The sequence below is a fragment of the Triturus cristatus genome, chromosome 7 (assembly GCF_964204655.1).
Source record: "Triturus cristatus chromosome 7, aTriCri1.1, whole genome shotgun sequence".
NCBI lineage: Eukaryota > Metazoa > Chordata > Amphibia > Caudata > Salamandridae > Triturus > Triturus cristatus.
In genome coordinates this window covers 382893438-382965526 of record NC_140590.1, presented here as the reverse complement: position 1 = coordinate 382965526, position 72089 = coordinate 382893438, and the positions used below count along the sequence as shown (strand labels likewise).

General features: G+C 47.2%; 1 protein-coding gene across 2 annotated transcripts; it reads left to right on the top strand.

Annotated features, from left to right (window-relative positions):
* The first annotated feature begins 33108 nt into the window (after positions 1–33108).
* LOC146809738 (uncharacterized) lies at positions 33109–65317 on the top strand. Of its 2 annotated transcripts, none has more exons than XM_085616595.1 (2): positions 33109–33267; positions 61088–65317. In XM_085616595.1, exons 1-2 carry the CDS (start codon positions 33264–33266, stop codon positions 62722–62724), a joined length of 1641 nt encoding a protein of 546 aa, XP_085472721.1. In that variant the 5' UTR covers positions 33109–33263; the 3' UTR covers positions 62725–65317. The 2 variants fall into 2 exon arrangements, 1 of the variants encoding a protein (XP_085472721.1); XR_014966482.1 differs by lacking the exon at positions 61088–65317 and adding an exon at positions 38712–38841 and having other exon boundaries at positions 33138–33267.
* The last annotated feature ends 6772 nt before the right edge of the window (positions 65318–72089 follow it).

Below are 72089 nucleotides of genomic sequence, written 5' to 3'. Positions count from 1 at the left end.
TTATCACATCAGACGAAGTACCCCCAACCATCCCTCGAGCATAAGTATTGAAAATAGCCCTGCTCTTCTTGCTGGGCCAATTGAGGATTAAAGACAAGATATCTATGGATGGGAGATTGGGTTGTGTGATTTTACAACATAGTGACTGACGTACCCATATTATTAAACCACCCAGTGGTCGGCCTTTTGCTTTTTTGGTGGCAGATATATAAAAATTAAGAAATCCAGGACGAAAGACTGGGGCCAGAGACCAAGTTTCTTGGAGTAAGATAATGTCAAATTGGTCGACAAAACTACTCCATACACCAGAATGCAACTTATTATTTATACCTGCAAGATTCCAGGATAGAATAGTCAAACCTGTGTCAGTTGCAGGAGGGTAGAAAAGGTATTTAGTCAAGAATCCTTGGGTCTCACCAGTTTCCCTGCCCTGGCAGTCACTAGTAGAACTTGAGATATCTGGTACGACATTTACCAATGGATCAAGTGCTAATGGGTCAGGAAAGTTATTGGTCAATAGACCCTGTGTCTCACCAGTTGTCCTACCCCGACAGTCAATAGTAGAACTTGAAATGGCTGATACAACATTTACCAATGGATCGAGTGCTAAGCTCACCCCTCCAAAATTATTAGGGAATTTAGACCCCAATGGTTCAGTGACATCAGTCTTGATTTCTTGATAATTCCCTATTGCCTCAGTATCTCTGGGGCTAGCAAAAGTTGTAAGGACAGCCATAGTTTCGGGCAATGCTAAATTCGTATTCACCAGATTAGTTCCATCTTTAAGTCAATCGCATGTGTTTAAGTCAGATAACACCTCAAACCTATTCTCTAGGCTAATGTTCCAATTGCTGGTGGAAGCACTCCTACCCCCTTTGCTTAGAGACGGTGTCCACCCTGGTCTTGATAATCCTTTATGAGTATCTCGATTTCTCTTATGATAAAAGTATTTGAGAGTTAACGGGATGATAACACCTTGTCTTCGCTGCGGAGGGTTTATGTTGGCCAAAACATTTGGGAGGACTTCAGGACTAGAAAAATTTAAGACCACACAGTCACCTTTGAATTTTTTGGGATGGTGACCTAGCCATTGGACCCTTCTAGCCATAATAATTTCCCGGCTAGTTTCTGCTCACCCCAAGGAGACATCTTCATGTTATTCACCAGCCAGTACAAAGATTTGCTCATCAAAGAAGATGTAGTTTCCGTTTTATCAGCTGTCAAAGCAGGGACATTGGCAAGAACCAATGTAAGAGGTTCTGCCTCGGAAATACATTGAAATTGGTCACTTGCCAGTGTTAGAGCTTTAGGGGTATCTATGGTTGCCTTCGGGAGATTTTTATTAATTTCAGGTTGCTGGATTGGGATGTTCACTTTCTCATTTTCTACGATTCTTTGTCCTCCATTCGGGGGCACCCCATTTATGATACGTACATTTGGGGATATTGGTATAATTCTAGTGACTTCATCCACAGGTCTATTTATTATAGCGTTCAACCTAGCTACCTCTGCCATGAGATGATCAATTTTAGCTACCAATGGGGTTATAATACCTCCTATTTTAGCATCAATCATGTCAATTATCTTCTCAGAGAGCTCAATCTCGGGGGATTTGTTAGGAACTGACCCTGAAGCATCTTCTTTATTAGCGCTTTTGTTCACAATGGTAGCCCTTTTCCTCCCTAGACGGGACCCATTACTTTTAAACTGGGATTTTCTACATGCTCTAACTAACCTGCTTCTCAAGGGAAGGGCAGGAGACTGCGGGTCAGCCCCTACATCAGCCTCATCTATATCTAATGCAGTTTTTAATGGCGAGTTAGGAGCTAAAGATGCGCAAGTATCAGGTATGTCACTATCCACAATCATTAAGTCTGAGGACATGCTACTTGTAGCCTGTATGGGAGAATCCAACGGTAACCCAGACAAAGGAATCAGCGGTGGAGAACTAGGAGAACATGTTAGCCCCAATGATGTCCTCCTGTCGTTGTTGATTTTACTGACAATGTGGACCAAATAATTGTCCCTTGTGTTTGTCATAGCAGAATTCCTTGTTTTAGACATTATATCCATGTACGAAAAATCGCTGCAAGTGGATCTGAAGATGGTGACCCTAGGCAACAAATGTATTCAGCAGTAACAGTACCTGTGGTGTAGCAGTCCCAGAGGAGGTGGCTTGTAGGCACAGATGGCAGTGTTGTGGCCCGTCCCGGCCTCACTCGACCTCGGACGGCCTCAGACGGCCCGCCCTTTGCCCGGGCCGTCTGAGGCCCGGTTGATTTATGCACCTGCGAGCGCGATTCAGATGACGTAGGCGGGTTTCTCCCGCAAGGGTTGGTGGGTACTGTGGTCCCGCTGCACACTGCGGCCGCGTAGATGTGGACTGCGGCAGCGGCAGGGAGACACCGGAGCACGCTGGCATGGGCGTCCTTGGGTACTGCTGGAGTTCGACCAGGACACAGGGCACAGGTAGGATGAGATGTCCGCTACAGGCAAGAGCACCCCCGCTCTGCCGGGGCTCCCGGTTGATTTATGCGCCTGCGAGCGCGATTCAGATGACGTAGGCGGGTTTCTCCCGCAAGGGTTGGTGGGTACTGTGGTCCCGCTGCACACTGCGGCCGCGTAGATGTGGACTGCGGCAGCGGCAGGGAGACACCGGAGCACGCTGGCGTGGGCGTCCTTGGGTACTGCTGGAGTTCGACCAGGACACAGGGCACAGGTAGGATGAGATGTCCGCTACAGGCAAGAGCAACAGAGTTTTAGCTGTTCTTCCAATTCTCATTCTGTTATGGTTTGGGATAACATTTATTGAATATATTTTAGAATTATTACAGAGCTTCTTCCATATCATATTTTTAAGAGTTCATGTAGCAGCATTTTTTCAGTCATAGGTAATACTTGACAAACTGTAGGTCCACTATCTGTAAGTCCACTATCCGGGTAAAATTAACGAGGTCAAATTCAAGTCTCAGTTGATAAACTGAAGTACAGTTAGGAAGACAAACAAGCATTGGCATAGCCAATAGGTCTCGCTTTTGGGACCTTATAAGTGTTTAGCCATGCAACAGTTGCATAACTAAATACTTATAAGGTCCAAAAAAGCGAGACCTATTGGCTATGCCAATGCTTGTTTCTGTTTATTACTGCTCTGTAGTAATGGCGGCGCACGGGTGCCACAATTACTACATAGAAGTAATAAACAGAAAAAAAACAAGCATTGGCATAGCCAATAGGTCTCGCCTTTTGGACCTTATAAGTGTTTAGCCATGCAACAGTTGCATAACTAAATACTTATAAGGTCCCAAAAGCGAGACCTATTGGCTATGCAAAGCGGCCGCGAAAGTGAAAGTGATCGCGGTAAAGCGCAGCGCGCGCGCCTGCGCACATGCAGTGTAGCTCTAGGCTGGCCTGGTAGCACTTTTTGGAGCCCTCTCAATAAGTCTCTCCAGACCAGCGCATGCGCTGGGTCAGGCGAGACCTAAAAACTGGCTCACGGAGACCAGTGCGGGCGCGAAAGTGATCACATCAAAGCGGCCGCAAAAGTGAGGTGCGCACGCCCACGCACATGCACTGTAGCTCTAGGCTACAGTGGTAGCACTTTTTTGAGCCCTCACAAAAAGTCTCGCCAGACCAGCGCATGCGCTGGGTCAGGCGAGACCTAAAAATGAGTCTTACTGCCGCTGACAGTATCTTTTTCAGATCTTTATGGGGTTTCGTTCCTTACGATGAAGAGCCATATGTAATGGCACGGAGAAATCTAGCTCCAAATAGTTCCAATATGGTCCCTGGATGGTCTGTATAATTTAATATACAGTTGCCCTAATTGATGCTGCAAATAGCCTGCTCTGTGTTTCATGGCCTTAAGTTGATCCATCTTGTTGTTTTGCCAAACACCCATATATTGAGAAGAGTCATTTTGGTCTATTCGGTCACCTCCAATAGACCCTTCAAAGATTGTGCGGGACTTGCAGAAAGTCACAATTTTATTTTTGTTGACATTTAGTTTTTATTCATTACCAATATTATACTTGTGCAATTATTGTAAGGAACTTAACAGACCAATGGCAGTGTGATCAAAAAGAATCGCATCATCAGCATATTGGCTGGTATCTGCACAGTACTCGGTTTTGGACAAACATCCTGCACCTATTTATCTTTGGTATCAAATCTGCTGTGTATAAATTAAAGAGTAACAGAGCCAGCACAGAGCCCTGCTTAAGGCCTTGATTGACATATATTTTCCTGGCTATTGATGAACCATTACCTATCTTCCTCCCCACCCAATTGTTTGTATACAATAGGAGAATAGCTTATAAGAGTGCCTCTTGAATACCCAAAAGCACTTACTTTCCCCCAAAGCAAAGATCGGTTTACTTTGTCAAAGGCTGCACTAAAATGTATATAGAACAAATACAGGGGGACACTAGTAGCAATTGCCCTTGTGGCCATTAAATGAATGGTCATAATATAGTCAATCGTTTCGCAGCCCTTCCTAAAATCAGTCTATTGCAAAAGGAGAACTTCCATTTATTTTGCCTGTTCTTTAAGTTCTGTGAGGAGACACAATATGTTTGGCCTCGGCCCTAAAAAGGTTTGTGTAACTTTTTTTTAATGCATCTTGTTTTCCCTTAAAGAAAAACAGACTGCAGTTAAAATATAAACGATTGCATTATTTAAAAGTGATAACAGACATGGCGGTCTGCTTACCCCAGCAGGCCACCATCCCTGTGATTGTGACCAATCAAAGCAAGTCACAATTTGTGACCTAAATAATGAATATTGATGAGGTAGGTCGAACTGTGACCCACTAGGATTCTGTAATTTGTGAAGTGACATATTACTCCTATTGGTTTGGAAATTCAACAACCGTTTGGTAAAAGTTGGTGCGCAATACATGAACAGTTGAAAGTCTGAAAGAAGACAAGCAGAGGAAGAAGGGTCAAGCAGCAAAAGATGAAAAGATGAGGACAACATTGAAATGAATTTAAGGAAGATGGATATGGAAGATATCAAAATAATATAACAATTAGTTATCATCAGGGATATCTCCAACATAAATAAAATCAATTGTACATATTAACTGTAGTGTGAGTGACAGAGAAAACTTCTAAAGGTAATAAAATGTGGGGCATATTTACAATGAAATGGCGCAGCGCGACACCGCATGCAATTTTGCAGCACCGAGCTGCCTCATTTCAAAAACACAATGCCGGCCTTAAAATAATTTATCCCCTAACGCCATCGGAGCGTCACTTTTTTATACGCTTAGTGGCGCTGTGTGCTGGCCGATATTTACAAGGCCACGCAAAGTCACTTTGGGTGGCTTTACAAGGCCTTGTAAATTTGGCCCTCTTTCACTCCAAATTCTGCATGGGTGTTTCCACGCAGCACTTTTTGACACTTCCCCAGATTTACCCCTTGCTCGCTGTGCCACTGGATTCAAGCTAGACTGGCTGATGACGAGTGATATCCCCAAAACCAGTCCCAGGATGCTTGTTTCCGGTCCAGGGAGGACCATGCTTGGCTTTTCGGGCTGAACTATTTCCATGAAGAGCAGGGTCAAAACCGATTTGCATATGGCTGGTTCTAAACTGGGGTGGCATAGTGACCAAAAGAACAATGGATTAAACCCAGATCTCTTGACTGGGGGTGAATGTTTGAATTATTCAGCATTTTATCCATCATTTGTTGCAACAGCACTTGCCGCCTTAAGTGGGATGGGTATGCCCAGACTTGGGCCCCTTGCTTGCTGTCCCACTGGATTCAAGCTAGCCTGATTGATGACAGGTGATACCCTAAAACCGGTACCAGGATGCTTGTTTCCGGTCTAGGGATGACCCGGCTTGGCAGTTCAGGCTGGATTGTTCCCATGAGTAGCAGGGTCAAGACTAATTTGCAAATGGCTGGGTCCAAACTGGGGTGGCATGGTGAGCAGAAGAATGATGAATTTAACCTGGATCTCTTGACTGAGGGTGAATGTTTGATTTATTCAGCATTCCGTCCATCATTTGGTGCCGCAGCAATTTGGGAGCCAGTGTACTGTACTAATGGATTTTGTGATTGCAAAGCCTATGATTCGCAAAACCATAAGTATGCTAACAAAATCCAAAGTCACAATGAATCAAAAGTACTCTGTGATTTCCAAATGTCATTGGGAGTCGCAATGTAAAATGTGCTACCAGTTATGAATCATTAGGACAAGGGGTGCAGCTTGGGCTCCCCTTCATATTCCCATCCTGGCGTTTGACAATTGAATATATAACAACGGCCTAAAACTGCAACTGTACCAAATCACTGATTGAACAAAGGAAGCAGATTACCAAAGGACGCCAACAAATTGATGATACGAATCACCACCTTGTAAAGAACACCATGTATGCAGGGCACAAGTCCTAAAAACAAGAAGTGGGGGGACTGACCTAGTTTGGCAGTATGCAAGTGACATCACGGCGTGGAAATCATGGCGCGGGATATCACTGCGCGTGACATCTCGGCGCACATCATGACGCACATCATGGCGCATGACATACGGCACACAACATCATGCATGGCATCACTGGAATTGACATCATAGAAAGTATCATCACAAGCCATGACTTTACAAGAAGTGGCATCACAAAAAGTGACATCAGATCTAAAGCCCTCACATATATGTTTAGCAGGTCTATCGTGTACGTTTGAGCGCATTTCGAGGATAATAGCACAGTGAGCTATGGAAGATGATGTGTGAATACAACTTGTGGTCCCCCAGTTTTATGTAACACATCCTGTACATTCATTTACAAACTTATTTTATTTATTGTAAATGTAATATGCACATGTTGATGTAAAGCGCTCTGACACCCTGCACTGAAATGAGTAGTGCTATACAAGAAAAAATAGTGGTACTTAAATTACTTCAACGCCGCCTCAGGGGAAGTAAGCTCTATATAAATGCAATTTGCTTTGTGTATATACTGGAAAATACCAACACATCTGATACTCTTACAATGCATGCATATCTCCTAAACAGGGACTGAACAAAGTGAAAAGGTGCCTCTCTTAAGTATGTGTGAAGTGCTAACAAGGTTTGAGCCTTTGTTTCCCCTCCGCTTCATTTGGAGGAGGGGGTCTGCTCCCAGCCAAGAGACTTGAACAAAAGGAGGCCTGATGACCCCTAAAATTCGGCCTTTGTATGGGCCCAGCAGGAGTCTTAAATAAGAAAGCTCTGTCCTCGCCTGCAAGTTGTTGCTTGTTGCAGAAGGAAAGCAGACAACGTGCAGGAGCTGCTGAAAGTGTCCCGGTGTTTGGAAATTACACCAGGACAAGTTCTATACATTATGCAGAGGGGCCCACATTCTTGAATGGGTGGACGGTGTTCACCCTGTGTAAAAAGTGGGTGGACGCCGTCCACCTGCGTGTACCCCTGACTCGTGCCCTGCGTGTATGTTGGAGCTTGAAAAATGTTTATTCAGTACCCAGAATGCATAAATGATCATAAAATTTCACAATGGTGAGCGGGTGACAGCTAGTCACATACCAATGTTTCACCTACAACTGTTGGCGTTTTCAAGATCTATTGACAGTATACAGAAACTCAGAAGGTATGAGGGATGGCTTCCCCTTTGTGAATGTGGGCATGGGGGCACACAGCAGTCCAGTGGACCATTTGCCTGGAGCCAAACAAATGAAGTTCCAGATATAAGCAGCATAACAGGAGAAAATCTTGGGCCTCATTTATGAAAACTGTTGCATCGCTGCAACAAAAAAGCAATGCAATAGTTTTCACTGCGCCCTCATTGCGGCCCGATGAATGCATCATATTTAATGTACGGCGCTCCATGTCGCAAGGAAAGACAGATATGTCAGGAATCCTGACGTATCTGTCGGTGCAAAAGTCACGCATTGCTGGAGTTGTGTCGCAAGCATGACGCAACTCCAGCAATGCATGTAGTAGACCTGTGCCTATGGCACTGCGTCCCCCTTACACCTGCCATGAGGCAAGCGTAAGATTTTGATGCATTGGCGTCATAGAAGTGTCGCAATGAAATCCCAAAGATTTCACTGTGAAAGTTCTGCAAGACTTTCTTGCGGTGGAACGTCCACCCTGCATACATTATATCTGACGCAGGTATAATGTGGCACAGGGCTTTACAATGGTGACGCATCTGCCTAGATGCATCACTTTGTAAATATGGCGCAACGTGGCTCATTGTTTACGCTGCCACTGTGTCACGAAAAGTGACCAACGGCGGCTCAAAAGTGTCACAAGGCCTTCATAAATAAGGCCCTTTGTGTTTCCTCTTGTGTTTCTACCATTTCCTGATTTCCAGTTAGGTGGAGCAGATGCTGCATGATCCTCCTCCACCAGAGGTATTCATTTCTATGGTGTGGCGCCGTGGTTGACTAACGTTTGGACTCTTCATTAGGTCTTAAATGTAATGTTGGATGTTAGTGGGAGTCAGAGGAGTTCTATGATGGTCACTGCTATCCTGTCATACTTGCAAAGAACTTTGGAACAGCATGTGGTGGCATGAAGGATATCCTTTGATGAAGCCAGGACTCTCAGGGATGCCAAATAGCAGAACATTGTCTGCATCAAGAGGGGAACAGACCAGAACCTGAACAGGGATTCTGAAGTCTGCAGGAATTCACTCTGCACAGAAGGACTAATGAAGCCAGGCACATATTTATTTATATTTTTTATTAGGTTTTTATATAACACGTACTATGCCTTGGAGTATCAGAGCACCTTATAAAAACACTGCACAATGTATACAAAGTTCAATCGGACCTATTTTACAACTAGCCTGTTTTTTTCATTTGACTGTCCGGTGCTCACTTAGCCTGATGTGCACTTTAAGTGAAGCAATTGCCACATATCTCAATGAAAACAGGCATGTGATAATATAAATGATGTTCTCGCTGTTTCAATTGGTGTGATGTCTGATATGGGGGATTGAGAGTGTGTTGGAATGGGGGGCTTCTACCTTTCATTTTCCCTGTTGGCTATGGCCCAGTTTACACTACGACAGGTACTTCCTATCTTCAAAGTATAGGGTAGGGTGTGTGGGGATGAGAGAGGGAGGGTTAAAAGCAGCAGCCGCAATCAGACTTGCAGTACATAGATTTAGATTTCTACATATGTGTTGGAAGATCCAATTTGCTATGACCTTATGGGCAAAGTCAAACAGGGAATGGTGCAAAAGGTTGCTCGCCGGTTGGCATCTGACTTCCTCTTTTTTCAAGAAACCTACTTAATAGGCAATGGATGCCCCTTCTGTCAGGATCACCTCCGTGGCACCGAGGCGCCTTCATAGCCTGCAGCGGACTACAACTCCCAGAAGGCCGGAGTTCCGATGAAAGGATTTAAGCGCCAGGGGCGCTCAAGACGGCGCGCGTAATTTACGTCACCCGGACCTCTCGCGGCGGCGAGAACGAAGAATCCGATTTCCGAAGCGGTCAGAAGTCGAACGCTACGTTGGAGGCTCCTTGTCGAGATTCCCGAGTACCGTGGGTCGAGGCGGAGAAGTCAACCGCTCGTCCCGCTTTCAGGAGCAGACGGTGAGTCTGCGAGTACTTTCTGTGGCGGAGTCCCTGGAAAGTACAGGACCTCTTAGTTTCAGAGGGGCGGCCCAGCCACCCTTCGCTCCGCGTCAGCAGCGGATCGGAAGAAGACTATTCCGAGCGCTGCCAGCTCAGAGTGGGTGCCCCCCATCTCCACCAACCAGGTACCGAACTGAGACTGTACGAGGCAGCGGAATACAGCGGCGGTCACAACTGCGTATTTCCGAGCGCCCCATTACCTTTGCATTTACCTGTTGTTTTCAGTACTTCACTTTGCACTCCTCAATACAAGTCCCAGTGCGAGGGGTTTCCAAACTATAGAAGTATCCTGCTTTCTTGGCGACCTTGTACATATCTATTGAACCATGCCAGGATTGCCGGCGAATTGCTTTTCCATGGGCTCTGAAGTCTCTGAGTAAGGTGGAGTTAACCTTGCGGGGGAAAGAGACTACGGATATCCGTGGATACCCATCCGTCCCAACCGCAGCTCGGGGAAGGGTAATAGTATATCTGCTGAGGGGGGGGGGGGGGGGGAACATTCTTTAGTATGTTCTAACAAAGAGCGTATCAGGTGGTGATGCTTGTGCTTTTCTATAGTTTCAGATGTATGCTTGCTGGGAGTGCATGTTTCTACCCCAGGACCCCAGGCTATTCATTTGCAGGTAGAGTCCTTGCAGCACTAGCGAGAAGGGTGTAGAGTAGCCTGCAGTTCCCGTATTTGACTCTGTTGCCTTTGTCGTTTCAGGTTTCCCTTTTCCCGCTGTCCCTTCCCTTTCCTTTCCCTCGCCTGATAATTCGAATGCCCTGTTTTGTTAACTCTTCAGGGACTTGGTAATATCAGGAGGTGGACGCTCTCTCTACACGACTGAACCCTGCGGAGCCTGGCCTGACACCTTCCTGATACGCATGGGTTTCACACAACAGTTTTTCATGTGGGGTTTGCAAGGGGCTTGAGGGGGGTGGCCATTATGCTAAAGGACATATCCCTTTCAAGGCTCAACAGACTGGGTATAAGAAACAGGACTGTTATGTGGTAGTGGCAGGAACCCTTCAGGGACAACTGTTATCCCTGATTAGTATCTACACACCTTCCCCGCTATCTGCTGATTATTTTAGGCTTTTAAGTGACGTGTTGCTACAACTCCCTGTTGGACCCTGAGTACTGGATGGACACCTTGCCAACTCGCACTGGATTGTTTACAGTGCCGGCTAGGAGAGGGACAGGTCCGACACACCATGGTAGGTTTTTAGGGGCATTGGGACTGCTTGATTCTTGGCTATTTCGACACCTAACAGAAAGATTCTTTACGTGTTCCTCAGGGGCACATAAAGCTTTCTCACAACTGTAATACTTCCTCTTGTCCAAATAGGAACGCTCGAGGGTGTGGATCATACATATCCTGGGGCTCGTGGTCTTTCAGATCACTCACCAGTGGAGATAAGGTTCACGATGGATTATGGTGGAGGTGGGAGGGATTGGCATCTTGGCACCTGGATTGTAGACTTCCTCCTTAGGGCCATAGACAATTACAATGAGATGACATGAATGTGAATTTGGTTGGTTCTACGGGGCTGCTGAGGGCGGCACTCATTGCTACTCTAAGGGATAGGATCATAAGCAATGCACGGGACAAAAGCAGAAATAAAAAAAAAGGGGGTCACAGGCCTGGGGAGAAATATCCTGGATCTAGAACAGTGGTAGCTTGCATCTCCTCACCCATCTCTCCTCCTTCCAGTGGCGACTCCCCCATAGGGGCGTGGGGACATCGCCCCACTACTTTCTCGCAGTGCGAGAAGGCAGAAACATAAAATGGTAAAACTACCATTTTATGTTTCTGCTTCTCGCACTGCGAGAAAGCAGAAGAGCCTGGAGTGCCTGGTTGGGGGCTGGCAGGTGGGCGGTCCGGCTCGAAGGCAGGGGGGGAGTGGCTTGCCCACTGTTGTGGGTACTGACTGTATGGTCGGCCCTCTGGGGCCGACCAAACCAGTCATGCGCGCTCCACATTTTCTCTATGTAGGCTGCTGCATGCAGCCTACATAGAGGAAATGGCCTAGCTGGGGTGCTCTCAGCTGCGCTGCACCAATCACAATGCTGCCATTGTAGCATTGTGATTGGCTTAAGGTAGGGGAGGGAAGCTGCCTGCTGGCTGCTTCCTGTGCCGCCATTACACCAGCCAGGAGGGGACATGGAGGCGGCATGGTACTGGCGGTAAGGTACGTAACTTTTTATTTTTATTCCCCACCCTCACCCCCAACCTCCCTCCCGCGAGCATGCCGGGCCTGGACTCAAGGAGTGCCAGAAGCGAAGTCTGCAGGAAGTGTAGCACACGACTGACCCGGGCTCAGCCCTTCAGACCGTTCGGCGACACCTCCTAGTCTCTACGTTTCCCTGTAGGCCAGTGAGCCTTGTCACGTTGGGCTGTTCTTCGGAGTGAGTTGAATGCTTTTCTCACTGAACTCTTTTTTACCTTCCTGGCTATTACCTGGGCTCTCATTTTACCATGTACACGTTGTTGTGACGGCTTCCCTCCACTTCAGCGGCTTAGCAAAACTGGCTTCCCTTTCCATTTACAGCTGCATTTCTGATCCTTTGAGCCCCTGCTGCTGTCTGTAACCTGACCCCTGTCACTACCTCTTTGCGTGCATGCCAGAATCCCCATTGCAATGCATTTATCTTTCTTTTTGTCTGCCTCCGCTGAACGTCTCGCCATTTTGGGGGAAAGGGCCTTCATGTTGATTGTGTTTCATAGATAGGTGACCCTCTGTACCAGACACAGTGTGCTCTCTTTCATGCATTCTGTATTTTTGGCACATTTAAAAATGTGCTGCAATTCCTTCTGCTTATTTGGGTTTGGGAAATGTCTAGTTTTGTGTGAGAGCAGAAAGTGGGACAAGAGTATAAATAAACAGCGTGCATGGTCAAAATAACATAACAGAATGGTATTGAATGTATTTATATTGTGTATATCGCCAACTGGTGACGTAATTGTACTGCCCGATATTATGGAGGAACAAATTCAGCAAGTATCTATCTATGCAGTTACAAGGTTGATTGTAGGGCCGGTCCTGGCATTCTGCAACTCCGGTATTTTACCAGTGGGCTGTATTGTCGCTAATATCACCGCATGCCAGCCCTGTTGTTAGCGGGTATAACTTTACCCGAGCCATTATGGGCCCAACCTCAAACACTAAAGCTCATTCTCGTAGTGTGCTTTGATACCTCCTGGTCTCATTTGATCGCCTGCCTGTAGCCGGGCCAAGTTGGCTATGTCACTCCTTGCTGATTGAAGGAGCTGACATTTTGGCTGACTGGAGTCATGCTATGTTTGCCAGCTCGCTGGAATAGACAGAGATGGTGATTGGGTCATGCTGAAAACATTCTTGGTCGGTGAAGCAAGTCTGTTTGTATTTTTGGTTTGCCAGGACTAATGAATTAAAAAGCTCTGGGTTGACCCTACTTTGTAGCTTGTGACATCCTGCCACGGGCGGGGCCCCCCCTCCCCCTCAGGAGGAACGCAACTCGATAAATGCTCTTTGTTGGCAAGGAAGGCGTGTGGATTTGTGGAGGGAGCGGAAAAGACCGGTCCTGCGGACAGAGGACTCTTTGGGAAGTGCAGGTACCAGCAGCTGTGGGCCCTCAGGCACTGTCAGCACGCGGCCATGTAGAAGGTGTAGGCCCCCTCTCCTGTATTGACGCTTTGCTGCATAAAGGCAAAAACAAGCCAAAGCGGCAGCTGGGCCGGGATTACACAAGCGCGGACATGCTCAGCTGAGTTAGGTAAGATAACAGGTGGATGAAGCGAACTAAAGCGAAACGCCTGGAGCAACGACTACTGCCGATTTTATGTCGAAAGAGGTGCTCTTTCACAGCCGGGCAGATTAGCAGAGGGACTAGTTTTTGGGACGCCTTCTCTGACCGCCGCTCACCACCTGCGAGGACTGGGCAGCCGTCGTGCATAGATGCTCTTTTGTGTTTTGGGGAGGGGGGAAAGCATGGGGACTTTGACACCTCACACATCTTAAAATAGCTCTTCCTGGTTAGCAAGTCCACCTATTATGAGCAACTAGACGTGGCAAAAGCATTCCAAGGGCAGGTGTGAGATGGAAAATAAGAGGCAGAGAGAGGGGGTACACTAACCAAGAGGAGAGGCAGGAGTCAGGAGTGAGATGGAAGGGGGAGGAGGCTGAGTGTCTGACTATTTGTCTGCATTATAATTCCTATTATAAGATCCGTATGGTTATCTCTGCTTTACAGTTTCACGACTGAGATATGTCTGCGTGTTAGTTGTGTATTGGTCTGTCGACTTGGCAATCCCCAGTAGAGAGGTGTGTCACCTGTGAGTGAGCATGGGTTTCTGTGGAGCTGGGTGAAGGTACAAGAGCAAAGCTGTGTGAAGTGAGGGGAGGGGAGGTGCAGTGACCGATCTATGTTTATTAGGGACAGCACTAATTGCTTTGTTAACCTTCCTGCTTCCTCAAATTTGCTTGAAAATGCACCGTTTGTCGACTCTTTTTTCAAAATTTTCTTGGGGGTAGAACCCAAGCAAACCCCCCCCATAGGTTGTTCGGGCTCGCTCGCTACGCCGCAGTGCAGTACGACAATAATGTTACGGCACACCACTTTCAAATATCACCAGCCGCCACTGCCTCTTTCACTTGCTGCATTTGCAATTTTTCATTCTACAGACCCTTCTGAATAAGGTACAAATCAAATTTTTCAATGGGGGATAAAGCAAGCAAAACACTGCATTAGCTAAGCAAAACCCACAAGACCGACATTACGGATGATAGTTGTAATGAGGTTTCTGGGGATCTCTCTATAGCCGGCAGACTGGATTTTCTTCATAGCCGAAGTTCCTATGCACAAACTGAGCAGTGAAGAGCGAATTCTGCTCAAGGTTGAAGTCACAGTGGCGGTACTGGGCAAGGCTTTGGCTCAGCTTCAATTAGGTAAAACCCCTGGGCCAAATAGCTTCCTAGTGGAATTTTATAAGGCCTCATAGTCGCACATTGGGCCACCTTCAAAGAAGCTTTGGAGATGGGCTGTTGGATATTGTGGTCATGCAAATGCCAGACCATACGTCATCCTGATGCAATTCCTACTGGCCTATACCTCTTCTCAACATTGAGTTAAAGCTCTTGGCTAAAGCATTGACAAACCAATTGTTGAGAGTGGTAGGCTCCTTGGTCCACCCTGATCAATGAGGTTTCATGCCCAAGCAAGTCACTAGGCACAACATTCAGAGAGTCCATAATGCAGTGGCTCTGATGGATAGACTGCCTAGCAACCAGGTGCTGCTTCAGGTTGAATTTCATAAGGTTTTTGATCCGGTTGTTTAGGAATACCTGTTTACCTTGCAGGTGAAGATGAACCTGGGACCTTGGTACATTGGCCACATGAGATTGTTATACACGTCAAAGGTCTGGGTATGGGGAGCGGTGTCTGAGTCCTTCCAGACAGCGAAGAGAACAAAACAGGAATGCGCACTGTCAACCCTACATTTTGCCCTCCTCATTGAACCGCTTGCAGAATGGTTTTGAATAGATGCCCATGTAAGAAGGTTTGAATGGGCACCAAGGGTGGAGGACAAGATCACTCTGTACATGGATGGTATCCTTATATTTTTGCACAAACTAAAGTGGTCCAGCTCACGAACTCTATGAAATGTTCAGGTATTCGGGAGCTTCTCTGGACTTCAGGTCAATGTAGCAAAATTGTTATTATACCATATTGGGGCCTGCTCCCCCCACATGCCCTGGTGAAGTGGCCTGCAAATTGTCAAAGACTGGTTTTGCTACATGGGTGTATATGCGACTATAGAGTGACAATAGGTATGGGACCAGAACTGCAGCCACAGTTAGGTAGATTAATAAAAGACTTTAGGTTCTGGGCTCCACTCCCATTATTCTTTTTGGGAAGGTCGACAATTTTTAACATTGCGGCGTTTCCCTGCTTGCTCTATTAACTCCAGAACTTCCCATACCTGTGGCGTTTTTTTATCATGGGAGCGCAAGGGCGTTGAGACCCTATTGCTGCGACCCACTATCTACCAAGTTCATCATTTTGACAATTTAAATTAGCCCCTTACCTCCATTCATTTTATTTCCTTATGGTGCGGGGCTGCAGAGCTCTCAGTGGGTAGGTCGAGCAGCTGAGACTGTTAACTGAGCTGTGTGGGTCTCTTGTTCGCTGTGCCACTGGATATAAGCCACTTTTAGAAAGTAGGCATTTTCCTGTCTAACCATTCTGTGTGCCTCTGCCTGTTTGAGGATTGACTGTCTGGTTTTGGAGTGACAGGGGCTGGGGATGTTTATGAGGAACAAGGAGACCCTAGGAGTCAGAAGGGACCGAGGGTGTAATTATTATTATAAAGGAACAGTGGTCCCATTCAATTCGAATAATTTAAAGTGCCACAATTAGTTCAATGAAAAATTGGGTTTTTTATGTTTAGAGACAATGCAAAAATAACTTAAATTGTATACTGTAAATAGTGAAAAAAATTAAATAAAACAGTGAGTGAGTTGGTGGCAGAGTAATAGGAAATCAGCCGATTTCCGGTACCCAGGCAAGTGATTTTAAAAGGTGACTTTTTGGTGCTCAAAGGTAATTATTATCAAAAAGTCAATAAAACATTTCATACTCCGACATTTCAATTTTGTAATACACTGGAGTTTAGAAATGATTGTCGACGACGTTTCGATCCCTTAACAAGTATCGGGATCTCTTCAGGACAAGGAATTGATAATTAATTGCCTGGGAGAGAGCCTAGTGGGGAGGGGGAGAAAAATTGCAAGGTTAGGAAAGGAGCATAGGAAGAGTAAAGATAAGCGAGAATAGATAAACGGTAACATGCGAGAAGAAGGGATGCAAGGGGGTGGAACAGAATTTAATAAAAACGGGGGGGGGCATTTTGGAAACTTACAGTGAGAGGATGACCCAATCAATTAATAACTGATGCGCAGCCGCGCCAGCCAAAACTAGAGGTCCTAGTGTTGTGGTTCGGAATGGGGTAGAATTGGAGCCTGTGGGGAAAGGGGAGAGTCAATGCGGGAGAGGAGTGAGGGAACGTGGGGTGCAGGGGGAGGAAGGTTGTGCAAGGGCTTACCAGCGATAGAAAACGGGAACCAATTAGGATGAAGCGTCCCGTCAAAAGCCGTCAGAACCTGGGCTCTACGAATGTTAGAATTCCGTGTGGACTGATAGGTGAGCCTGGAGAAAAATTAGGAGGGTTCTTCTCGCAATTATTCGAATTGAATGGGACCACTGTTCCTTTATAATAAGGGGCTGGGGATGTGCATTCACTGTAGACAGCCACTGGGGGATTTGGGGGAGGGATTTGAGGTGTGCCTGGCCCTTCCTGGATGACTCATAGCTGAGCTGAATAGACCATGGCTGCATTTAGAGTAGTGGGAGGAGTTTTCCTTGCACCTGAATAGGGCCTGTCTCTCTTGCACAAAGCTGTCTCCACCCCTTGTGGTCATACTTCACCAGTGATGACAGAACTGGTTTGGACTGTGCTCAGAGACCCTTGCACAAAGAAGAACAAAGACAAAATAGGGTATAAGTAGTGGACCTTAAACCCCAGAACTTTAGATCACTTCTGGACAAAAGAGGAACCGTTGCCAAGGAGAAGAGCTGGAGAGCTGTGAGGAGGAGTACTGCCCCTTTGCTGCGTGCTGTGTGGGATTGGCCTGCAGTTGCTGCTTACGCCAAGGAAAGGACAAAGACTGGAACTTTGCTGTGAACCTGCTTGAAGAAGAATCTCCAAGGGCCTGTGTGTGCTGGCCTCCTGTTCTGAAGTCTCAGGGACACAAAGACTTCCCCCCCACCTCCCCTGAACTCTAATGCTGAGAGTTTTGACCCGCCAGGAGGTGCCTGTTCCTGTTTTGGGCCTCTGAAGGTTGTTCCTGCTGTTGGGAGCTGGAAGCAACTTGAAAGAAGCCAGCAGAGTAATCTCCGATGCTGTCTTTGATGCCTCTGTGATGCCGCGACCTGCACTGAGGCCAGGGGAACTGCTCGACAAGTACACGACGCACCTCCTGGCCTGCACTGCAGCTTCAACGCCCTTCAATCCCTGCAGTTATTGGCATCCCCGACGCCAGCACTCGCACCGAATCCGTCACCACCAGCGCCTGCATCCTGTTATTGCCGCGCCGATAACTGCCGAGGGTGACTCCACGAATTCACCGACTTCGCATCGTCACCGGAAACAACGCCTCACCGCTGACGCAACAGACTTCCCCTGTCCTGGATTCGACACATTGCATGCCTCGTGGACACAACGCCTCGCCTCCCTTGTGGCAGGGAGCCGGCCTTGACGTCGGCACCGATGCCTCACCTACACAATGCCATGCATCGTCATATACTGTTTGTTTGAGGGTCCGTGTGACTCCGTGCCCAACACCGCTCACCTCGCGGTCGGCACCGTACTTTGGATTTATTGCTGTCACGACGTCGTAATAGCTACAGGTGGAGCTATTTGTTTTCTACAAGCTTTATTTTTGAAGTAACTGTGTTTAAGTGCTATTTTACTGCAGGTATGTTAGATTTTTGTCGTTTTGGTCTTGTTGAGTTTATATAAAGATACTTTATTTTTCTAAACTGCTGTGGTGTTATCACTGTATCACTGTGTGTTTTGAATACAAATACTTTACGTATTGCCTTTGCGATATGCCTGTCTGCTTGTTCCAAGCTACCAAGGGGTGAGCAGGGGTTATCTGAAGTGTGTATCCCCCTTACCCAAACTAGAAGCATGGGTTCCTATTTGGACAAAGGTGCATACCTCTGCCAACTAGAGACCCCCGTTCTAACAGCAGGGAACACAACTTGCTCACTTTCTGTATGGGGCAATATTCAATGAACTCTCACTCCGGCCGCGCAAGTGGTGCTTAGGTTAGGACACATTTAGGGTCCTTGGCTTGTCCCACCACTTAACACAAGAGACCCCTCCCCCCCTTGTTTCAGCAGGTGGTAGACCTGCCAGGCTTTAAGTGATGGAACCTTATCGGCATTTCTAAATTAGGTGATCTTACACTCAGCCACACTGAAGTCATTTTTAGGTCTCGCCTGACCAGCGCTTTAGCGCTGTTCTGGCGAGACTTATAGTAAGCGCGTTTTGGAAGTGCAAACAGTGGCTTTGCAGGCCTCCAACTACAGTGCATGTGACCCGTCCGGGCGCGCGCACCATTTGGAGTCCTGCAACCACTTGTTTGCTTTCCCTTTAGCCGTGATTCATCGCACCATTTGGCAGCATGCGTGCCCGCCCCCACTCCCCCTCCCACTCCGTCAGCTTCAGTGCGCGCTTCCGGCTCTGTGGTCTGCAGAGATCTTGTAGGCGTGTCTCGTGGGTTTTAGCGTACGAGTTTACAGCAACTTATTTCCAGGCGCACAGCCATCATTTTTTTTTCTTTAAAATAAAACCCTTGTCATTTTGCCAAATCGCATTAAGCCGCTGCCTGTTACTAAAAGCTTTTAGTTATTCGTTCTGGAAACTTTATTGGTCGTTTTTATTTCGGATTAACGACTGGTACTGGTTAGTAACTTCTGATCCGTTTGAGCTAGACACTTTTGGTGTAGTTAATATCTGCAGATTATGCTGCAGATGATGCCTTATAAGGCAAATGCGTAATCCATATTTATGCGGAAAGCGCAGCAGAATCGAGCTGGCTCTATAGATGCTTTCTAGTAACCTTGAATCTGCCCTGACTGTCCAGCACCTAACTTTACACTTTGTGATCCTCGTGGCTTGCGGTTCCGCCTTGTCCAAACTGTCCCAGAAATTTTAATCTTTCTCTCTCCCTCGTTATCTCCCCCCTACCAGGATTAGTGTCCGTCACACAACCCCGCCTAGTGCAGCATGCCGTGGATTAGGACACCCTTCCACCCCTCCATAAGGTCGGAATCTCAGCTCCCGACAGAAGTCTGTTGTTGTTGTGTTCATGCACGGGGTGGAGTCACGTGTTGTTGGCCCACTCCCAGCCTCTCGCCGAGGAATGGGACACACAGCTCTCTAATAACAGCTGCTGGAAGTCTTGGGCAGCAAAAACTAGAGCTTGGTATTCCCACAGACAGAGTGAAACGTCCCGGAAGTTAACATCAGTTATTTATTAAACTAAAAAGCCTCCATATTTCAGTTGCGTCCGTACTATTACGGCTGGCGCCTTGGTTACATTTAATCAATATGCGGCAGTTTCGGTAAGGTACTGTGACACTTTTGTTTAGTGTGCTTGTCGATAAAAGTATTCCCCCATGGATATAGTGCAGTCGTTTGGTTGGCAGCACTTCATTATTTCAACACACCTGGGCGTGCCTGTCCTCTAGTATATTTCTTCCAAGACAGCTCCACACTGCCCTTGATTTAATCCCATGGCAACAACTTTCTTTAAGTGCTTGGGCCGGAGGGCTTTCCGTGTGTGTGTGTGTGTGTGTGTGTGGGGGGAGGGCGGGAGGACATTATTGCCCAGCGTGTGCTTCGTGTTTACTCTGGTCTGTTTTACTGCGGGGTGCCTTGTGCTGCGTGGACATGCTTAAGGCACGCTCGCCACACACCTGGCTTTAGGGTTTGGACGGTGCTGCCAGACACCCCTGGCTCCTCTGAGTTGCACATCTTTCACTTGACACAGGATGATTAGTTACACACCTCCTTGTCCCCACATCCACCCATCTGACTATTCATTAATTTGTCCCTTAGTGTACTACACTCTCTGACCACCTCTCTCTGCAACCAGCTGTCTGATTTACTCCTTTGTTCTCTTTCTCTCTAGCATCTGCCGCTTTGTCAACAAATCTGTACCCTCATATCATCTGCTCTGTCCATCCATCCATACATTCATCCATCAATCTATCTTGTTCAGTAGCATCATTCATACATATGCTCTTCGTAGACCATCTATCTATCCATCCATCGTGTTCAGTAGCATCATTCATACATACACTCTTCAGACACCATCCATCCATCCATTGTCCAGTAGCATCATTCATACATACTCTCTTCATAGACCATCCATCCATCCATTATTCAGCAGCATCATTCATACATACACTCTTCATAGCCCGTCAGTCTGTCCAGCCATCGAGTCCATCGGTCCATCCATCCATCCATCCTGTTCAATAACATCACATAGTCAGGACTGATGTTGAGTGGCCACAGGGATATGGCTATAGGCTGAAGAAAGACTTTATTGTGTGGTTGATGAATGGGTAGAAATAATTCTTTATTTGGCAACGGTGCAGGTTCACAAACAAGCATTTGCAATGCCATTGGTCTCGCATTTACATAAGTTTAAGCTCTTGGCATTTTAAATGACAATGCTTTTTATTTATGCTTCAAAAACATAAACATAAAAAAAAGGCATTGTCATTTACAATGCCAATAGCTCAAACTCGCGTAAATGCGAGACCTGTTGCATTGCAAATGCTTGTTGGAATTAGGGGAATACGATCTCCACCACAGCCAGTTCTATCACTATTTGCAGACTAAGCACCCAAACTCTCAGTTTCTGAGGTTGTAGACCCGCTGACAGTTCTTGCCATCCCTGAAATGTTGAAATCGCTACCTGTAATAGGAATGTTGGGAAAAACATAGAACAGTAGTGACAGCGAGATAAAAACACTGGAGGGGAGCTCACTCTCCAACACTGAGCTGGCTGCACAGAGGCAGAAGACAACACGTTAGTATGGTTTAACAGCCAGCTGGAAATTCTCATCAGAAGTAAGCGTAAAAACAAATCATGGGTCAGAACCTAAGAGGTAAATACACAAATACAGAACAAGGTGGGCACTTTGGAGGTCTAGCAGGACACTGGGGGTAATGAAATCAACACACTAGAGGAACAGAGAAAAGGTGTGAACTAATACAAATGCAGAAGGTTAATGAAACTAACGACTCATGCCAGGCAAAGTCTGTGACCAAATGAGTTCTTAAATATGGTTTTGCCGCCATTGACCTAGAAGTGACCCCCCACCCAGGAACTGAGTTACAGGATGTTCTGTGGTTAGCGGTCTAGTGTTTTGAATCTTCACAGGCCACTGCCCTGTCTGCCACCGTCTCTAGACCCCAAGTACCTTATGCTTAGTCGTGTTCATCTCTTCACCCAAATCCAGACCCAAAAACAGCCTTGAAATTCACCAGTAATGGCGTGTAAAGCAAAATACACACCATGACTCACTCCCCACGCTCCCTATGCCCAATACACCCTTTAGCCAATGGGATATAAAAAAGGTTGTCTACAAAGAGCAAAACAATAGTAGAAATAAAACTAGCAACTCTGTAGTTATGATTAGATCAGAGAATCCTTCAAAAATGTGTTTTTTTAATTATGCGAATCACTTACCATTTTACGAATGCACAAAACATTAAAAAAAGAGAAAAACAATGTATCCAATTAAGATTTGTCATGGCAAGTTTCTTGTAGATACATCTTTTTGAGAAAAAGGAGAAAAAAGCAGTATCCATTTTGAACTCCAACAGGAACATTTGCTCTCTGCTACAGAAAACACCCAAAACAGAATTACATAAAAATTGGCATGACTCTAGTTCTTTACTCAGAAGAGTCTGTTTGCTTAGTTTGGTGTTATTCTATTCAATAGTTTTTGAGAAGTTGGTGTTACAAAAAATGTGCTGGGAGGAATTCATAACGTTAAAAGTTGAAGATATCTTGACCGTTGAAAAGTTGAATAATCTATAACTTTGCACTGCTTGACAAATTTACATAACATTGGCAGATGTTTTAAAATGTTTAGTTTACTTTGGTATTTTGTGCAGATCTGTCAATGGGGCGCAGTTAAAAGGTGAGGGTCAAAAAAGTGTTTATTGGATAATTACAGTGGCATAATTTGACGAATCCACATGAAATTTGTCAGACTTTTAGTATTTTTTGTCTTCTGAAGGTATGGCAAGTCATTCCAGATTCAGTAGGGAGGGGAGCCAAGTTAAAAGTGGGAATAAAAACATTTCATGGTTCTATTTAATAAACCTGCATGAAATTAGGCAGGCTGTTGGCAAGTTAACTCACAAACACAAGCCGATTGAAAACAAGAGGGTCCTGAGGAAAACTTTAAAAGACCACCCGGGACTTATTCCCCAAACTACACTTACAAAACAGTACGAAATCCCTGGGTCTATAATATTTCATTTAGAGAATGTGTCAACAACTACATGTCAGGTAAGGGAAAAACACAGAACCCACCATGGGAAAAGAAGGATAGGAAAAATTAGAAAAAATAGGGCATTTCCCTTTTTAGGACGAAATCCCTCACTCACCACAAGGTGACATGCTTCATCATAGGGACTCTCCTCTCAAAGGAAAACCCTAGTTCCAATGAGGGCTGCACCCTCTCAATGAGAGGGGAGCTCAGGGATGTTTTGTCACAGAGAGGATACACTAAATCCTTATAGGAAGAGCAAAAATATTTCAGAAAGTGAGGGCGCAGCGCAAAACAAGTGAAAACAGTGCAACTAAAACTAGCTAGGAGGTATCACTACTAATTTTATTCTAAGATCCCCACTGCTAGGATTAAAACCAGAGCACCAGCGGTATGGATTTATAACCGCTGTGGTGAACATGAAAAATGGTCGACATGTTTCAGCCTTTGTACCCAAACGTGGGATAGGCTTTCTTCAGGACCTCACACAGGTGCTGCTGCGAACAATTCAAGTGCAATACAGAAAGGATATGTATATTAAAGTATATAACCTCAAACCTCAGTCCAGCCGTTGTAGTATGGACGAGTATACCTAAAGAAAATAAGAAATTATAAAATAGAATAATCCATATGTGCACTAATATATCATGTGCTACTGTGTAGTATATTGATAGCAAATCTTACCCGCAACTGCTGGGTATTAAAACCCACCTCAGCCTGGCAGCCGCTCAGGAAGGGGGCACAGCTCTGAAAAAACGGTATACAATCCCATTAGGAAAAAATGTCCTCACTGTTCTACGGCTATTTAGGATCCTGTAGACTACCAAAGGGGCATATAAAACAGAGCAAACTAAAATGAGAACAAGGAGCAGTCAAAAGAACTTTATAGATAATAAAACCAATTGTCTCAATGGGCCCATAAGTATTCATTTGTACAAACGAACTGCCTTTGATAAAACTAGTATATTAAGTACATAACACCTTACTTGACTCATTTTGATATGGAATGAGTAAGTTACAAAGACCAACTACATACAAAAAACTAAGGCCCATGGTGGTATAGTTCAAGACCAAAATTCCACCCACCATGTAGAAATTGACAAGCAAAGTCACCAATGGTAACATGGCGATTTTGAACACCACTTCTTTAAACATCTATTGTCTTCAAGAGGTCAAAAGAAGACAAAAAGTAGGAGCCCCTAGATGATAAACCTCCAAACCAGGCCAAAAAGTCTTAAAAACCGCTGCAGTACAAACTCACCTTTCCGTCGGTACTCCACGCCAAATTGAGCCGGCGACCGGAGGTGAGTCTGCTGTTAGAATGGGGCCGTGTAAATAGTGCTCCAAATTAGGAACAAATCAGCCACAGCTGCGATGTATACGTCATTATCACGTAAAACGCGCACTCGCGGTGGTGGAAACACTCATCATCTGCGCATGCGCATTAGTTAAACCATAGAGAAGGATTGTACCCACCTCAGCGCCAGCGCGCTGAAACATACACTGCCAACGTTGCACATGCGTAGTAGTAGAGATACTTGACTGCACTGATTTTCAACCCAGCGCGATAGCGCTGAAACAAGTCATGCCGAAACCGCACATGCGCTATTACGGGAATATTTAGCAGCATAGAATAGTTTGAAAAAAACATAGTATCGTAATCCTGGCACAAATGCCTATCCTTTCCACAGGATTTTCAACCAAATGCAATAGCGCTGGAACAAGTCATGCTGAAGCTGCACATGCGCTGTTGCAGAAATATATGGCAGCAAAGAACTAATTACATGCCATTCATTATAACCCAGTCTTCCCATATAATCAAAGCTGATCACAGGTCCTCTATTATTCTCATTCAAAAATTTGAACAAATGAAGTGTTATGCATATGACGAGAAGCTCGCGATCCCTCCACACATCAGTGCGGAACACCGTATCATCTTGTATCAAGCCAATGGTATTAGGAAAAACCTCATGTTTTTAAATTAAATAGGCAAAACTAGTCGGCCAAGATCTGTACCGACTGCACATGGAAAAGAAAGGTCCCTGAAGAACAACTTTCTTCTTTGCCAAGAGAAAAAGAGCAAAAATGAAGATGCTAATGAAAAAGGGGCTAATCAAAATATCTCATCATCACAATGTCTTAGAGATGGAAATGCACAAACAAGAGACAGGATGTAGTGACATGTGAGATTTCTATAACAGAGCACAGGACAATCTGACATATATAGGGAGGCCCTATTAAAGAGAAACCCACGGAATCTCATCAATGAGACCTGTCCTGTCACTTTGTAGTTTGTAGACCCACCATTGCTCGCGTTTAAATAAAAAAGAGGTAACATCTGTGATATGCGGTGGAATGTATGGTTTTTCCAAAACAGTCCATTTCAGGTCCGAAGGGCTGTGTTGAGCTAACAAGAAATGATTAGTCAATTTAGTAGAAGTTTTCCTACATCTAATCGTACTCTTGTGTTCCAGAATTCGTACCTTCACTTTCCGTGTGGTTATGCCCACGTACCGCAAGGCGCATGGACAAGTGATCAAATAGAGGAGGTTCTCGCTATTGCAGTTTGTGTGTTGTGTCAATAGCCACGGTTTCGATGAACCAATATCAATCTCAGTGGTATGAGAAGTGTTGGAACAAGCTGTACAGGCACCACACGGAAAGTGGCCCTGTACCGGGGGTAACCCCCACAGAGTGTCTTGTGAATTCATTTTTTTGAAGCATGGACGTGTATGTATCAAGCGATCCTTAATGTTAGTACTGCGTTTGAAAGCAAATAAAGGCCGGGGTAAAGCCGTGGTCCCAATGTTTAAAATCTTCCAATTGGACAGAATACTTTTTTTGATTTTGTTCGTGTAACTGCAAAATGTGTGTACACAAGTCAATCTATCCAATGGGCCTTAGTTTTTTGTATGTAGTTGGTCTTTGTAACTTACTCATTCCATATCAAAATGAGTCAAGTAAGGTGTTATGTACTTAATAGACTAGTTTTATCAAAGGCAGTTCGTTTGTACAAACGAATACTTATGGGCCCATTGAGACAATTGGTTTTATTATCTATAAAGTTCTTTTGACTGCTCCTTGTTCTCCTTTTAGTTTGCTCTGTTTTATATGCCCCATTGGTAGTCTACAGGATTGTAAATAGCCGTAGAACAGTGAGGACATTTTTTCCTAATGGGATTGTATACCGTTTTTTCAGAGCGGTGCCCCCTTCCTGAGCGGCTGCCAGGCTGAGGTGGGTTTGAATACCCAGCAGTTGCGGGTAAGATTTGCTATCAATATACTACATAGTACCACATGATATATTAGTGCACATATGGATTATTCTATTTTATAATTTCTTATTTTCTTTAGGTATACTCGTCCATACTACAACGGCTGGACTGAGGTTTGAGGTTATATACTTTAATATACATATCCTTTCTGTATTGCACTTGAATTGTTCGCAGCAGCACCTGTGTGAGGTCCTGAAGAAAGCCTATCCCACGTTTGGGTACAAAGGCTGAAACATGTCGACCATTTTTCATGTTCACCACAGCGGTTATAAATCCATACCGCTGGTGCTCTGGTTTTAATCCTAGAAGTGGGTATCTTAGAATAAAATTAGTAGTAATGCCTTCTAGCTAGTTTTAGTTGCACTCTTTTCACTTGTTTTGCGCTGCGCCCTCACTTTCTGAACTATTTTTGCTCTTCATATAAGGATTTAGTGTATCCTCTCTGTGACAAAACATCCCTGAGCTCCACTCTCATTGAGAGGGTGCAGCCCTCATTGGAACTAGGGGTTTCCTTTGAGAGGAGAGTCCCTATGATGAAGCATGTCACCTTGTGGTGAGTGAGGGATTTCGTCCTAAAAAGGGAAATGCCCTATATTTTCTAATTTTTCCATTCCTTCTTTTCCCATGGTGGGTTCTGTGTTTTTCCCTTACCTGACATGTAGTTGTTGACACATTCTCTAAATGAAATATTATAGACCCAGGGATTTCGTGTTGGCAAGTTAAGCCTGGTGTAAAAATGTCAAGCTCCATGCAGATCTGATAATCAGGCAAGCTGGGAGGGGTGGGGAGCAACACTGACTGCGCAGGGAATATTTGATTTGGGGGGGGAGGTGCAGGGCACAAGAGAGAGAGAGAGAAAACACATGTACCCTCGGGAGTGCTGGATGAGAAAGAAACATTTCCTGAATGTGAGCATTGGAAGGATACAAGTCATCCAATCTTAAGGGTATCCTCAAGGGACAAGCACAAGCAGCGGAAAGCAGGCCATTGAATAAGTAGTAGGCACATGACAGAAACTAGTGGTAAGCAATGGGTGGACTCTAAACCCATTGTACGCTTTTGGTATGGTCTACAAGAAGTCTTTGTCTGTAGGGGAGACCTAAAACCAGCATTCAATGAAAGATCCTGAGTTTATACAAATGGAGGCCAAGATCACAGGGCACTCTCAAACTACATGGACTTCAGAGGCAACCACAAACTCAGTCACACGCTTGAATTCACAAAAAATTAAAATAGACCTTTCTCTCTTTCATTCAGCCCTCTTCATTACTGGTCTATTGCAGTGTCAATCACCTTTGGTGCACCGGGCATACGGGATGGGGAAATGAGTCAGCCCACTTCAGCCATTGGTTGCCTTCTGTGTGAGTGATGGCATTCTACCCCAGCTCAACTTCATTACCCACACTGAAAAATAGTCACCTTCATTGCCCGATTCTTCTGGTCCTGTGTGTGCTATTTATTTTATTTAAAAAAGAATATTCGTTCACTTTTCTAACTTTTTTTTTTCTCTGAGGGCCCGCTGATCCCCAGACACTGCTACTGAGTACTTACTGCAGCCTGTAGTGCCCCATATCCAGTGTGTGCACCGCTAGCATTTGCCAACTTGGACATTTACTTTGTAAACCATTCCAAGGTGGCAGCCTGTGTGGGCCTATGAGTACACACACAGAGGCGGCCATCTTTAAATGTTTTTGTATCCAATATTTACACAAACATCTACAAACGAAACAGGCATTTGCAAGGCAATACTTCTGCAGCCAACGCCTGACCTATTGGCATTGCCAACGATTGCTCTTTTTTGGTAAGCTCCCTGAGAATGTTAACTTGACTCACCAAACTTGTACAAAGATGGACATTATTAGAACATACTTTTGCACCCTCAGTAGGTACTCAGAAATGGGATCCCTGATTGAAGCCATTCACTCAAAAACTAAATTAAAAAATGGTTCTGGTTTACTGTCCCCTGTGCTCCTCTTACACACACCACTATGTATCCCAAAATGCAATCTTCAAACCCCTCTCTCTGCAGAACTTGTCGACATCCTCAACTGCCCCAAAGCCACCACATATGACAACAATGATTTAACCTCTTTGGCTGATGTTGCTGTAATTATCAGCCTCCTTTGATACTGTCGTTCATGCCATTCTCATCCACAGTTAAGTGGCTCGAATAGTAACATCCTTCCTCAGTTCTCCTCCTACCTATTCAATCAACACCAGTTTGTGCACATGGGCATCCCCTGGTGCCATAAGATGCCTATCCTCTGCAGAGTCCTGTAAGGGTTATTCTTGTCTAGTAACATCTAAATTCACTAATAACCATGTGCCAAACAACTCTACTTGAATGTTTCCTCCGTTCCAGACACCCAACGTCTCAGGCACTGCCTGCACACATCCAGATCTGGATGTCCACGACCTACCTAAAGTTCAACTAAACCAATACAGAATTCCTGCCATTCGCCAAGAACAATAAGCAACAACTAGTCCAATCCTGGCACAACAAAATTAAACTTTATGGTCTAACCACAACTTCCATCCAATGCCACGTCACTCAGATTCATTTTTCGCACCAACCTCGCCCTCAAGGAACACATCACGAATAAAACCAAAATGACCTGGTCCCAGCTCTCTCTACGGACGAAAGTGAAACTGTTCCTCACTGAAAGCAACTTCAGATCTGCTGTTCAAGTACTTATGCTCTTGCATCTGGATAATAGCAATGCCCTGCTCCATGGCCTCCCACATTCTACAAGGGCCTCCTTTAAGTGCATCCTAAATGCTCCGGACACCTAATAATGGGCCTGGAGAAATATGACCAAATCACCACCACCCTGAAGGAACTCCACATACTCGCGTTGCTGGTCAACACCGTCTTCAAAATGGGCATGTCGTCTACAAAGCCAATACGTTTGGCACCCCCACCTAAGAGTGGGCCACCACCATGGGCGGACAAGCTTTCTCAGTTCTGGTCCCCCAACTGTGGAATAAGAGACGCCTCGGCAACTAGAGGCGCCATATTTACTCAGTGTGCACTCTAGTTGTCAGAGCGGCTTCCCCATAAGAATGCGCGCTGCATGGATGCGCCTAAGGCAAGCTCGTCTGCGCCCATCAGCGTCCTGGAAGCAGCCAGCGCCAGCCATGCTGCCCGTTTTCCACTGGACCACACTGCCCCTCGGGCGTACTGCCGGAATGAACTCCTTTCGCTACGCCCACCCCTTGCCTCCAGTCTAGCAGGTGGGAGGTGTTAGATTACCCCCCTTTTTGCAATAAATGCAACTTTGGTTTGCGCCTAAGTAAGGACACCTTCCAGCACTCTGGGAGCTTTTCTAGTGGCAGTGGGGCCCACATTTAAAGCAGCACTGATTAACACTCGCTCACTAAGCAGACATTACCAAGATATTTTTGATCTCCTCTCCGATAAACAGGTTGATCTACTATTCACTACCGAGACCTGGCTCAATGAGTCTTCAAACCCTATTATTGAGATGGCGATCCCAGTCGGATATTAAATCTCCCGGGCAGACCTCAAAGTCGGGAGGGGTGGTGGTGTTGCAGTCATCTATAGGGACAAATGGACCTTTTGCTGCAAGGAGTCCTCTCAGTTAGGAGAGGGTGAAGTCCTTGATTTCAGTATTACTATCTCCCCACACGCCTCGCTGGGCGGAACATTGGAGTATAGACCCCCTGGGCCTGGAGGGCCTTTTCTCAAAAATTTGGGGGATGTTATTCCCACGCTTTACGGTTCATGTACTATCTCTTCCTTGGAGATCTTAATATTCATTTGGATAAAGATGATGTTGGAGATACTAGGGAATTTTTTTACTCCCTTAGCCTGGCCCAGCTTACTCAATGGGTCAGGGCTCCGACGCATCCAGGCGGCCATATCCTCGAGCCTATCTGCTCCAATTTCCACATCAAGGTGGAGGTTCCTCTACCGGTGCCTTGGTCCGATCACCTTTTGTCATACTTCTCCTGGGTCCTGGACGGCAACATTCCTCCTAGCCGAGCCGGTCAAGGACCGGACTTTGCCAAAATCAACCCAGTGACTTTCACCCGTGCTCTAGCCGAGTCCAGACCAGCCTCCTCTGATGATTTGGAGGATGCTCTTGAAAGCTTTTCCAGCTGGATCAAGAGGGCGGTGGACTGTCTTTCTCCTACGGCTCTCCTTAAACTCTCTAAGGATTCCCCTTCTAAGCCGTGGTTTTCGAATGAGCTTAAACTGCAGAAACAATACTGCATAAGACTAGAAAGCCGATGGCGGCTGGATTACTGCCCCTTGGCGGAGATGAACCTCAGGAAAGCCCAGAAGCTGTATTAATCCTCCATATCTCGGGCCAAAAGCCTTTACTATGTGGATCGTATTGATCTAGCTAGGAACAATTCTAAAGAATTTTTTTCGATTGTCCAGAGCTTTATGACCCCTAGAGCTGAACCCATCACTCTTCCTTCGTCCAATGCTTGGTGCGAGGAACTTTCGAATTTTTTTATGGATAAAATCCGCTCCAGCCAGGCGTCTTTTACAGTAGGCAATTTACTTTTTGGTCAGGCCCTTACCCCAGGAGGCACCGCATGTTGAGTGTCCCTCCCTGACGGCTTTTTCATCTATTGATCTTCCTGAGTCACCGAGGGTCCTTAAGGCCTTGAAGTCAGGCTCTCCGACGGATCCCTGTGCAGCCAGACTTTTGGCCTTGGTCGCAGAGATAGTGAACCTCGAAGTCAACAGACTCATCAATCTGTCCCGTCAGGAGGCACATGTTCCTACAGCTTGGAAACAGGCAAAGATTTTGCCGCTTTAAAAAAAAACATCGTAGGATCCGCTGATCCCAGTTAATTACCGCCCTATTTCCCTTCTCCCTACCATGGCGAAAGCTTGCGAAAAGGTGGTCAACAAACAACTTACCTACTTTGTCAAGGACGCTGGCCTACTCCACCCAGCTCAATCCGGGTTCAGAGCCTCTTATAGCACTGAGTCGGCCCTGGTGGAAGTCTCAGAAGCTATTTGGGAGTGTCTGGATTCGGGCGGTAGGGCTACTCATTTTGTTAGACCTCTCTGCGGCATTTGATACTGTCCCCCACTCTCTGCTGCTTACCCGCCTCGCGGACATGGGGATCTCGGGTGCTGCCTTGAGTTGGTTAAAATCCTTTTTAGAGGGAGGACTCAACAGGTTTGGCTCCTCCCGTTCTCCTCCTCACCTCAGGAGATGACTACAGTGGTGCCTCAGGGGTCCTCTTTGAGCCCCCTTCTTTTTAATCTTGATGTCACCACTTTGATTTATTTGGCTGAAGAATTGGGAGCCAAAATTATAGCATACGCTGATGACACTCAGCTCCTGTTTACCTGGGGTAAATCAGAGTGCTCTACGTCCCTAGCCAGAAAGTGTTTGTCAGCAGTCTTTCAATGGCTTTCCTCCGCGCAGCTTAAATGCAACAAGGGCAAATCAGAAATTCTCCTCTATGGGATTTCCCCCCACCCCTAGTTCAGAGAAACTTTAAGGCCAGCGTTATTTCCCATGCCAGCCTCGACGGGGCAACCCCCCAAGAATCTTGGAGTCTGGTTTGAGGAGAATCTTTCTTTTTCCACCCAGATTAAGAAGCTAGCGGGGAATTGCTTTGGGATACTTAAAACCCTTAGGAAATTTCTCCTGCTTCTTCACCGAGCAGCTAAGGAAATGCTGACTCGGGCCCTGATACTTTCACGGATCGACTACGCATGTCGGCCTGCCGAGTTACCTTCTCAATAAACTACAGATTTTCCAAAATACTGCTGCAAGACTTGTTTTCAACATCCCGATGAGAACCAACGTTAGACAGCATTTGCATTCACTTCATTGGGTGCCTGTGGCCGAACGAGTCAAGTTTAAAGCCCTGACCATGGCCCATCGTGCTCTGCATGCCTGCCGCCCCACCTATTTACGGAAGCGCTTCCTGTTTTACACTTCCGCCAGATATCTCCGTTCATCATCCCAGCTTCTGGCCCATATCCCTCGCTTCCGGCTTTCAAGAGTGGGGGGCAGTTCTCTTGCTGTTAGAGCTGCCACCGCTTGGAACTCACTTCCGCTGGCTCTTCGTAGTATTCAAGACTTCTGTCTATTCAAAAAAAAATTGAAGACTCATCTGTTTGTTTAATTTTGCCACTCTTCCCCTCTACAGGCTCGTGCCGGGACACTCCTCTGAGTATCTGTGCACGCTATAAGCTTATATAACATAACATAAGTTGCCAGAAAGTCTGCATAGGAAAGCCTCTCTCCTTCCATTCAGGAAAAAACTAAAGACTTTGTTGTTCACACAGGCTTGGGGACCAGATGTGCTCTGACTGGGTAGGCGCGCTGACAGGTAACTGCTGGTAGAGTTCTACAATTTCCTCATAAGCGCTATGAGACCGTTAGTGATTATGCGCTATACAAATGCCACTTAACATACCATAATATAGAGTGGCTCTCGACATTCTCATAGTCTGGAACCGAACAGTGGAAACAAATAAGTGCAAAAAAGAAAAAGCAAGGCAACAGACTTTCTCCATCTAACAATTCGGAATGTCATCCCCAAATCCATTGGGACCGCCACAATCCTGCTCCAATTTAGGGCACAGTCATACACCGCCCCCCTCTTGTCGTGATGAAGTAATACTCTACATCTGCTCTCAGTAACCAAATACCCCTACAATCACTCAACGGTATCTTTCCTTTTGACCCGGTAACACGCTACGCTGCCCAAGTTTGTACTACAAAAATACCCCATACATGCACAAGATACGGATTAGCTGTAAAATGTCAGTTGTTTGAACATAGGTACAGAGAAAGTATCAAATAACACAACTGTACATAAAAGTGTACAGATAATTACAAGTTTCTCGATCTTCCAAAATCTTAGCCTATGGGTAGTATTTTTCTGTGAGAAAGGTGGCCACCCTAAGACATCACAATTGGGGGAAATGTACACATAATGAATTGATGCATTTCCTTTTACCTCCTTCCCTAGCCTAGTGCACGGTACAGTTACTTTCTCCTCTTACACCTTCTCCCTATAATGTATTTGCTTTGTTAAAGCTCGTTTTATTTGTCCCAGCAATCGTGGTGGTTTTAGGAAACACCACATGCGCTTTCGAAGGCCAGAGATAATGCCGCAGCGGGGGAACCAGCGTGCTGAAGCAGCGTTTCCAGCCGGACCAGATTGGAGGTTGCGCCTTTCCTGTGCCTCGGCCAGGGCAACGGGGGCGGGCTCCGGAGGAGGGGCTTCTGGGCGCAGATTTGCTGCAGCACTGCGGGGAAGGAGGCGTTAAACTGAAGACAGTAGCAGCGATGAGTATGTAATTCCACATATTTACTTAATTTGCTGTACTCGCTGCTGTCGCTGACCATAACAAACATCATGTTCAAAATATTATATGATGGAGTTATTCTGCAGTCATGCAAACATTGAAATTAATTCAGAATTGCCACGGGCACAACCAAGCGAAGTTTTTTAAACAAGCCTTTATTTATAGATGTGAAATATGGCTTTCTTTTTACACCCATACTTACGAGAGGACGCCGGAAAACTACGCTCTTTGTATATTTATTGACGGTTCGGACCGTGTACCTGTGTTTTTAGGCAGCTCTCGTCTGAGAAATCAGTTTCATTGAAGTTAGGGTGACGAATTGTATTTCTTTATTGATTTGACAAGTTTCATCAGGTAAGGCAGACCCCGAGTGATAACCGAACACTTTGGAAATACCGGGAAAGATGAAATATCACAATGTCCACAGGTATACCGGTAATAGAATACGTACGTGCTCATAAGTGTCTTGTGCAATATTGCTCCCACATGTACGCAGCGCTGTACTTAACTGTGGTAAAAGGATCTATCTAAATTTTATGTCAAGACCGGAGGCTCCTATTATGCTTTCTTATCTTGCATTTTATTAAACAGCAGGCAAGATAAGTGAGAAACTACAGTTCCCAGGGGCCCAGGAAGACGAACTGGCCAATGGGAACACAAAAAAAAAGAGAGTTAGGAACCAATCATGAACAACCTTATCCGTAAAACGTCACTTCTGACTGCGCAGCTTCCTCTTTTCTTGCTGCTCGCAGTCAGATAAGTGACTTCTCCGACTTTTTTCATAACTGCTTATTATTGTTAATCTTTGTTGTGGTAATTCTACTATTATGCGCTAATTGTTAGAATCACACTCGCGCTCTTGAGCGCTGCTCCCCTCTGTCTTCCGCGATATCGCGTTCTGCTCTTTTCCCCCTCGCGGGTTTCACCCCGTGGTTCAGGCCGGCGCGCGCTTCCCGCCTCGTTTCCCTGGGTGCTCGCGCTTACCGTCAACGGCCTCCACACGCGCGCTGCTGTTTACTTTGCCCCCTTCAACTCTTCCAATTTAGCGCTGCTCGCGTTTGTGCGTTTCAGGCCGTTTCAGCGCTTCAGCTCCTCCACTCCCGACTGCCGTTCTGAGCTCCGGTCACGCTCGAAGGCTAGTCACGCCCCCAGGGAGTGTTCTTGGTGCCCCTGTGTCCCTCCTACTGCCTGTTAACCCTTTCTTGCCTTGTATTTCCTGTTTTTTCGTCAGTGGTATGGAGTTAGACAGCTCCCCAGAGCAGGTTCAGCTCAATGAGGAAGGCGGAGCCTTCAAACATGATTTAAATAAATTTACTAATTCCTCAGTGGAGAATGCTGTGGAGGCATCCATGAGGCGCATGTCAAAGGGCATTGAGAATTCCATGTTAAGTCTCTTGTCCAAAGCACTGGCCCAGTCTGCGGGGGATAGCAGATCAAAAAAGGTGGTTTCCTCTGTTTCTTCTCATGCTTCCAAATCTGCGTCATTGCTGACTGGCGAGGTTCCCTCGCGCTTGAATGAGGACCTTGTTCTTCCCAGGCCTCCTTCTAAGGAGGGTACTTTAGGTACCGAGGGCAAACGCAAACACAAATCCAAGCATGCAGAATTACCCCAAAAATGTATTATTTCCACCATTTTGGACACAGTTGACGACATGGCTGACGCAGATGATCCCTTTGGTCTCTATGATTTTCTGACCCTCCCTCTCCTCCTTCCAAAAAATCTAAACTGGATTCTTTTGCTTTTGAACCAGTGGTTGATTCCGAGGGTGTCCCTATGTTCGATCCCTCGTTAATACGTCATCCCAACTCCACTGAATGGTTGCCTGTCTCCCATTACATTTCCGCCAAACCCTCCTTGCCCGAAAAGATTACCATGGTCCCTGCTATCGACCAACCCTTACTTACCTTCTTCTCTAAATTTGGTAAGGACCCGCGTAAAGGAGTGGACAAAGCCTGGTCCACTTGTCAGGATAAACTCCTTCATGTGGTGGGTCCTTTGGCGCGCATCTTCGATATGGCCAAGACTGCTCGCTTAGAAGGCGCTGATTTATCAGCTGAGGATGTCTCTTTGTGGGTCCAACGCGCCTTCTGTCTGCTTGGGGACGCCAATGCCGCCATCACTCACGAGCGCCGTAAAGGCCTGCTGATCAAGTTGGACCCCAAGTTGGCCAACTTAGCCCCTCAGGATCCGGGCAGTAAAGCTAACGGCCTTCTCTTCGGAGAATCTCTAATAAAAGATCTTAGCAGATTCGTGTCCACTTTCGCGTCTCTAGACAAGGTGCAGCAATCTATAAAAAAGGTTTTTTCTCCCTGGGTTTTTGGACGGGCCGGCAGAGGCAGGGGTCGGTCTTCCGGCCGTCCCTATCACAACCAAGGCTCCAGGGGATCTTCCTCTTCCACCCAGGAATACAAGCCTCAATTCTACCCTCAGCGGGGTAGGGGTTTCCGAGGTCGAGGCCAGAGGGGTTATCGCAACAACAACTTCAACCAGCAAGGTAGGTCCCCCTGTGGGAGGCCGCTTAAAACTGTTTCTTCCAAAGTGGCAAACGATCACCTCCGATCCTTGGGTACTAAATACAGTTCAAGGCTATCTTATAGAGCTTTATTCGCCGCCTTCCCAAACTATGTTCCCCCCTCCTCTAGTTTTTTCAGAAAGCATGGCTTCTCTGATCTCGTCGGAGATCCACGCCCTTCTCCAGAAACGAGCCATTCAAATCGCTCCTTTCGATCCTACGGGTTTCCTAAGTTCCATTTTTCTCGTTCGAAAAAAGAACAAAAAACTTCGTCAAGTGATCAACCTGAAATGGTTCAACCAGTTTGTAGTTTACCGCCACTTCAAGATGGAGACCATTCTTTACTTAAGGGACACCCTTCGTGCAAACAATTGGATGGTACGATTGGACTTACAAGACGCTTACCTCACGGTTCCCATCCATCCTTCTCATTCCTAATTCCTTCAATTCCAGTGGTCGGACGTAACCTATCGTTTCACCTCTCTTCCTTTCGGCCTTTCCTCCGCACCCTGGTGCTTCACAAAACTTTTGAAACCAGCGGTAGCGTTTCTACGATCCCTCGGGATCAGACTGATCATTTACTTGGACGACATTTTGATCGTGAATTCAGACAAACAACTCCTTCTGTCTCAACTCGGCACCACTCAAGCTTTGCTGTTGGATCTGGGTTTCCTCCTCAATCTCGAAAAATCTATGCTTATCCCGTCCCAGAACATCGAGTTCTTGGGTTTTCTAGTGGATTCTGCGGCTGCCTCTCTTCTCCTTCCTCAGTCAAAAGTTTCGACAAGGCGGAAATTTCTTCCCGTCCTTCGGACCTCTTTCATCTCTCTAAGATCACTGGCGAGAATAGTCGGTCTCCTTTCTGCGTCCATCCAAGCCATCTTTCCGGGCCCCCTCCATTATCGAGCCCTTTAACGTCTAAAGATCAGACACCTTCGCCAGAGCTTGGCTTACGCCGACCTTATCGTCTTAGATCAAGAATCACGCGAAGAACTTCAATGGTGGATCGACCATTTAGATGCGTGGAACGGGGGCGCACTATCTTCGCTTCGGCCCCAGATCTTGTGTTAGAATCAGATGCAAGCCTAGCGGGTTGGGGCGCCCGCTGTGGTCCAAACTCGACTGGTGGTACATGGTCTCGAGAGGAGTCAAAATTGCACATCAACTGTTTAGAGATGCTTGCACGTTCCTTTGCAATCCAAAGCCTCTCAAAGAACAGAGTTCGATGTTCCATCCTCCTTCGCATGGACAATGTTTCTGCGGTTCGTTACATCAACCATCTCGGCGGTACCAAATCCAAACCCCTAGCGGAATTAGCAAAGAGCCTTTGGGAATACTGTCTGTCGAACCAACTTTCCTTGACGGCGGAATATCTTCCGGGAAATCTCAATTCGGTGGCAGACTGGCATTCTCGATATCTTCGAGATTCCAGCGACTGGAAGCTGCTGCCATCCGTCTCCCGATCTCTTTCTCTCAAATGGGGTCCTTTTTATATAGACCTCTTCGCTTCCCGTCTCAACTCTCAGTTACCCCACTTTTTCAGTTGGCGTCCAGATCCTTCAGCCCTTACGACGGATGCTTTTCTTCAAGACTGGTCTCTTCACCTCAACTATGCCTTTCCTCCTTTCCTCATGATCAACAGGGTCCTGTCCCAGGTGCGCCGTCAGTCAACATCCCTAGTCCTGGTCGTCCCGTTCTGGCAATCTCAGATTTGGTTTCCGTCTCTTTTGGAGATGGCTGAGGACTTTCCAGTTCTTCTTCCAACGTGCGAGGACTTACTCCTCAATCCCCTGGGTCAGCCTCACAGCCTCATCCTGAACAATTCTCTAGTTTTGTCCGCCTGGAAAGTTTCCGGTCTGCCCCTTCTGACATACTCCTTTCGCAGGAAGCTTCTCTCTTTATCAGCAAAGCCTGGGCCCCCGGGAACTCAAAAGCTTACAAGTCCGCTTGGTCTCTTTGGGCAAGCTGGTGCCTGGAAAGGCATGTCGATCCCCTTTCAGCCCCTCTAAATTTCGTAGTCAATTTCTTGGCTTCTGAAGCTAGTGCGGGTAAGTCTTACAGAACTGTTAATCTATACAGGTCTGCCATTTCCCTCAACCATTCTCCTATCGACGGCAAACCAGTTGGCGCTCACCCCTTAATATGTAGCCTTCTGAAGGGAGTTTGTTGTTCCAAACCTCCGTTGGCTAAGTATTCCAGTTTATGGGATGTTTGTGTAGTGCTCAAGTTGTTTTCTGACTGGCCAGACAATGCTTCTCTTTCTCTAAAGATGTTATCTGCTAAACTTACCATGCTTTTGTGCCTTGTTTCCATTAATCGCGTCTCTGATGTTAAAGCGTTAGATATTTCTAATCGTCAATTTTCTCCTACAGGTGTTGTGTTTCAGATTCATAGACGAACTAAAACTAATTTGAATTCTGTGTTTTACCTTTACTTTCCCTCGTATCCCAAACTATGCATAGGTCAATGTCTTAAAATGTATGAACAAAGGACTGCTGATCTCAGAATGCCTTCTCGTTCCCAGCTCCTCATTTCTTTTCGGAAACCTCACCTTCCTGTTTCTTCTGCTACTCTTGCCCGTTGGGTTATGTCCCTTGCAGGTATTGATGTGTCCGTTTTCGGAGCTCACTCCACCAGGGGAGCCATGGCTTCTAAAGCCTTTTGAGCAGGCTCCCGCCTTTAGGACATCCGGACTAATGATAATGTTTTTCGTATGTTTTATTGCAAACCTATTGATACTGTGGCTTCTTTAGTAGTTGATATGCTTTAAACAAGCATAATAGGAGCCTCCGGTCTTGACATAAAATGTAGATTTCCCTAGTTGTTTTGACGCAAAGTCTTAATTTTATTAAAGACACGGAGGCGAGTATTATCCCGCCTCTAGTCCACTAACCTGTGTTCTTCCTCCCTTTCAGCAAATCCAGCCTTGCCACCGGCATCTTCGTAATGGTCCAGTTCATCACCGGATGTGGTCTCCTCATCAGAGCATCTCTCCTTCCGGTTTGGAGTCACCCTAGGAGCATCGGGTTGTTCGTCTTCTCTGGATGGACCTGGTTCAAGAAGTTTGTTCCTGGAATTTGGCGTTCTCGGTAGTTCTGGCAATTATTCCACTGTTTTATGACTTTATCTGATCTGCTCGTCAGTGAAAAGAGGAAGCTGCGCAGTCAGAAGTGACGTTTTCCGGTTAAGGTTGTTCATGATTGGTTCCTAACTCTCGTTTTTTCTGTGTTCCCATTGGCCAGTTGGTTTTCCTGGGCCCCTGGGAACTGTAGTTTCTCACTTATCTTGGCTGCTGTTTAATAAAATGCAAGATAAGAAAGCATAATACTCGCCTCCGTGTCTTTAATAAAATTAAGACTTTCCGTCATAACAACTAGGAAAATCTACATTATTGACTGTGGAAAGGGTGAAAGGCTGAGCCAGTCTGGGCCGGATTTGCTCATGTAACCAGATGGCTCCACGCAGATCAAAGCAGAAAGCCCTCTGCTCACTGTTATGAGTGTTACTGTGGGACAGCTCAGTATTTTATTCTGTACTACGTCACTGAGCAGGCTGGGAATCTTAGGTCTGTACCTCTACCAAGAAACGTGGAAGTTCAAGCCCCTCCATGCTTAGTGCTGTTAGTTGAAATGCCTGCCCTGACTGAAAGTCATCTTAATGATATGGGAATGCTATGTTCTAGGAAGCCACTCTGCAGTGACCCGTGTCCCTGCGCAGAAAGAAACTTCATATCAAGCGAGAAGCTAAAGATGATACCGATAACGTTTCAGCCCCTCTTGCCCCCCTGACCGCCTAGAGCTTACCACTGACTTCTAATAGTTGAGACCGCTAAGCCTAGCAGGAAAGTATCCGTTAAAAAATCTGAAACCCTATCAGGGTCACAAAGCCGGGGATAAACATTTGTCTCCACACCAAACCTCCATATGATGCCAACGGTGACTGCTTTTAGTGCAGACAATCTTCTAGACTGTTGTATACTCCCAGCCACCTCATGAGAACAACATTGAGTCATGGGGCTCTGATGTAAATAAATAAGTCCATTCCACGTAGTTCCTTTATGAAGATTTATTCCAAGTAAGATGTTATACAGGAGAGCCCCACCAGGAGCTACCTTCCTGCTGCTCAACCCTTCCTCCAACTGACTCTCTCATCTAACATTCCATAACCAGCTCTCACACCAACATTCCACTCCACAGACAGACAGGCTGGGCAGCAGGTATAACACATCTCCCTTTCTTAATACCAATAAAATCAACAGCAAAAGAATTACAATAAAACAAATGCATGTACAAGATGGTAGTAATAAATACATGTAAGAGAGGGGCAACATCAATACACGTAGATGGAGAAATACATGTAAACCAAAATAGCAAAAAGATACATGTTTGGAAGAAGTAAAAGAATACGCAATCCAGCAACTGTATCACTCACCACTTCTCCCTTTCTCATACAAAAACAAAATCCGCGCTCACTTAAAACCAAGACTCCAACAAAACCCCCAAAACCAAACAAGCAGGCTGGCCAGGCCAACAAGAGGTAGGAAGCGTCCATACTAAAAGGCGCTACAGGAAACACCAACTAGATAACAGAGAATTAAGTTCCAAAAGAAAAGCAAGCATACACTCCGCTCAGACAGACAATTTGGGCTGCGATGTGTGGCAAGGGCACTTCACATGGAGCATGAACATACCAAGCAGAAACTCCACCACAGCAAAAATTGGGTTGTGAGGTGTGGAAAGGGCACTCCACACTCAACCTGAAGAAAAGTAATCAGAAACTCCACCCAAACCGAAGATTGGGTTGTGATGTGTGAAAAATACGCTCCACACAGAACACGTGTACAATGCACTCTTAAACCAGAAAAAGAAAACGTAATGCGGGTCCGGACCGCAATGAATGTTAAAACTCATTACCAACCCAAAACCACGTAAGAGTGGGAATCATCAACACACTAATATACCAATCATCACTTATATCAATACACCTGACAATATAAGGATGAAGCAGAATAAAATATCAAGCATGAAACAGGAACATTGAAGAAAGTACCAGTACAAAGCAACGTAGAACATCCTACCACAACCCTGATGTGCGAAAGAAGTGTAAGAATAAAGCACAGCATAAAAACAGCAATCATTAAAAAACAAGCACTCAACGGAAACTGAACTGCAAAAAGTGGCAATATGGCATAGAATCAGCATATTCGAAACACAATCAAAGATGCAAAACTTTGACAAAATCATGGAATTCCAAGAGGTAAGAAAATGCACTGCAGAAAAAGAACATGGTAGGTAAGCACAGCAAACAAAATCTCTCACAAGAAATATGACACTGTCCCAAAACAAAAAAAACAAAAAATTAAAACAAATAAAGTAATCACCGTTGTCTGCTTAGGCTTGAAGAACATATGGGAAGAAAATCGGAAGAACACAGTACCTTGTTGGAAGATTCCAAATGTCCTGCATTACACTAAATGAGGATCGGAAAAAACTGGAAGGCAGGTAAGTACATTGCAGTTGAGGTGTGCAATTAAAATTAAAAGAACAGCTACTCTAGAGTGAACAAGGATTGGGCAAATTCAGACCACTGAGAAAAGAAATAGTATACAATATACAGTTCAAAAAACAGGAAACCCAGGAGTCGATCCAGGAGCAGAGTAGAAAATAACTCTGGCAAACTTTGAACTCACTCATAGAGACATGCGAGGCAGTAGAAACCCTTTTTGAAAACGATTGGTTTGTTGTAATTTCCTCAATTGCTGATACTTATCTATGCTTGAGCAAGTAATGAGGAACAGGAGAGCTAAATAAGGATGCAGGCACAAGCGGAAAGCGTTGTGGAGAATTCTTCGACTCCAAAGTGATTTCCTTGAAGAAAACATCGTGGTTGGCAGAACATGGTTGGCAAAGGCACGGATAGAGCACATTACGCTCCATTAACGACCATGCAAAAATGCTTGCCAATCCAAAGATGGAGGTACGCACGGTGACGCTGCGCCAGATGGCTCCCGGCATCACCGTGCTCGAAGGCGTTTCTACCAGCAGGAACACATCACAGAAGAACAACGAAGGCATGGCTGGACAGCTGGAAACAAGTACGGCTGCTCGTGCTGTGCGTGTGCGCTGTGCACTCGTGCAAAATTCAAAATGTAAGACAGCGGTTAAACTGCCACAGCAAAGCCACACGCAGCAGAAATGAGTAGCATAAACTACAAAGTACCCACAAATAATGATGGCAAAGGCATGATGACTCAAACAAACATACACGCTCACCAGGGGTGCCGGTCACATGACTCCTGTCAGACCGAGGATGGAGTGAGACCTGCCAATGAGGAACAGCTGACATCTGAAGGAGGAGGAATGCCATGACCACCCTGGTAAAAGACCCTCTTCATGATCCTCCCGTATGTTTTTCACCACTCTGGGAATTAACTGAAATAGTGGAAAACAATAAAGAATAACTGGGGCCAAGGAATCGACAGAGCATCTATCGCCCAGGCTCTCTGGGATGAAATAAGACTGCAAAAGTGAGGAAATATCTAACTATGGCAGACTTCTCTGTGATTGTTTGGAAGAGAAGCAGACAGAGACACAAAGCAAGCTAACTCTCCTCCCTCGGATGATACACCACTGAGACAAACAGGAGATTATCTTCCGCTCAAAGGCAAATCTCCAGAGAACGGGGTGAAAGGGACAAAGCCCCTAATTCTCCCTTGGCCGTTAATATAAGACCAATTGGTTGTCGGTCTGGACACAAACTGCCTGATGATGTGTTAATGGGGAGATGTGAAGGAGAGTCATCTGTCCTGCAGCCAATTCCTTTCGTTTGGAAGATGTTCCTATCTCCTTTTTGTTCCACCTGCCCTGGACGTTCTCATTTTTCAGAATTAACTCCACAACTAATCTTGCTAGCATCTGTTGGCAATCTTAACGGGGTGGGGTAGTGTTGGAACTGGCAGTGTCTGATTGGTTGAAGGGACGCCCCCCCAGCCAGGCAGAACTACTGCTCTCGTCAAGGGCAGGTGATTACACTTGCTGTATAACCCGTGCTCACCCTTGGGAAGCTTGGCTCTCAGCAGTCAGGCTCACTACAAGGGCAATGTGTAAAGCAAAGGCACAGCAGCCGCTCGCGCTAAATACACTGAACGTCACAAACAAGACTTCACACAGGATGTATGCAAAAACTTTTATATTTAACACACATATTTAATCATCATAATATTACCAACACATACTTTTGGGCATAAAACACATCTGGAAATATTACTAGCAGTACCAGGCCCACTCATATTGGTATGATACCACTATTATGCACACTATGGTCAATTCCTAATCTAACTACCTCCCTTCCCCCCCAATTGAGAGAGAGCACCCTTGTGCGGTGCACGATATCAAAACTATACACGTACACGAAAATAGAACACTTTTTAGCACCACCGTGAGCCGGAGCCACGCAGGAAGACCCAATGTCAAAAGGTACTGTGCTTTTGGCAGCAATCAATGTATAATGTGGCACTGCTGGCCAGTGTTGTGAATCACAGACGGTCCACACCCAATCACTTCCACTCACTCTGCACCACTACATGGTGCAACAGGTATCAGCCAGTCCATACGGCATGCTCTTACACACGCATACATACTCAGCACCCCAATGCGGTGCCAGGGGTAACCAGCAGGTCAATGGTTCACCCTCTGCAGACTCCCTGCCACAAACATCCTTCCACCCTCTAGTTCACCCCGATTGTTCTATACCCACGAATGGAATATAACCAACCCCTTCTCTCAGACACTGGGGTGTACGAGGCCAAAGTCACACTGTCTGGGTCATCGATAAGCCGGTGGCAGTTTTAATTAGGAGATGGACGAAAAAAAGGGAAAGGTTAGCAGCCACTCAGGAAGTTCACCCACAGGTCTCAAATCACAAAGGATTCACGCAGTGAATTGACCCGCTTCCGAACTGTCTCAGAAGCATTAATTCAACCCACTGAATCTCTCACGCTACTACCTGGCACCAAGACGTCTCTGGGAGGGTCCAAGTGTGGAGAGGGCAGTTGGTCCGCCGCGATGATGGTCACAAGGGAACAACCAATGAATGGGGAGTAACATGGTAGCCTCTCGATGTGATGAGGTGCTCCAATCGGTTCACGATGATCCAGGTTGTGCCCAGGCAATCAAGACACTTTACTTGGCCCTCGTTGGTATGAGTCCCACCAAGCACTTCAGATTTCAAACACAGTGAGTTGCAAATTCCGTTCCTCCCGGGAAAGGAGGCACAAGGATTGGTGCACATTGTGATGGATTGCACCAGGCTCTTCCAGTCAGACACAGCGAAGCGATGCAATTCCATCCCTCCGTACCTCCCTGGAAAGGAGGCACCACGTAGAGAGCACGATGATACAGCTGCACTTGACCAGCCCAGTCTCACACACAGGCGCCAGTTCAGCAGAGCCACATGAGGTAGAATGAGGCACTATTCTGGGTACTCTCCCGCCTCTGATGAACGTACCCTGTGAATCGAACACCGCACGCAATGAGCATGCAGTAGGCGTGCCGCATGAGAGAAATGCTGCACAATCGAAGAAACGGGCCATGCAGGGTCCCGCAATCAGTGAATCCATTTACCATCAACTAGATGCTTATGAATGTCGGGATCTCTGCAGTACAGGAACCACTCGTCTTAGATGCAGGTACGATTTCTGGGGCTTCGCAGTAGGCAATCCTGTCTCCAGGCACAAGTCTTAGTGCCACGCTTGCACCCCGCTATCAGTTGAGATTCAGTAGCCATGGTGGGCACTTGAGATGGCATTGCTCTCCAGATGTCACAGGTAGATGGTGTAGGTCCCTTGCGGAAGATCTTTGATGTCCCTGAGAACTCCAAAAGAACAGGAGGCCCTTGGTCGGGGCCTTGAAGAGCACATTTCAGGGCACCACACTACAGCAGGTCCTTGGCCAAGGCCACCCTCGTTTTGGATAGTTATCCTCTATGTGCACAACATAGTCCTCTGACAATGTGCACCACGCAGTCCGGGTTCTCCGGTTCCAGGTCTCCACAAGCGTATCTCACCCCTTGCTGAACGATGTCATCTGTACTCATACTGTCTTGTGTCTTTGAAGTTCGGTGTGGTTTAGGGGTTTTCGCTTCGAACAAAGATGTCTCCCCTAAATTATAGGCCTGTCTGCCATGGGGTTGTCTAAATAATCTTTAGTTGGGCCATGATCCGGCCTCTAGAGATTAAGTGTCACAACCTCTATCTTCAATCCATCCCATTCAGCCCTCAATAACAGAGGTCTGCCATTCCCATGGGAGGCCTATAGTTCATGGTTGTCGATTGGGTAATGCACAGGTGTGCTCCCTTGACCCCTGGTGTACACTCAAGTCAGACACCACGGTCCCTGAGAGTCTTGGAGCATAGAAATGTCCATATTCTATAAGTGGCATTTCTAAGCGAGTCATGCCAAAACCCACTTTACCAATGGAAAGGGTTTTGCTCTGCAAGTCCTCTGATATAAAACATCATGAGGCTGCTCCACTGCAGTCCACTATTGCAGTCTGAAATAATGTCAACAACTTCCCCATCTCAACCTATGGCAGAGTAGGCCTCATATGTAGTGAAAACACCCACAGATATTCCTCACTACCTGGGCACACGTGTGCTATTGAAAACGGTCGCAGGATGCTTGTTTCTGGTCCAGGGAAGACTTGGCTTGGCAGTTCGGGCTGGGCTGTTCCCAGTGGGAGCAGGGTCAAGACAGATTTGCCTATGGCTGGGTCTAACATGGAATGGCGTGGCGTGCAAACAAATGATGGATTTAACCCAGATCTGTGACTGGGTGTGAATTTTTGATTAATTCAGAATTCCGTCCATCATCTGTTCTTTTTGCATTTGTCGCCCTAAGTGGGAAGGATATCCCCAGACGTGGGCCCCATGCTCGCTACACCACCAGATTCATGCTAGCCTGGCTGGTGAAGGGTGGTACCCCAAAACTGGTCCAAGGATTCTTGTTTCTGGTCCAGGAAAGACTTGGCCTGGCAGTTCGGACTGGACTGTTCCCAGTGGGAGCAGGGTCAAGACTGATTTGCATATGGCTGGGTCTAAACTGGATTGGCGTGGTGTGCAAAAAAATGATGGATTTAACCCAGATCTGTGACTGGGGGTGAATGTTTGATTAAATCGGCATTCCGTCCATCATCTGTTCTTTTTGCGTCTGATGTAATGTCAACCACTTCCCTATGTTAACCTATGGTAGAGCAGGCCTCATATATAGTGAAAACATCCATAGGTATTCCTCACTAACTGGGCGCATGTGCGCTATTGTGCACACGACCTGCATTGGCAGGAGGGACACATAGTTCCCAGGACCAGTGGTGCAAGTCCGCCTGCCCAAGTCTGCACAGCAGACTGGACATGGGTTTAACTAATACGTGTGTCTGTGTGCATGCACAAGCATGCATTGGCAGGTGGCACATGCAATCAGGGGCACCATAAGTGTGGGTGCATACTCACAGCGGCCTGCAATGGCACGCTGCCCATGAGTTCACTCATGATAGATACCAGTGCGCATCCACTGGTCTGCATTGACAGAACGGCCGTGTTTCACCACTTGCCAACAGGGATAGGAAGGGCATGCGCGCTATCACGCATATTTACAGTGTGCTGAGCCTGGAGGCCCCTTAAGGGTATCAGCAAAACGTAGTCAGAAAAAGCAAAAAAGTTCAGGGAACGCTTCCTGATGAGTATCAGGTCAAACAGGTGCCCCCCCAGCCGAAAGTGGGGAGGATCTACCCAGCATTCAGGTAGTTCTCCTCCCTAAGGCAGAAGAACCTAGATAGGCCATCAAAATTGGAGTGGTCAACCCCTGGTTGGTGTTCCATTCTAAAGTCCATCCCCTGTAAGGAAATGGACTACCTCAGTAGTTTTGAATTCTCACCCCTCATCAGCATTACCCACTAGAGGGGCCTTTGAACCAAGAAGTGTGTGCCAAACAAGTATGGCTGCAACTTCTTCAGGGCCCAGACCACGGCAAAAGCTTCCTGCTCTATCGCGCTCCACCATTTCTTATGTGGAAGTAACCTCCGAGAGATGAAGGCTACCGGCTTGTCTAGGCCCTTCTTGTTTAGCTGAGATATTACCTCCCCAATACCATGTTTGAAGGCAACCATCCGAATGTTGAACTCCAGAGCGAAGTCCAGGGCCCGGAGCACAGGAGCCGTTCTCCTGGCCTGTTTTAGAGAGTCAAATACCGCTTGGAAGGCCTCAGTCCAGATTACATTTCTGGGATGCTTCTTTGAAGCTAGTTCCGTCAAGGGGCTCACAATGGTGCCATATCCCTTGAAGAACCTCCGGTAGAACCCATCGAGTCCAAAGAAGGACCAGATACCCATTTAGGTATTAGGGGGCTCCCAGGCCAGGATAGCCTCAACCTTGGCCTGGAGGGGTTGCGCCTTACCCCGGCCCACCTGGTGTCCCAAGTACACCACCGATTCTTGCCCTATCTGGCACTTACTGGCCTTGATACTTAGGTCTGCTTGCTGCAGGGCCTGAAGTACTTCTTGGAGATGGAAGAGATTATCCTCCCAACTGTTACTGAAGACGGCAATGTCCTCCAAATAAGCAGCTGAGAAGGGCTCCATGTCAGCAAAGTTCTGGTTCACCAGCCTCTGGAAAGTGGCGGGGGCATTCTTGAGTCCGAAGGGCATGACCCTGAATTGGTAATACCCTTCCGGAGTGGAGAAGGCAATTTTCACCTTGGCTCCTTTGGTGATATGCCAGTACCTGGAGGTGAGGTCGAAGGTACTTAAATACTGGGCCATTAACCAACCTGTTGATCACCACATCCGCCCCGTCGAAATTGGATGGGCGTCCTTCCCGGCCACCAAGTTCAGCCTCCTATAGTCCACATAGAGCCTTATTTCAGGCGCGGTGCCCAAGTGGCTTTTTATACCAGAACCACCGGACTGGACCAGGGGCTGCTAGAGGGTTCTTTAACCCCTAATTCTAGCATCTTAGACACTTCTGCCTTGATGCTAGCTTTCACTTTATCCAACAACCGGTAAGATTTTCTCTTGACGAGGAGGTTGTCGCCTGTGTCCACATCATAGATGCACAGGTGAGCCATCCCCGGGAAAAGGAAGGACAGAGATGGAAACTGTCCCAACACTCGGTGGCAATCACTCCGCTGGTCAGTAGTCAGGGTGGAGGATAGAATTACTCTTTCCACCAACCCATCCATCTCCTAAGAGTCCAGGAGGTTGGGAACAAGCTCACTTTCCCATTCCTCCTTCCCATCATCACCATTAGCATGGTAACCTCAGACCTCTCGAAGTGTGGCTTGAGGCGATTGACATGCAGTACATGGAGGGGCTGCATTGAGGTCATGAGATCCACCAGGTAGGTGGTCTCCCCGTTCCTCTCGATCACCTCATAGGATCCAGCCCATCTATCCTGAAAGGCTCCTGGCTCCATAGCCTTCATCAACCACACTTTCCACCCAAATGTCAGTCCCACTGGGGTGGCGTTCTTGTCATACCACTCCTTCGTCATGTCCTTGCTTGCTTCTAAATTGTAGAAGGCTTGATTCCACAACTTGGCCATTTGGCTCTGGAAGACTAGCATGTAGCTTACTACATTCCAGTGAGTTCCCTTGGGAGAATGCTCCCAGACCAAATTCAGAGGTCCCCTGACCAGTTGTCCAAACAGGAGTTTAAAGGGGCTAAACCCACTGCCTTCTGAGGGGCCTCCCTGTAGGCAAACAAATGGCATGGTAGGAGGACATCCCACTGTTTCCTCAGAGTCTGTGGTCAACCTCTGATCATGCCTTTGAGGGCCTTGTTGAATCTTTTCACAAGCCTGTTGGTTTGGGGGTGGTATGGAGTGGAGAACGTATATGTCACCCCACACTCCTTCCACATGGCCCGCATCTATGGAGACATGAAGTTCGTGCCCTAGTCAGACACAACCTCCTTGAAGAATCTCACTTGTTTAAAAATTCCCCACATGGGCCTTCTCCACTGCCAGTAAGGTCGTGGTCCTCACAGGGATCATCTCTGGGTACCATGTGGCATGATCCACCAGCACCAGGATGTACCTGTGCCCTGCAGATGTGGGAGGGTTCATATTCCCTACTATGCCGATGCCCTCCCGCTTAAGGGATTATGAGGAGATTTAAGCTTCTGCCCCATCTTGCCACTGGCCTGGTAGGTCACGCAAGTCCTACAGAGTGCATCTGTGGACATCCTGAGTCTGGGCCATTAAAAGTGAGGAGGAAGCCAGGCAAAAGGTGTTGTCCTGGCCCAAATGTCTTGCCAGGAGGATGTCAATTGCCAATTCCAGTAGGAAGTGCGGATAACACTGGGGGGCAACCAGAGCTCTGCGAGTGCCCTACCCAGGAGACTTAGACTCCCTGTACAGAAGGTCGTCTTCCCAGTATAAGGGATGATTCCCGGATTCATCCCCGGCTGCTTGGGACTCAGCTTGTCGCCTAGGCTCTCGAGTCTGGGACACACTCTCTGTGCCCTACATAACTCATCCCTGGTGGCGTCTCCTTCCACTTGCCAACTGGCAATCTCGGGTAGGATACCAGGGACAGTAAGGCCCCCTTCGGTGGAGTCCGGGGTCGCCTCGGCCAGTTCCTCATTCATCTCACCGAGGAACATTCGGAGGCTGGCCTTCCCCATCTTCGTCCTCTCTGCTACTTAGCAGTGGGTGGGCTAAGCCATTGGTACAGACTCCTGCCCCTCCTGGCTCCTGTCTCAGGTAGCCATGGACTGTGTGGTAGCACAGGTACAGTCGAGTAACCTCAACATCTCCACATGAGCCCCAGAGCTCCACTTCCTTCCAGATAGTGTACTCCATGCCATAACGCAGCAGACAAGCCACTGGCACGGAGGAGCTTACGGCGAACTTCAACATGCCCGACAACCCCCCCCCCCCCCCAACCAAATAGCACTTAGGCTACCAGGAAGGAAACAACCCTCTCTTTTGTTGGACGCCACCTCTGAGTTGGTTGCCTGGGGGATTACCTGCTCCAGGAAGACCGGTTGACTCCTTAACATAGTCGTACTGGCCCCTGTATCCCGCAGAGCTTCCCCCCCCCCCCTCCCCATTGATGGTGATCTGTTGCCTATACTTTGCTGTATTCTCAGGCACTTGAATCTGTGGAACCATCTCACTGTCACCCAGTGACACTAGGGTAACACCACAAAACTCCCCTTCATTGCCAGGAGCCACCCCCCTCCCCCTCCATGGCTACACTTGCCACCCTGAAGCCTTTACTCCAGCAGGCAGGGGCGCCCGTTTTGGACACCTTTGTAGTGCCTGGGCCCATAACACTCATAGCACCGGGGGGGTCTTCGGGTCATCGGTTGCGAACTCTGGTCCTGGGAAGTTTTCTTCAGGGGACCGGACTGGGAACTCGGGTTTGACCCTTTTCTCGGGGAGTGTTTCACAGGGCGAGCAGAAGACTCCTTCTTCTTGTCACCTCCCTCCTTCTTTTGGTGGGGACCCTGGCCCCCCTTTTTGGAATCCCTTCCAGATATTTGGTTAGACACTCTAGTGCTAGACCAGAGGTCTGCTTCTTCAGCAAGCTTCCGACTATCAACCAGCTTGCTGTCTACCAGATGTTGGCACAGGTCGGTGACGCAAGTCTTGAGGAAGTGCTCCCTCAGGATTGAATTGTACAATCCCTCATAGTCCTTGACCTTGCTGCCCAACACCCAACCCTTCAATGCTTACTCGCAGAATCTAAGAAGTTGACCCAATTCTGGTTGGATAGTTTACGGCTGGCCCTAAATCGTTGGCGGTATTTTTCCTGGATCAGTCCAAACTTGTTCACCAACACTGTCTTCATGGCAGGGTAGCTAGTCTGGTCACCCACGTCCAGTGTTAAGAGGGTGTCTCTTCCCACTGGGGGCATGTACCTCCATAAACTACCTCCCGAGCTTTCTTCGGAGACCTGGTGCACCTTCACAGCCACCTCATAGGTTGCCACCCACTTATCGATGTCGTCCAACACCTAGTAGTCTCGGACCATATCCTTTGGGAATCGACCTCTATTCTCATGGTGAGACACTGTGGGGGTGCTGCCACCATTGCTTCGTTTGGACCCTAGTTGTTGGGCTCTAAGATCCAACTCTCGGAGGCTAAGCTCATGAACCATCTTTTTCTCTCCCAAGGCTGGCCTCCTTTCAGCCAGAGCTTGCTCTTTGTCTAATTTGGCAAAGGCTAGGACCTACTCCTTGTCCTGCCTGACAAGTTCTAACTTCAGTGTCCTTTCTTCCCTCCTGTCCTCCAGTTCCTCAGAGGACAAGCTCCTTGATGACATACTGCTGCCGGGTCTAGAGTGGTCTTCCTAGTCTGGGAGAAGAGGGTCCTCCCCCTCTGTAGGTTGTACATCAGGGACCGGCTCAAAACCTTCTTCATGCTCCGATTCTCCTCCACTAATTGCCTCCCCCCCAGGGGAAGCCTCTGCCCAGGACTTAAAGGCTTCCTGCAACTCTGCCTTCTTGGCTTTACCCCTGCAAGTTACCCCCTTTCCCCGGCGGGCCTCCTTGAGCTGTGCCACCATATAGGTGTCTAACTCAGCCAGCTCAACCTTTGCCTCAGGTAGGTCCTCAGACAATTTGGCGAACTAGTAGAAGTAGACAGAGAGATCAACGAAGACACAGTTCTCACCACCCCTAATTGAGACTCCTCTGCCCCTTCTAGGGACACCTTGGGAAACACAGGAACACGTTTGCCTCTGTGAAGTTGTGGCTTGCAGTTATTCACCGTGCGCTGCTGTGCAAATGCAAGTCCTATCCCACTGCTTGACTGACAAAGTTTGGAACCAGCAGTGTCTGATTGGCTGAACGGATGCCTCCAGCCAGGTAGAACTACAGCTCCTGTCAAGTGCAGGTGATTACACACGCTGTATAATCCGTGCTCACCCTTGGGTAGCTTGGCTCCGAGCAGTCAGGCTCACTAGAGAGGCAATGTGTAAAGCAAAGGCACAGCAGCCACTCGCTATGTATACACTGAGCGTCACAAACAAGACTTCACATAGAACGGATGTAAAACATTTATATTTAACACATGTATTCAATCATCATAACATGACCATCACATACTTTTGGGCATAAAACACATCCAGAATTATTACTAGCAGTACTAGGTCCACTCGTGTTTTTATGTTACCCCTATTATGCACACTCTGGTAAGTTCTTAATTTAAGCCTCTCCCCCCAATTGAGAGAAGGCACCCTTATGCGGTGCACGATATCAAAACAATACACTTACGCGAAAATAGAACACTTTTTAGCACCACCGTGAGCTATATCCATGCCGGAAAACCCAATGTCATATGTTATTGTGCTTTTGGCAGCAATCAACATATAATGCGCCACCCCCGGCCAGTGTTGTGAATCACAGGCGGTCCACACACGATCACTCACACAAACTCACTCCGCCCATCTACGCGGTGCAACAGGTATCAGCCAGTCCATACAGCTTGCTCTTCACACACATACATACTCAGCACCCTAATGTGTTGCCAGTGGTACCCAGCAAGTCAATGGTTCAACCTATGCAGACTGCGTGGCGCACGCCCCCTTCACCCTCTAGTTCACTCCGATTGTCCTGCGTCCCCCGGATGGAAGAAAACGACCCCGCCTCCCGGACACTGGGGCTCATGAGGCCGAAGTCACACTGGCAGGGTCATCGGGAAGCAGGTGGGAACATATAACAGTTTTAATTAGGAGGTAGACGTAAACAAGAGAAAGGTTAGCAGCCACACAGGAAAATCCAGTGTCATAAGGTATTGTGCGTTTTGCAATAATCAACGTATAATGCAGCACCCCTGGCCAGTGCTGTGAATCACAGGCGGTCCACACACGATCACTCCTACTCACATACACTCACTTCACACCACTACGTGGTGCAACAGGTATCAGCCAGCCCGTACGGCATGCTCTTACACACACATATGTACTCAGCATCCTAATTCGTCACCCTCTGCAGATTCCGTGGCCCAAGTCTCCCTCCACTCTCTAGTTCACCCGATTGTCCTATATCCCTGGATAGAAGTTAACAAACCCTGCCTCCCGGACCCAGCCGAAGTCACGCTGTCCTGGTCCTCGGGAAGCAGGTGGGAATATGTCACAGTTTTAATTAGGAGGTAGACGTAAACAAGGGGGTGATTAACAGCCACTACGAAAGTTCACCCACAGGTCTCAAAACACAAAGGAGTCACGCAGTCTATTGACCCGATTCCAAACTGTCTCTGGAGAATTCTTCAACCCAGTCCATCTCTCTCACTACTTACCTGGTGCCAGGACGTCTTTGGGAGGGACCAGATAAATGGAAAGGGCAGTTGGCCTGCTGCGATGAGGGTCACAAGGGAACAAAAGATGAACGGGGAGTAACACAGGGGAGCCTATTTATAGGATTAGGCACCCTGATCGGTATGCTTGGATCCAGGTCATGCCCAGGCAATCCGGGAACAGCAATTGGTGCATGTTGGTATGGGTCGCACGAAGCACTTCAGATTTTAAACATCATGAGTTGTAGATTCCACACCTTCTGGGAAAGGAGGCACAATGATTGGTACACATTGAGATGTATTGCACCATGCAAGATGCACATGTGTGTCAGGGTCCTTGCATACAGGAACCACCCGTCTTAGATGCTGGCACTGTTTCTGGGGTTCTGCACTAGACAATCCAGTCTCCAGAAACAAGTGTTAGTTCCACGCTCACAACAGGCTACCAGTTGAGATTCAATAGCCGAGGTGGTCACTTGAGAGGTCACCGCTCTCTAGATGTCACAGGTAGATGATGTAGGTCCCTTGTGGAAAATCTTTGATGTTCCTGAGATCTCTGAAAGGATATGAGGCACGTGGTCGCGCCCCTGGAGAGCACACTTCAGGGCGCCAGACTTCAGCAGGTCCTCGGCCCAGGCCAGCCTCTATTCAGACAGTTATTCTCTATTTGCACAACAGAGTCCACTGAGAACGTGCTCCACGCAGTTCTCTGGTCCCACGTCCCCACAGGCATATGTCAGCCCTTGCTGAAGGATGACGCCCATAGTTTTACTGTCATGTGTCTTTGAAGTTGAAGGTGATGTAGGGGTTTTCCCTTTGAACCGCAGATGTCGCCCCTAAATTGCAGGCCTGTTTGCCATGGGGCCTTGGAAAGCAGATCTTAAGTGGTACCATGATCCAGCCTCTATCTTCAGTCTATCCCCTTCGGCCCTCAAATAGCCGAGGTCTACTGTTCCCGTGGGATGCCCATAGTTTATGGCTGTCGATTGGGGAATGCACAGTTGTGCTCCCCCCCCGATCCCTGGTGTCCACTGGAGCCAGACACCACAGTTCTTGAGACTCTTGGAGCATAGAAATGTCCATATTCTGTAAGTGCCATACTAAGTGAATCATGCACAAAAAAACTTTACCATTGGAAAGGGTTTCGTACTGCAAGTCCATTGATATGAAACATCATGAGGCTGCTCCACTGCAATCCACTATTGCTGTCCGAAGTAATGTCAACCACTTCCCCATGTTAACCTATGGGAAGAGCAGGCCTCATAAGTAGTGAAAATAAACACAGGTATTCCTCATTGTCTGGGAGTACGTGTACTGTTGCGCACACCGACCTGCGATGACAACACATAGTACCCAAAAGACACACACTTGTACCAAGCACCAGTGGTGCAAGTGCGCCCGACAAAGTCTGCACAACAGAATCGGACACAGGTTTAACTAATACGTGTGTCTGTGTGCACGCACAAGCCTGTGTAGGCAGGTGCCATAGATGGAGGTGTGTACTCACAGCTGCCTCCAATGGCACGCTCCCCATGAGTTTACTCACGTTAGATACCAGTGCACACCCACCAGTTTACAATGACTGATCAGCCTGTTTCAAAACATGGAATCAGTGCCCCTTCCCAACACGGATAGGAAGGGTTTGCACGCTTTCACAAGTATTTACAGTGTAAAAGTGTGCAGAGGCTGGAGGCCCCAGAAGAGAATCAGCAAAACGTAGACAGAAAACGCGAAAGAGTTCAAGGAACGCTACCTGACAAGTATCAGGTCCAACAGGGAGTCAAATGAAAACCTCTGCTTAGATGTGTTGGATTCAGCCACTATTGGAGATTCCGCCAACTCTCTGAATCACTGGAATGAACACTTCATAGTCCTGGGTGACTAGACTCTTAAAAGTGGAGAACGACCTATGTTAAAGGGTAGGGATGGATATGGTTGCAGTGGAAGATGGAGAGAGTGGATGCCATCTCCCTTGGACTTTTGGGCAAGTCTCTTACAGTCGCCTGATTTCTTGCTAGGAAACTTGACGAGTTAGACATAAGTTTTCCTCTTTCTTTGTTAAGAGAAATCCATAGCCTTGATGTACTCTGCAAATCTGCTGTATAACTTTCTCTGCCTTGGAGAGAGAAGATGATGATATTAACCAGTCATTCAAGTATGGATAAACTTGAATTACTCGTGTATGTAAAATATAAGAGTTTTCTAAAAATTCTTGGAGCTAAGGCAATACTAAAGAGTAAAACTCAGAACTGATTATGGTTCCCTAATACTGCAACTCATGGACATTTCTGAATCCTCAGATGGATCAAAACATGAAGATATACATCAACATATCTTTTGAGGTGAGGAAGCCCCCTATTCTAATGAGTGGAAGAATGTTCTGCAGGGATACCATTTTTAGGTCTCGCCTGAGACAGCGCTTTAGCGCTGCTCTCGCGAGAGCTTTTGTAAATGGGGGATCTGGAAGGACAAACGAGTGCTTTCAGGCCTCCAAATACAGTGCATGTGCGCCGGGCGTGCGCACCATTTGGAGGCCTGAAAGCACTCGTTTGCTTTCACTTTCGCGGGCCGCACGGCCGCTTTGATGTGATCACGATCACTTTCACACAGTGCATGCGGCGCGCGCACCATTTGGCAGCCTGCGTGTACATTTCGCGGGCGCTTTGATGTTCTCAGTGAGCCGCGCGGCCACTGCGAACATCAAAGCGCCCGCGAAATGTACACGCCATTTGCCACCCCCTCCCTTATCCCACTTCCTGCTTGTATTTCCATTTCTCTAGTTCATCGTTCTCTACTTAACTTCTCGCCGCCAGTTTCTTCCTGAGCACCTTTCCATCCTCTTTCCCGTCCCCTGCTCCCCAAATCTCTTCTTTCTTTCATTCGCTCCTCTTTTCTCCTTTCCTTTCTTCTCCCCGCAGCTCTTCCTTCTTTCCTCTTCTCTCATTTCCTTTATTCTCCCGCTTCTCTTTTCCTTCTTTCTCCGCGCATCTCTTCCTTCTCTCCACTTATCTCCTTTCCTATCCCTGCGTCTTTTCTTTCTCTCCGCTTCACTTCCTTTTCTCCTCTTCTCTGCCTGTTCATAGCTCTGTAAAACAACCGGTACAATGCCCCACTTCAATGGTACTCTTTTAAATGACTTCCGAAGGACGAAAGGCAGAAAGGCCCGCACAGGATTCGAATCTACTTGACTCACTGAGCTATCGCACCTGCCTGAGCTCCGGTGCGACGCCGCATTCTTGCTTCGATGGACTTTTGCCATATTCCGTTGTCGTGGGAAGGGCGCCGGCCTAGTGCGCTGTTCCTGCCCCGCGGTGGAATCATCACCTACGAATACCGCAGACTAGTCACAGCTCAAAGCCAAGGGACGTTATTAGAAGCAGGTTTAGTTTCCTCTCGCCGCCCTCTGCTCATTTGCGAACGGATCTTTCAGATTCCATCATATGTGTACACACGCACCACGTATCACAGGTTTGTACCAAATCATGACACTGAGTTCATACCCATGTAAGGGAACTATCTACAATGCTGAACATGACCTGCAGATATTGCTCGTCAAATTAATTACATTCATCAGACATGCATATTTATTCATAACTTTTAAAACAGGAAATATTGGATGGATGTATCTACGCCGCCCACAAACATATTGCATGCTTATTTGATTTTATTGTACGAAATTGTGTGAAATGTGAGTTTCACCATTTCAAACGGAATCCTGAAACCATTCTACAGTCCTTTGTCCGTTGTTTAATCAACTATATATTTGTGAAATGCAAATACAGCCCGAATTTTCTCATTCAAGCGCCCTGCAGAGAACAGCCTTAACAATCTCTCCAATGTAAAGACAGAATGTGTTTTTTTAAAATAAACTAAAGGGTGTTTTTATCTGAAACTATATATTCTTAAATGTACCCTTCCTTTCTGTTTACTAAAGGCAACCAAACACATTTTCAAACCAACTGCCCAAAATTAAAATGTCTGTTGAAGATTCGAATCTACTCTGGTCTTGTGGTTTATGATTTCATCAGATTCGCTTGACTGAAGTATAGGACGATCTATCTATCTATCTGTCTGTCTGTCTGTCTGTCTGTCTGCCTGTCTGTCTGCCTGTCTGCCTGTCTGCCTGCCTGCCTGCCTGCCTATTTATTCAATCCACACGAATAACGTCATACAATTTATGGGTCATAATTTAATTCCGGCGAATTTCTGATTTAAACCAATGGAAGCCTATTATTTTGTCAGTGAAATCTCGGCAGTAGAGTACAGCAGCGTGTATTCTGTTGGCATTTGGTATAATAAACCATTTTTGTTAGTTTTGGGCTCATTCAGGAATTCACAAGAAAGCATCATAGTTGCACTTGAATCCAATGTGTTAGCTATATACATATCTATGTATTCTGTGTGTTCTTTTTGTTAGGCGCCACACTCGTGAGTGCATTCCAAATGCGTGCTGTGGAGCTCGACATAGGCGCTATACACCAGAGCTGTCTCTTGGCGCTATGGATGTTTAGGTCCTTGCCGTGATGCAGACTCACGCTCCGGGAGAATGAGCCGGTGTCTGTGCTGTGCCCGGGGATCTGCCCCGAGCAGACCCTAATCCTCATCGGAGGTTCGCCCAGTGCACGCGGAACTCCGCCACCCCCACCTTTTAACTTCGTTGAAACTGTTTTTTTTTTTACTGTAGTCTTCTTACCTCTATAAATGACTTAATTACAATGTGAGCACTTACTGCATGTTTAAGGAATTTCAGTGATTAAATACTACAATGTTAGTATGGCCGTTAAACCAGTCTTACGGGAGGAGTATTTTAGCAGCCCTTTTGGCGGGGTTCCCTTGCATGTCGCTGCACTTTAATTTAATACTAAGTATGAAATGAACAGCCGATCGGAAATAATTCATGGGATTTAGAAGCTCGCGCACTGTACCCCTGCACCGTGTTTCCGTTAGTTTACCCCCGTGTTACGTTTTTTGTGTGCGCCTCACAGACTGTCTTTTTCAGCGGGCACGGAGGGAGCAGCGCCCCTCCTCGAGTGGGACCCCCCTGGGGATACAGGTGAGGTGAGTGCAGTAGTCCTCTCACACCCATAGTCAGATCAACCGGGAACATGTGCAACACGCGACCCCTAGTCTGCAAATGCACAGCTTATGCCCCAGTACGGTGACCCCGAGCCCACCCAGGGGTCGGGATGCGGCGACGCCCACACAGCCCTTGAAACAACACAGCTTCACTTAAGACACCCCATAGTTTGATGTCCCCAGAGTAAATGTCGTGGACAGTCCTGACGCCACCCCATTGAATTTTAGTGGTAGAACAAAACAAGCATTTGCAATGCAATAGGTCTCGCATTTACGCGAGTTTAAGCTATTGCCGTTATAAATGACAATGTCTTGTATTTATGTTTTAAAAACCAATACCAAAATAAAAGGCATAGCCATTTACAATACCAATAGCTCAAACTTGCGTAACTGCGAGACCTATTGCATTGCAAATGCTTGTTCATGTCTGGTAGGGAAAAAACCTATTTACCCCCTTGAGGTCTCTAACTGGGTGAAAATCTCCTGATGTGTTCTGTACAAGGAACAGGATGGAATAGAATCTTTGGAAGAGCAATTTGTGTGACTTTATCCAGCAAGAGCTGAATTCCTCTTACAAGGGACTGGCATCGGACTGCAAACCGAGGGAGAGGAGAGTTCCTACACTAAAAGTCATCTTAGTAACAAAGCCACAACACACTGTCGTCATCGACCTCTTGCTATCTACAGATTTGTTTTACTATCTTTTCCAGTTGCTAGACAAACATCGTTAATTACAAAAAGGGCAACTTCATCAGAAAAGCTTTCTGGGCAGCGTCAGTCTTCCATGGGCACACCGTGATGCATAGATTGCCAAAAGACACATCTGCTAAAAATCGTTCATGTTGCTCCATTGTGGAGAAAAACCTAAATTGTCTTTCTAATGCTGCATAAACTCAGATTTCGATCAGAGCCCTGAGCAAAGCGACACCCGACCTCCTCCTCATCAGAATCGCCCACAGGCTCTTCATTAGTGTCCATTATTGGATGACCACAAAAGCTCATGTGTATCCACTTGTCTGTAGGCTTCTGTTCACTCTTAAGAATCCATGGGTGCTTCTCACCCAAAGGCCTTCAGACTCTTGCTCACCATCAGTTGGTCTCTAAATTACCTACCTATTAAAAGGGACATGAATGTCATTTTCACTGCCCAGTCCACTGAGACTCCTGCTCAGACTCTGATCCCCAAGGTTCCAGTTCTCTCTCAGGTGCCTTTGGATTCCAGCTCATCTTCTAGTCACCTGATTTCTCTGTTCACCGTCAGACTCTGGAGCTCTTGATCACTCTTACCTGGAAGCTGTAAGACACCCTAATTTCCCTGAGGACCATGTTCACCATGAGATTCCGCAAAACGTATATTCCTATGTAGCTCCCTTGAAGTTCTGCTCACCCTATGGATATGAGGTGTACCGTCACCACCAGAGTCCTGATGCTCCTGCTTACCCTCAGTTTTAGCACTCGGTATGGGGGGGTATACATATGCTTCAGGGGCATTGCTCGGTATAGGTTCCTGAGACTCAAGCTCACCTTCATGTTCCTGAGGTTCAAGCTCATTCTTATTTGCCCAAAACCCTGTTCACTCTAATGTCTTCAAAGCTCCTGTTTGTCCCAATGGCTCTTGCTCACTGTGGGGGGGTCAATGCTCCTGCTCACTGTCATTTACTTGTAGCTCCTGGCCACGCTCAAGTGCCCAGATGTTCCTTCTCAGGGACATTTATCAGTAAAGCTCCTGCTCATCCTAGGTTCCTGGGGCACATTATCATCCTCAAGTTGCTGAATCTCGTTTTCAGTTTCACATGCCAGGTGCTCTTGCTTGCCTTCAGATCACTGACTTTCCTGGTATCCCTAACATCTCCTTAGGCTTCTGTCCACCCCTAAGTACTCTGAAAACTCCCTGCTAAACCTCAACTATCAGTGGCTGTACACATTCAAATCTTTCATACACAGACGCCTCTGCATGTGATTTCTTGGGGGGTCTAACACAGCTTGGTACTTGATGACTTTTATATAGTGGGAAGAAACATGATGTGAAACTGTTTGATATACTGCAGGAAATTACTTCAACACCAGCTTTTCTTTTCATTTTCTAAATAGATTGAATTAATGAGTACAGAATGGATGACCAGCTTTTTGGGGATTTGCCAGTGCTCTGAAAGGAAGGCCGGTTCAGAAACAAACTTTTCCAGATGAATCATCCTGTGCATGAAAATGTGTTATTCCGTAGGTTGAAGGCCTTTTGGCTCACTTCACCTGAGCCAAGGCTGCCATTACAGCATTGGTGGGAGGTATTCTGCCTGCCTGCCTGCTACATGGGAGTCCATCCACACCTTCACCAGGTATTACTGTCTCGACGCTCAAGTCTGCAGGGAGGACTATTTTGTCTGCTCGGTCCTGTAGGATGTCCTGGTGTAAGTCCACTCCTATGAATCTCCACCTTTTGGGCGGTACTGCTTTGGTATCTATTCACAAGGTGAATAATCTGCAGTTAAAAGTATACATCAAAAGTAACTTACATTTGGTAATGCTCGATCTGGTGGATACTCTATCTAACTGTTGATTCCTCACCACTCTCTCTTTCGCATTTTGTAGAGTGGACTTTTATAGTTCCAAAGGTTCCACGTTAGGCTTTTCCCACTGTAGTGCTTACAGTCTGCCACAGTCAATCTGTCTCTGAGGGCATAGAAGAGCATCAAAGAGAACTGATGTCAGTGCGCATGGGTGGTGCCTTTTTATAGCTAAGTGCCACTGCCGTCCAGAGGTGGTGCAAAGCTGCCGCAGACTCCAATGAGCGTTACTGAAGGTAAGTAACATGTCTGTTTGTGATATTTTATGTGTCTGCCAAATCAGAGAACATTGAGGCCTTGAAACACACCCTTGTGATATAAGCTTCCATCTAACAGAGCTTCTTTCATCTCCCTTTTATAGATGGTGTAGATACCATGAACGTAGTTAAAGCTTGTGAGGATGTGGTGACAGAAAGTGAAGAAGCATTTGTCAAACCCCTTGTGGAAAATGCCAACAGGGAAGATGCATACAGCTGCAAGAAATATACTGGGATTCAGCTAGTAGTGGACGATGACAAGCCCTACACAGTGGCGGGCATGCACCAGAGAAGGACACTTTACAAACGGTTGGATACAATGCCGGTAGGACGCCCGTATTTCCAGTGTGATATCTGCAGCCGCAGCTTTTCTGATCCTTCCAACCTGCGACGACACAAGAACATCCACACAGGCCAGCGCCCTCACAGCTGTGAGATCTGTGGCAGTACCTTCCGGCAGAAGTCGCAGCTGGACCGTCACCGTTTTGTACACACAGGTGAGCGCCCCTTCCAGTGTGCCTTCTGCCCTAAGGGCTTCCGGGATGCCACTGAACTCAAAGTGCATTACAGGAAACACACAGGAGAGAGACCCTACAGCTGTGAGTTGTGCCCTCGAAGTTTCTCGCGGATATCTTACCTCAAGAGACATGAGGAGACACACAGGAACCTTGAGGAGGCAGCAATCCTTGAAGTGACCAAAGAAAAGGATATCTCCAGCAGTGCCATGGAAAGCGTCACCGTTCCAGGGAAGTTCAATTGCTCCTTTTGCAACCTCACCTTTTTTAAAAAGAGCCTGTTGGAAGCCCATCGCCCTACGCACTATAAGATGAGTCCAACAGGGCAGAAGCTATATGAGTGTGTGGAATGTAAGAAGTGTTTCAACAACTCATCTAACCTCCATAAGCATGCTATTATACATAGAGGGCTTAAGCCCTTTGCCTGCACGCTCTGTGACCAGCGCTTCCGGCAAGCCACTCACCTAGAGCGGCACTACATGGTCCACACCAAGGAGCGGCCATTTAAGTGCACAGTTTGTCCAAAGGGCTTTCGGGACTCCAGTGACTTGCAGAAGCACCAGCGTGTGCACTCGGGCGAGAAGCCATACCATTGTCCCATATGTATGAAGAGCTTCAAACACCACCACCATGCCACAGCACACCGCCAGAGACACCTGGTAGGAGGCATAACTCGCCTTCGGCGTCAGATTCTCTCAAGGTCTCATACAAATGTACCATCTTCCGCAAAGCAAGGCAAGTTAGAAGCAATGGTGAAATGCTTGATGTGCAGCCTAGAACTATACACACATCACCAAGTGCTGAACCATCATTGCACGTTAGTCTACAAGGCACCCCAGAAGACCAGGAAGTGCAGCTTCTGCTCAAAGCTTTTCACCACTCTTCCAGGGCTTCGTCGCCACTACCTGACCCATCCTGACCACAAAGTCTTCACCTGTCAAATCTGCAGCAAGAATTACCGCCAACTCGCACAACTGGAACAGCACAAGCAGACTCACATAGAACTCAAGTGTCTGTCCTGTGAGAAGACATTCCATCATTCCAGCGACTTGACCAAACACCAGCAGGAACATATCCGATCCAAAATCATGAAGTGTGAACTGTGTGGTAAAACTTTCAGCCGGATGTCCCTGTTGAGTAACCACCTCCTGACACACAAGTCTAATTCAGATGCTGATGTAGTAAAGCTGGGAGATATGATAAAAGTGGAGGTTAGTCCATCTTAGGACTTGCCCTTCTACAAGACAAGGCAAGTGAAATTGCTAGAAACATGACATTGTTTTTGGCTTATTTGAACCCATATTTTATTTCAACTACATATGTAGGTTGCCAGAGGCTGTTCCACCCATATCACCCACTGAGATGAGACACCCATCACTGGAGCAATATTACACCTCCGCAGGGTCATGGCTCTGCTATTGATGCATCCAGATGCCTATGACCCTGGTCTATATGTGTCTGTTAATCTTCCATGGTTTGGTTCTTAGAGCTGCTGGCACACAGTCATGTATTGGTCATTGCTGAAATGGCTGAAAGTTAAAGGAAACAGTGTGTCTTGCCTCCTTTTTGTGTAGGGCTAGTACTGTCAAATAATCTGCCTGGGAGAATCTGTTTTTGTATGCATCTGGTCTCAATGATTCTCGAGTAAGCTGTCCTACACTCCTCTACTGTTTTATTCTTTGAACATCTTTGCATTTGTATTCCCAGCATAACACAGTACAGACCAAAGCATAAGCAGGCTGAAAAAGAGATATACAGATGTTTCACATTTGGTCTGTCTCATATTTTAAACACATTGTCATTTGCAACACATCATTTGGCAATATGCACAAAATGTACAAGATCACAAGTATGTATACGTACAGCACACTTCTGGTATTAGGTTTGTCAGGACCCTCACTACTGTACTGTAATGCACTTTGAAATATCCTCCAGTGTGTTAAATCTTCTTCCACCTACTAATCCTCCTGCATTGACTTATGTGGATGACTGTACCATCAGCTATGCCGAGACACCACTAAGCCATGCATGTATCCCTTGTGCTTCTGCATGCAGCCACTTCATGGCAATAAAGTGTTTCACCAGGATCCATCCCAAAGCCTTTCCCTAGTTTGGTTCCCCTTGAAGATGGGACGATAACTTAGAAGACATAATCTGGGGCTCAACTCAAAGAGCACTGAAATGGACCTGCTGAGTATTTCAGCAATATATTCCCAATAACCTCAGATTTTCAGGCATTCCACCAAACACGTGAAAGAAAGTGGCGTGAGGCTTCCTGTGCTTGGGACGATCAGCATCAATATAATATCTAATCCTACTGTTGTGTACTTAGCGCCAAAAATGGAATGTTTAGTGAATCCATTAAATCATTTGTGTCAACACGTGAAGCTGGATGGGTATTTTTACTCACACTGCCCCTTCCAACACCTCAACCCTTGCCTTATGCAAAGATTAAGGATCTGCAAAGAGAGGATGAGAAACTAAATGAAGACATTCTACATACCTATTTACTCTTAATCAGACAAACAACCCAACTGACCTAATTCCTTAATGCCCAATAGTGAGCAAGGGGGGGGGGGATAGTGACTGTCTTTAGGAATTGTGGAGTTCTACATCTGTCATCACTGGCTCATGTCCCTTCAGACGCTTATGGAATGATCCACATCGTACATAGCCGCATTAATTATGGTCAACATGCTTTTTGGGGTCTAACTTGGAATATTTACATTGGACCCTAAAAAGGTTACGCGTTGTCAATATTTGAGAAACTTAGCATAACATCGATGGTTATGACATTGTGAGCTGATTTTTGCCCTTGTAATTTAATGTTTGTTTCATCCAACTTGATATTGTGAGGGGGCTCAGCATAGAAAATGGTAGCTCAAAGCAGTGTGTGAGTGAAAGTGTGGTGTAGGATCTACTGAAATTGGGAAACTGTATTTCTAGGTGTAGCTCTCTGATGAAAAGCACCAGTACCTCAAAATATTCGACTTCTAAAATCCATTCCAAGAACTGAACTTTGCAGGTACCCCAGCAAGTCTCCTGTTAACTGCTGAAAAGATGTAACAAAATACAACAATATACTTCCTTCGTCCAGTTCAAAGTATTTTAGTATTAGGTTTTTCAGATGCAGGAGCATTCACCTACATATCAGGCCTCATTGTAAATTTGAAAGAGACAGTGCATTTGCTTTTGCTGCTGTAAATATGTCTGCTACAAAAATGGATTTTAGTTACCTTAACTGTAACCCATAATCTCAGCCCTGAATCTAACTCAAAGATAACCAAACCTCTTTAACTGTAACACCCACTGTAGCCCTAAAACTAATTATAATCCCCAGGCTAACTTATTATATGGCCCTTAACTATTGCTCTAACACAGACACTAACCAAACTGTACCTTTACTATGAAGAAAATAAACCATTCACATGAATGCTAATCAAATAATATGTTTTAATGGCTTTCCTAAATCCTGCCTCATGATGACTTTTCACTGTGGTACATTCTTTACAATGGGTTTGGATTTGTTCCATAATGCAAGTATGCTTTGTGGTCCTTCATCAAGCCTTTACGCATCGTCTGTGATTTGCTAGTCACTTCCTATGAGTAACTAAAGAAATCTAAAGGGTTTTGACAATTTAATGTGCCTGTTATTCTTTAATCTCGTTTACCCCATTCTCCACTTCTCCCACTGAGTCTTGATACAAGGACTGCTGATAAAGGCTTCTGACTTCATGCCTTCAAACCCTGTCATAGGTGTGGTATAGCCACTAACATGTCTCCTGCGTTCACAAACTGAAAATAAACCTTATCAACAAAGAACTATTGACTTCTGCATTTGCAGTATTCAGTCATTTATTCGTATGTTATTTCTCTTAAATCCCCTACTCGTGTGTGTAAATAAAACACTACAGGCCATATGTATCAAGCCTTTTTCCCATTTGCAAGTGGGCCGATTCTCAGAATCTATCCGTTTGCGAATGGGAAAAAGGCTTTTGGGATGCATCATCCCAAAAGGTCATCGCAAAATAGAGAATCGCAAAATTTGCGATTCTTTGTTTTGCGAATGCAATTAAGGAATTGTAAATTGCGTTTCCTTAAATCCAATTCTGGAAGCACCAGAAATTTGCTATTTGGCCTTAAGGAATTGCAAATTACCATCAACTTCAAGTTGGTGGTAATTTTTGATTTTCTAGAAAAAAGCACTTTTTTGCTTTTCTCAAAGTGCCATATGGCGCACATACATGCCCTTAGGGCATGTATGTGTGCAACATGTGCACAAATGCATATTTCAGGGGTGCAACAGGGTGTCCTTTTGTCACCCTTGCACCCTTGAAATTGCATTTGCAAATTGCAATTACCTATTTGGTAATCGCAAATTAGCGAATGTCTTCCCATTCAGGAATGAATGGGAAGGTATTCCTTAATTGCGATTCGCAATTTGCGAGTCGCATTTAAGGAATATGTAGGATTTCGCAAATTTTTTTGCAAAGCCTACATACATTGCACTTTGCGATTTTCAAATTGCGAAACGCTAAAAATCGAAGTTTGAGAATCGCAAAACTCTTTTTTGATACATATGCGCCATGATTTTCAACCTATGATTTTCGTACGGTTTCCTCAGTTTTCTATGAAAACCATAATGTTTGTTACCTTTAATGTAGGGGTCTTCAACCTTTTCTGTAGTGAGAGCTACTTCTGATCACTGAAAATCATGAGCTACTGAAGGGTAAGCAACTCGCACATTGTTACCAGACGCACTTGCGCCCATCTTTTTTTTTGATAATCAACTTTATTGCATTTTTCATTGCCATCACAAAAATACATCGGTAGCAGATCAATACGTTATTCGGGTGAATTACAATCAAGGTAAGATGACTGAGACTCGTAGGACACTGATGACATCTATAACATTGTGTAATTGTAGGTATTTCTCTTACACATTCAGACCCCTCGGGGGGAGTCATTTCAACCATTTACCCCATATTTTACCAAAAAGTTCGGGGCAACCCCTGGCCTCAAAGAGGGGCTCCTCCTGGGCGCCACTCCTCGCCTCCACCGCCGCACAGTGGGTGGTTTAGCTTGGGACCATAGTGTTGCAATGTCGCGCACCGCCACCGCCGTTCCCAACAAGCGACTATCTGCCCGGGACCCATCTAGGCCATCCAACACCTAAGGATCAGGCGCAATGGATCGTGGGGAACCTCCCAACCCAGGGCACGTGTAAGCTCCAATTCCACCCCCTTCCAAAATGGCTCAAGAATGGGGCATCTCCAAACCACGTGAAAGAAGTCTGCAGGAGCGTGGGTGCAACGCACGCAGGCTGGGGAGGACCGCATGTTAGCCCTGTATAAACATGCTGGGGTGAGGTAAGCCGCATGGAGGTAATAGAGTTGAACGAGACGTAATTTGGAGGAAGTTGTCAGGGTCTTGGGGGCCATAAGGGCGTCTCTCCAGTCCGCCTCCTCCAGGGGGCCCAACCATCCCTCCCAACGGGCGCGGAGTCAGTCGAGAGATGCAGGACCATTGTTCACCAGGGATCGGTAAATCCGTGACACCCCGCCCTTGCCAAGGTTCCCCATCATCACCTGAGCCACCAGGGGGCTAAACTCCAGAAAGGCAGTGGGAGAGGGCATGTGCACGTGAAGGGCGTGTCTAAGTTGGAGGTATTTGTAGAATTGGGAGGGAAGGAGGGGGTGGCGCTTTTGTAGGTGTGCAAAAGTTCTGATATGGTCCCCCACCCAAACGTCCCCTAAAAGCGAGATCCCCATGAGATCCCAACAACGGAAGTCTCAGAGAGAAGAGACCTCCCTCAACCATGCTCCGCTCCACAGGGGCATCTGCCTAGTGAGTTTCCGGTCCCACTGTACGTGGCGCAAGGCCTGGTGATGGGGGAAGATCCCGTGGCACTGGGCTCCCATATAAGTATGCCTGGATCTGTGTAAATTCCAGGGTTCTAAGTTCCGCCTGATACGCCGGGTCGGACCAGCCGCCCGCAAAACCAGTCGTGGATCACAATGAGCCTCATGGCCAAGTAGTGGAGGTGGAGGTTAGTGACCCCCATGCCCCTGTCATAGGGAGAAATGCGAAAATGTGCTAGGGACATTCGCGGCCTCCCGTTACCCCACAAAAACCGAGTGAGGACACTGTCCATTTCCCGAAACCAACTGCCCGGGAGGTGGGCGGTGGTATTTTGTAGGATGTATAGAAATCGGGGGAGGACCATCATTTTAAAAAGGGCACTTCGGCCTAAGGGGTTGAGAGGAAGGGATTGCCATTTCCTAAGATCCGCCTTAGCTCTGGCGACCAGGGGTGTGATGTTCAGGACCCACTCGAGCTCCGGGAGGAGGGTGACCCACACACCCAGGTACTTAAAGGATTGCCGGCATAGGTGAATATTCGTTTGCCAGTCGAAGCACGCCCGGGATGGGTGCAGGGGGACCAGCGTGGATTTCGCCGGGTTGAGCCTGAGGCCGGAGACCCGTTCAAACGCTCAGAGGGCGTCCAAGCAGCGCGGGCTATCTTGTTAATGTGACTCGGATCCCAGGCCCAGCCGTGGATGAGGGAATCCTGAACGGATGAGGGAGGCCAAGGGCTCCATCGCCAAAGCGAATAGAAGCGGTGAGATCGGGCAGCCCTGGCGAGTGCCCCTCTGGATGGGGAATGCCTCGGACGGACCCGTGCCCTGGATTGAGAGTAGAGAACCCGGATAAGGTGCCGGAAAGGGGGGCCGAAACCCATCCTCTCCGACACATCATCGAGGTGGGTTCCGGTCTCGGCCAATAAATCCGCCAAGGAGGTCCGGGGAGGTCGGGCCGCATATAGGGTTGCATAGTATCTAGCGAAGGTTTGGGCGATGGCTTGGGACATGACCTGGTGAGCCCCGGTCTCGGCCCGAATCTCCGGAATAATACGGTTGGCTCTGGGATAAGACACCAAATTATGGAGCAGTTTACCGTTTTTATCGCCCCAGTCATATATGCGCGCCAACGAGCAGCGCCATAGCATCTTGGCAGATTCCAGCGAGATTTGGCAAATCTTCACGGAGCAGCGTGAGCTGCCAAGTGGAGTCATCACTGTCGCCGGTGGCCTGGGCTCCTTCCAGTTGGGCTGCCTGGGCCTCCAGCCTCATGAGACGGGCAGATTGTTCCACACGCTTCGCGTGGACCAAGCCTCTAGCCACGCCTCGCACCACTGCCTTGCCTGCCTCTCACAGTGTTCCCGATGAGGAGACAGAACCCATATTGGTAGAGAAGTAAAGCTGCAGTTCCTGCCCGAGGGATGCCACAAAATCGGCGTCCTCCAGGAACCAGGCGTTCATTCGCCTAACCGTACAAGGCGGAGGGAAACGGGGGAGTGATCAGAGATACCCCTGGGTAGTATAGCGACCCCGGACAGCAGTTGACAGTACGTGGCTGGCAGGAGGAACAGGTCGATACGGAAGTGGGTGTGATGGGCCGCTGAAGTGTGGGTGTATTGTTCCTTGCGGGGGTGCCACACCCTCCAGGCATCGCAGAGACCCAGGGCAGAGGACCAAGCAGAGAGTCGTTTTGCAGAGGCTAGGCGGGGAGCGGAAGGAGTACTTGTTGTGTCGCGCGAGGTGCGTGGCCCGGGCCACCTGGAACTTAAGTTGGCCAATGTCATCTTCTGCGGTGGAAATACAGGATTCCACCTCCGTGATGTGTGCCGTAGCTTTGCGCAGGTCTTGGCGGATGAGAGACACATCCACCCTCACCTCGCCGATCTTGCTTTCCACAGAGGCCTGCGACGTGCTCATCGCCAGGAGGATCGTGGAGAGGTTGCCCCCAGCGACCCCCGGTGCGGCAGAGGTTCCCCCGCTTGGATCCCTGTCCGCCTTGGTGAACTGGTCCATTTTAGTTTGAGTGGGGGGAACAGGGGTCTGTGGGGCGTGGGTTCTGCCCATCGTCGCCAAGGGTAGAAAGCAGGTACGAGCAGTGGGTCCGCAGGGGGAGGAGAAGGGGGTCCCCCGACACCCAAGCCATCAATGCTCAGGCCTGGGAGCCTACTGCCGGATGAGGCCGGTCTGGACAGTTGGGGTGTCCGTTGCACTAGCAGCCCTCCAGCGCAAACCTCAACCAAGGATAAGGAGGTGGGGGTAGAGGTGCCAACGCCTCGCCTCTGCACTGCCACCCGAAGTGATAGCTGATCCCCACCCCCGGCCCATGCACCAGGATTGACCAGCTGAGGGGAGCCACGCGTGGCCTCAGGCCCAGGTGTCACAATGGAGGCAAGGCCGCGGCGACCAGCAGGAGCAGGCCCAGCTCAGAGAACCGCGGCAGGGGTAGGCACCTCGCGGGACCCCCAGCAGCCCAGGGAGCAAACAGGCACGCGGCTGGCAGCCACGCCGATGAGCAGGCCCAGGGCCAGCAATGGCGGGAAAGATTGTAGAGTCGGCGGAGAGGGGGGGGGCGAGGGCATTAGGCACCTCTCCTTGCCCTGCCACCCGGTGCGATGGCCGGCTCCCCACCTCAACCACTGCCAGGGAAACAGGGCACCTCCACCACTAGAAGCCAACGGGTGACTGGTCCCACCTTCACCCCAGGCCACGGGCCCGGCGCAGGGCAAAATCAGGCCGGGGAGGGCCGGGCCACCCCAACACTTCAGCCCCAACCGGGTCGGAGCCCGTTCTCTGCTCGTGAGTTGCAGGCGGGCTGTCCGTAGGATAAGGGCCCGACCCAGGGACAGAAGGCCGCACCCCCAGGAGGCCCACACCCGCCGGGGAGTCCCGGCTGCCGGCGGTCCCAGCACCCAGCGGTAGTCCAGGGCCTCGGGGCTCACCCCACTGCAGCACGCCGCCGCCCGACCTGGCAGTCTAGCAGGACCGCAACACCGGCGCCCAAGGCCCCGCAGAACAGATTAGGCCCCAGGCACAATGGCAGGCCACAGGCGCGCCGCACACTGCTCCACGCCGCTAACCGACCGCGGCAGCCGAGCTCAGTGGCCCCCCGCATGCCGCGACACACCGTGGAAGGATACAGGTGAGCCGGTCCTCCTCCAGGAGCGGCGCCCAGGGCCAGCCGTTATTCGAGATCTGCGCCCTCCAGTAGCAGAGCAGCCCCAGCCCGGATCTGCAGCCAGCGCACCTCGTCCCACTCCGCTCCCGGCTGCACCACGGCCGCAGGTGAGTTCAGCCGCTCTCGGCACCACAGGGGGGGGGTTTCGATCGAGGGATTCAGAGGCGCCCTGGTTGCACAGCTCCGGATCGGCCCGCCGACGGGGCCTCCATGTTGGCACGCAGTCGTCGTATCGAACAGAGCTGGGCCTGCAGGGGCTCAAATCTTCGACGAAACGGCTCAGCGTGCAGCCCAAGAGGGCCGCGGGTCTCGTGCAGTGGTGCTGTAGGGTGGATGGCAGCTGACGGTGGCGGATGCAAGGCGGATGACGGAGGGGGTCCGGAGCGCTCTTAGAGTGCGACTGCCATCTTGACGCCTCAGGCCACGCCTCCACTTGCGCCCATCTTAATTGACTTTAAGCCTAATGTTCAAAGAGCCAGATGCTATGGTTAGAACAAAATACTTTGACTTGAGGCACTATACCAGGACTGCCATGTGTGAAAGTGAGAGCGTTTTCTTTTTGGATGTATGAGCATGTGTGGGTATGACTGGGATATATGTGTACGGGTGACTGAGAGACTATGTCTTATGTACTTGTGGCACAAGACATGCCTTTCGCCATATATGGCCTCATTAGATGTATAAAACAAATGGAAGACATGTAAAGTGCAGGAAAATGTTCTGCAAAAATGTTCAGAATCTAAAAAACAATTCTGCACTTTAAATTTCTCCAACTTAAAATAATGAGTGTTTTTTTCGCTTATAAATATGGCACAGTATCGAGAAAATTAAACTGAGGAGTTAACTTTGTTTATAGGGACTCCATAAAACTCATCCTTTAAATTTTCTCCCATTTCCAAGTTTCACATTTACAAACACCAAGCATCTTGCTTCCAGTGTCCTTTAGACATGGTGCCATATTTATTACAGAAAAATACATTTGTTTAAATGGGTGGAATTTTAAGTTAATAAACATGCATCATAAAACACTAAGACGTATTTGTCTTAATTAAAAGTGGAGAAAGACATAAATGCTTAATGTTTCATAGAAAAGGTTTTCTTAACTTTAAATTTCTCCCATTTGAAAAAAAATACTATTTTTCAGTCATACATATGGGCACAGTGTCTACTTGCCACTAGGAGTAAAAGGCCTTTGAAATGGGACAACATTAAAATGAAAAGTTAATAATTAAGGTAACTTTTCATTTTAATTCTCTCACATTCAAAAGAATTCAGAAACATCATTTTGTTTTCATGCTTCAATATTGAGTCAACAAGGACTTTTATTTAAGAGTTAAATACTTTAGTGCTTCAGTTCTTCAACTCTGTGACCCAGCCTGGCCTATAAATCTTACTGAGCATGATGATAATGTAATGCAAACTGAGTTGTCCCTTTAAGTATTGAAAGAAAAATGCGAACATGTGCTTACTGAATAATGAACTCAAGGCTGCGAGCTACTTAGTAGGTGTCTGGGAGCTACTGGGAGCTGGCGATCGACTGGTTGGATACACGTGCT